Source organism: Hevea brasiliensis, chromosome 1, assembly GCF_030052815.1.
Source record: "Hevea brasiliensis isolate MT/VB/25A 57/8 chromosome 1, ASM3005281v1, whole genome shotgun sequence".
In the NCBI taxonomy this organism is placed as follows: Eukaryota; Viridiplantae; Streptophyta; class Magnoliopsida; order Malpighiales; family Euphorbiaceae; genus Hevea; species Hevea brasiliensis.
The window spans coordinates 126,748,558-126,819,436 of record NC_079493.1 but is presented as its reverse complement, the minus strand read 5'-3'; the positions used below and the strand labels follow the sequence as shown (position 1 = coordinate 126,819,436).

At 35.9% G+C, this 70,879-nt stretch overlaps 7 protein-coding genes across 10 annotated transcripts in view; 5 read left to right on the top strand and 2 right to left on the bottom strand.

Moving 5' to 3' along the window:
- Positions 1-8,262: 8,262 nt before the first annotated feature.
- Positions 8,263-9,934, top strand: LOC110661369 (uncharacterized). Its single transcript, XM_021819983.2, has one exon. The coding sequence runs from the start codon at positions 8,434-8,436 to the stop codon at positions 9,703-9,705; it is 1,272 nt and encodes a 423-aa protein (XP_021675675.2). The 5' UTR covers positions 8,263-8,433; the 3' UTR covers positions 9,706-9,934.
- A 3,027-nt stretch (positions 9,935-12,961) lies between these two features.
- Positions 12,962-15,411, top strand: LOC110661346 (probable leucine-rich repeat receptor-like protein kinase At1g35710). The gene has a single exon (XM_021819961.2). The coding sequence runs from the start codon at positions 13,438-13,440 to the stop codon at positions 15,214-15,216; it is 1,779 nt and encodes a 592-aa protein (XP_021675653.2). The 5' UTR covers positions 12,962-13,437; the 3' UTR covers positions 15,217-15,411.
- A 2,769-nt stretch (positions 15,412-18,180) lies between these two features.
- LOC110661363 (uncharacterized mitochondrial protein AtMg00810-like) lies at positions 18,181-19,069 on the bottom strand. The gene is made up of 3 exons (XM_058128633.1): positions 18,979-19,069; positions 18,663-18,791; positions 18,181-18,533 (listed from the first exon to the last, which is right to left on the bottom strand). Exons 1-3 carry the CDS (start codon positions 19,067-19,069, stop codon positions 18,181-18,183), a joined length of 573 nt encoding a protein of 190 aa, XP_057984616.1.
- Positions 19,070-24,522: 5,453 nt separating this feature from the next.
- LOC110661354 (high mobility group B protein 7) lies at positions 24,523-26,696 on the bottom strand. The gene is made up of 8 exons (XM_021819971.2): positions 26,441-26,696; positions 25,812-25,894; positions 25,663-25,711; positions 25,453-25,560; positions 25,300-25,357; positions 25,126-25,170; positions 24,943-25,029; positions 24,523-24,826 (listed from the first exon to the last, which is right to left on the bottom strand). The coding sequence occupies exons 1-8, from the start codon at positions 26,539-26,541 to the stop codon at positions 24,755-24,757; spliced, it is 603 nt and encodes a 200-aa protein (XP_021675663.1). The 5' UTR covers positions 26,542-26,696; the 3' UTR covers positions 24,523-24,754.
- A 17,438-nt stretch (positions 26,697-44,134) lies between these two features.
- Positions 44,135-52,285, top strand: LOC110662360 (SART-1 family protein DOT2). Its single transcript, XM_058128624.1, has 5 exons — positions 44,135-44,158; positions 45,908-46,078; positions 48,724-48,858; positions 50,583-50,753; positions 51,998-52,285. The coding sequence occupies exons 1-5, from the start codon at positions 44,135-44,137 to the stop codon at positions 52,082-52,084; spliced, it is 588 nt and encodes a 195-aa protein (XP_057984607.1). The 3' UTR covers positions 52,085-52,285.
- Positions 52,286-52,995: 710 nt separating this feature from the next.
- Positions 52,996-57,360, top strand: LOC110661321 (uncharacterized). 3 transcript variants are annotated; one of them, XR_009151086.1, is made up of 6 exons: positions 52,996-53,219; positions 54,276-54,395; positions 54,489-54,726; positions 54,913-55,386; positions 55,452-56,196; positions 56,832-57,360. XR_009151086.1 is itself a non-coding variant. In XM_021819911.2 (5 exons), exons 3-5 carry the CDS (start codon positions 54,582-54,584, stop codon positions 55,703-55,705), a joined length of 873 nt encoding a protein of 290 aa, XP_021675603.1. In that variant the 5' UTR covers positions 52,996-53,219; positions 54,276-54,395; positions 54,489-54,581; the 3' UTR covers positions 55,706-56,236. The 3 variants fall into 3 exon arrangements, 2 of the variants coding, with proteins under 2 accessions (XP_021675603.1, XP_021675612.1); XM_021819911.2 differs by lacking the exon at positions 56,832-57,360 and having other exon boundaries at positions 55,452-56,236; XM_021819920.2 differs by lacking the exon at positions 56,832-57,360 and having other exon boundaries at positions 54,271-54,395; positions 55,452-56,236.
- Positions 57,361-66,156: 8,796 nt separating this feature from the next.
- Positions 66,157-70,879, top strand: part of LOC110661308 (helicase-like transcription factor CHR28) — a 9,670-nt gene continuing 4,947 nt past the window's right edge. The window contains exons 1-7 of one of the 2 annotated variants that reach the window (XM_021819900.2): positions 66,157-66,335; positions 67,334-67,456; positions 67,542-67,781; positions 67,859-68,442; positions 69,608-69,679; positions 69,760-69,837; positions 69,934-70,840. In XM_021819900.2, the coding sequence (XP_021675592.1) occupies positions 67,637-67,781; positions 67,859-68,442; positions 69,608-69,679; positions 69,760-69,837; positions 69,934-70,840 (1,786 nt within the window). In that variant the 5' untranslated portion in view covers positions 66,157-66,335; positions 67,334-67,456; positions 67,542-67,636. Of the gene's footprint in view, positions 66,570-67,333; positions 67,457-67,541; positions 67,782-67,858; positions 68,443-69,607; positions 69,680-69,759; positions 69,838-69,933; positions 70,841-70,879 lie in introns of both variants that reach the window. The other variant, XM_021819902.2, reaches the window with a different exon arrangement.

Genomic DNA, 70,879 nt, shown 5'->3' with positions numbered 1-70,879 from the left:
TTCTCCCGAACAGTCCGGTTATTCTTCAGGGACTCGATCAACGTTTGAGCGCCACGAGAAGAGGCTCTCACAGAAGATTGAGAAGGACCCCTTTCTGTGCTTGGAGCAACTGGAGGGGGTGGAGCCGGCTCTTCCTGTTGAGGAGAGATCGGACAGCTTCAGTGATCGGCGGCCCCGAAGGTCGTGACGGGGCTCCTTGCGTCTCCCCTGGTTCATGGCCGGGAGTTCGAAGCATTTCCGAACGCTTCATCTCTTTTACTTTCCGGGAGATCTCTCTTTCTTTCTTCCGCTTCCTAGAACCCTCATCACCCGCCATACCTGCACAAAGAAGAGGTCAGTGAGATCGCTAAGGTCCTGAGATCTGAGATGTAGAAAATACCAGTGCCGAGGTCAGGGAGCGAAAGTTCGCGATCTTGGCCGGTGAGCAGCTGTATGGTCCAATGGCGTAGCTCGGCGGTCACCGCATCTAAACAGGAATACTTTTGAGTGGCAGCCTGATTCTTCAGATCCATCACTATTAAGCTTTCCTCCTGGTTCAGGTTAATGCGCTTCGGAAGCAAGGGCCCCTGGTGCCACCAGCTGCGGGGGAAGTCCTCAAAGCAGGTCGAATTTTTGCTCCTCAGAATGAAGAAGCGGTTCTTCCAATTTTTAAGGGAGGAGGGCAGATCGGTGAAGAGCCCGCAATGAGGCTTCGCCTAAAAGAACTAGTGCTCGTCGTCCTTTCGGCAAGTTAGCCTGTGCAGTTCGGCGAACACCTTAGCCGTAGGTCTGATTCCCTTAGCTCGGCATAGACCTCGGAAGGCTACTAAGATCCACCACGAGTTAGGGTGAACTTGAGCAATGCACACCCGGTGAAGTTTTAGGACCTCCTTGAAGAAGTCATCCAGAGAGAACCGAAGACCGGCCTTTAACTGTTCCTCGTATACCATAACCAGGTCATTCTCTTCAAAGAAGTGATCGGCTCGGTGATCGCCGTGACACTGGATAAGTTCGCATTTAATCGGACGAATATTGTACTCCTGGCTGAACGATTGCAGATCGGACTCTTGCAAGATCGATGGCAGCTCGTCCATAGGGAGATTCTCCCTCCCTGAAGAAGGTACGTGCCTTGATGGTCCGATCCGCCCCCGAGCTGGAACGGAGACCCTAGGAGGTTCTGTTTGCGCGCTTGGCCCGACCACCTCTTCTTCGTCAGACGACCACGAGAACTGAATGGAAGGAGGACTCGCCGCTCTTTGACCCTCGGCACCACTCATTTTCAAAGGAAATAAAGAACTTAAGCTAAAAAGAAGATCAAAGCCCTTACCGGAGTCTGATCGGCGTCGGAAGAACTTGAGCAAACGAGAGAACTTTGAGGTTGTGAGCGAGAGATTGAAAATGACATACAGGAGCAAATGGCTAACCCCCCACCCCTATTTATACTCGTCCGAGCATTTAATGCTCACGAGGTTCCAGGCAGCGCATCGGTTAGCGGGACTCGCCAGCTGTTCTGACACGTCTCACGAATATTCCCAAGATTCCATAAAGAGATCGGTTAATTATAGAGCGGTAGATCCAGGTGTTCCAAATTACAGATCGGATAATCATATTAGAGCTCGGAAAATAATTAATAAGATAATAATTGACAAAATAAAATCTTTATTTCCAAAAGATCGGATTACATCATTTGGGCGATCTCAAGAGATCGGAGTACATTTCCAAAAATCAGATTACATCATTTGGGCGATCTCAAGATCGGATTACATCTGATTACATTAAAAGGCCGACCTCTAAAGATCAGCGGAACATCATATCTAAAGATGCCTATGTCAATAGCCAACATTGTGACTGATCCACAGGGTGTCGCCGATCGGAGCTTTACCTGCTGTCGGAACACCCAATGTGGAGGGAAACCGCTGTCGGAACACCCATTGTGATGAGAAGCCGAATAAACTCAGTTGAGCGACTCGAGATCGGCAGAGTCGAGGTCCGCAATCCAGATCGGTCAATTGATCCAGTTCCCTCACCATCATCAGACAAGGTTATGCGATCACCAAGGTCGTAAATTTTCAGTCGAGGAGTAAGGAAGTCCATCGGAAAAGGATCAAAGCCACAGTTGTAGCCGGAACTTCCGCCGGAGCAGCTAGAACTGGGAAGTAAGAAGGAAGAGAGGAAATAGGATGAAGGGAAGTCTCTTTCGTCTGGGGTATATATAGGGGAAAACGGGCATTTATTATCGAAGGTAAAACGGCGACGCTTCGAATCGAGGAAATTAATGCTTCACTGCATCGAGGCTGATTAAGGGATCGGAATAATAGAGATCGGAGGATGGGAGATCAGCATGAGAGATCGGAATAGGAGCGTTTCAAGAAGATCGAGAAGGGGGAGGGATCGGAAGACAAAGAGAATAAGACAAATCCCAAATAACCGTCGTCAGAATCAGAGCCGAGGTAGTTAAAGCGTTGAGCAAGATCTCCACCGCACGCCTAAGAATCGCTTTGCAATGCCGACAGTGCTGTGGTATGTCATGACACCTGACATCCCAATCCCCACCGTTGATCTCACTGGTAAGGACAAACCCGGAACCCTTGGATCAAGAGAGAAGACGACAATACCAGCGTCCTTCGCTCTTAGCCCTCAGATCGTTCCGGACAAGAAGATTTGCGACCGTCAGATTGAAAGAAGAAAAGGACAAATATTCTGAAGAGTGATCTCAGCCATTCATTTTGATTCTCTTTAATTCCTGAACATCCGATCATGTCCTTCGAAATCTTGACCCTCCATCTCCCTCAAAATAAATCCTGACCCTTCATGGGGAGCACCCGATTCCTATAAATACCTGCATGAAATACTGTTCAAAGGACGGGCAAAAAAGAGAGGTAGTTATTATAGCGGAAGAACTCTGAAACTCGATTCAGTTTGTTATTCTGCTACTTTGAAGTTTTGATTAGAAAGACTTTTGAAACTAGTTTTCTGAAGTGTTTTCTTGAAAAGGATTCTGAATACTGAAACTCTACATTTTCAGTTTGGTCATTATCTGGTCACACTCTCACTTTCAGCCTTTTATTATCTCTGTCTTCATTCCCATTATCCAAGCTCAATTTCATTTCACTCGGTTTTTATCTTAATCTGATTGCATTTTAGCTAAGCACCCTTGATTCTAACATCAGCCCTCAAGCTAATCAGTCTGCTATCTTATTACTATTTGTCATCCCGTAGTCATTTCAATAGATTTGGCTCCTTACAGGTAAGAGCTCATATTGCCGTTTTGTTAAGTGTTTACGTTTACTTTTCGCATTTTCTTTGCTTTTTTTTTTATGCATGTGATTTTCTCCGAGTTCATTTAGTGCCAAAGAACCTTAAAGAATGTTACTCTCGAGTTTATTTCTTTAGTGATCAGTCTATCATTTTATTAACCTTCGTCGTTTCTGAATGCAAATTTTCTAGTTCCTAGTAGCGTGTAAGTGGTTGGGTAAAACGTAGGTAACTGCAACTTAAGGGTCTCTTTTAAGAGAGAGAGCCTGAATAACACGTCAGGAAAATAGCCAAACTATTAGGCTGACGTAAACGGCAATTCGGCAAGATGCCATAAAGTGGAATAAAATCAAAGTAAACGAAACAGAATAGATCGGACATTAATAGGTACTGGTAAAGTGACCTTAAGGCCTCAAAGGCCCACTGCTTTTGATCTCTGAAACTTTCTGGCACAAACCTGTTGATAAAAAGTTCCACAAACTAGGTCCGTGACAAACCTTCCATTCGAGGCAATATATAGTCATTCATCTATTGTCCAGGCATAGGCCCCATGACATGCTACACACACTCTATAAGTCTCCTATCAGTCAACTGCAACTCCATCCCTGCCTGTTTGCAGGAATCTAAAAATCGATAAGCATCATTTGACACATCATAAGTATCAGGCACCAACTTCTTGAAATTTATTATTTGTTTGTAAGGTTCCCCTCTTGGTGCGGTGGACTGCTGCTGTTGGGGAGGGTGGACCATATACTGTGCCATCATATCAATGGTTCTCTACAAGCCAGCTAGAGTAGCTGCCATTGGGTCCATGGGACCCTAAGCCATAAAAGACTGATCCTGAATTGGTGACAGCTACTCTTCTACTTGAGCAGGTCTAGGCCTCCTACCCCACCTCCTTGGGGCAGGCGCCTCATCCTGTGCCGACACCTCGTCAGGCACATTTGGTTCTGGTGTAGTGGTAGCTCTCCTACTTCTACGCATTTTCCTGAAATTCAGCAACATTAGCCCACAAAATTTCAAAACGGCATGTTACACAACTCTATAGACTCATACTTACACACAATTATACAAAGTAGAAACTAGAAACGAAGATAACAATGCAAGACGATTGTGGACCCTATATTCCGCATGTGACTCCTATTAGACTCTTTCCAACACTTTAGACAATTTTTCCCTATGAATCTGGAGCTTAAGCTCTGATACCACATTTGTCATGATCCAACCTATAGGCCGGACCGGCACTAGGAACTGGGCTAGCCTAAAGCCCCTGAGGGCCGTAGTAAACCTAACTATTCCTCAACCCAACTCTAAGGCCCATTTGGGCCTAATTTCAAGAATTCAACCGGATAAAGTTCGGCTACAACATGGACCATTTAACGGGAAGTTTTTGACTCGCTCGACCTGTAAACACAATATATAATCACCTGAGGAGCTCAGCTCACCCTCCACATAATCAAATGTCATGGAAATAAATGGGAGCTCGGCTCCCTCATCCAATCCAACATACATGCTTTTAATAAGTTTACAGGTTCAACATGGCAAATATGTTACAGACCCAAATCAAATAATATTTCTAACACATACGAAATTCTAGGAGTTAACAGAATTATACAAACATTACAGACATTAATAGACGACCTACAAGGGAGAGAGGCAGGTTAGAACTCAACAAGAAATCTCCTGTATCCTGAAAAAATAAGGTGAACAGGAGTGAGCATTTGACTCAGAGAGTAAAATATCAATTTTAACCATAATCTCTATAGCTATCTAAAGCTAATGTACCCTGTGAAGTAAAATGCAACATCGTCATGATTTTCATACAAATCACATCAAAAAGGCAATTTGGAATACTCACACACTCGATAATGTCAAATAATACATATATGGGAGCTGATCCCCTATACAGCCCTCTTAATCTAACATCTGCCAGCGAAGATCTCAAGCCGGACTTTCGCTTAATAAATCAAACATGGGGTCCCAGCAAAGATCTCAAGCCGTGTCTATCCAGAAGGACCGGGTCCGAGCGAAGATCTCAAGCCATGTCTATCCGTCCTGTCCATATCCAGTACCATATCACACGCACGCTAACGCACGCATACTGCTCCAAATTACCACAAATAACACACATGGCAATTCATCAATTAAGAATGCAATATAAAACATGCCTAGTGTTTAACTACATAAATATATACATATAAGTGATGCATGAGCATGCTTGAACATATAGTAATATCGAAATTACAATTAAAATTAATATTTTACTTACAGACTTAACCGCAATCACTGTGGTGGCTGGGCGGAGGAATAAAGCTATCCCGGCTCACCTGACAATTTTATTACAATTATTTAATATATTTTACTCAATACAAACTGAGAAAAGACCAAAGATGTCCTAAGCCGTGCCGAAAATCTGGCAGAGTCTCCCCTATACCTAAAACCTACCCAACCTGCAAATGGCTTAAAATTCACTTTTATATCCACAAACCATACACTCACAACTCAGTCACATCACACAGCCCCTCCTGGGCCCATCGAAACAGTTATCAATCACAATATGTAAAATTACAGTTTAGTTTTTATAATTAACCCTTTTGCAAAAACTACCCAAATAAGCTCTAAAAATTCTAAAACTTTGCCCCGCGGTCCTTAGAAATATTACTAAACTAATGCAAAAGGAATTATAATTTTCTAAGCTACTACGAATATTTTATGGATTTTTAATTCCATTCAAGCACTAGATAATTAAGAAAAAGTAAGGTTCGGGTTTAACTATATCGATTCTAACCCAGGGGACGTGCTCGAAACGTCTGACAACAGTGGGGTAGCTAAAATCTCGACCTAATTCCAAGGCTTTTCGGTAGCCTGTCTGTCTGGCTCGATATTTACAAACCTGGGCAACCGTTGAATTTCCACTAATTGAAGGTACCTACATGAAGTCTACAATACGGGGGTTAGTACATAATTTTTATAGAATTTTTTAAACTCATTTAGTGCTCGGAAAAATACTACGAAATTTCAGGGGACTCACCGAAAAACGGTGTCAGAAAATTTTGAAATTTATATTGTCGCGAAGCTCTTGACAAGTGGAGGGCTCTGGTACTCTCGGTTTTTTCGTGGGGTTTACGGTTTGTGAGAATCTAGCCCAAAAGTATAAATGGACTAAAACTTCCGGGATAAAAATTGGGCAAACCGCTCGATGAATTTTGGTGTTCTTGGTGGTATAAATAAGTTTCGACACAAGATCCAGCCCAAACGGTGGCCGGATCGGTCGAATTTTAGCCGGGAAGCTGAAATGATGCGTGAGCACAGGTGGGTCTTCACGTGACATTTTCGGCCGTCTGGAGCGTCGGCCGGCAGTGGGGAAGAGGCCTGAAGGTGCGCTAACGAGCTGGGGAGGGTTGGGTGGCGGCTAGCCGGCGAGGGGAGGTGAGAGGAGAGAGAAAATGGGAGAGAGAGAAAGAGCAACGGGGGTGCACGAAAGAGAAAAGAAAAAGAAAATGGGTCGGTCTAATTTGATCAGTTCGATCCGATCTAGTTTGATTCGGCCGGTTCGATTCTAGGTATCCGAAATTGAATTTTTACTCTGCCTTGGGACAAAAAACGAGGCTCAAAAATTTTGAAAAAGTTTTAGAAAACTCAGAAAAATTCGTAGAGTCCAAATATATTTTTAATTTTACCACGTGGTCTTTAAATTAATTTTTAAAAATCATCAAAGTTTTATATTTTTGAAAAATCGAACCCGATTTCTAAAATCCGAAAAATTTCAAATAATTTCTTAAAATTTAAATAAAATAAAATATTAATATTTACTCACAAAATAATAAATTTAAAATTAGGGGTGTTACATTAAAAAGATGAATCCGTTAATTTGGTGGTTAAATAATAATAATAAAAAATTTTGCTTTAAAAAAATTATGAATTCTCGCAAACACAAATACATAATTCTAAAACATTACAAAACCTTTCATTACTCTATAAAATATCCTTTAGTGTTAAACAATCATGTACTCTTTAACACTCAATTATAAAAACATGTACTTAATGAAAAATAAAAAATAATTTAATTAATTTTCATTTGTTTATAAAGTAAATTTGTAGAGAGATCTCTATTTCATGTGACATGGCTCGACGGCAATTCAGTGCACGTCTCGATTGGTAATTGATGACTTTGATCTTCATGTTGATGGTTGAGTACTGGTATAAAAGCCCCCAATCAACTGCAACCCATGGACCTATGATATAGGAAGGACCACGCAGCATTTATAGTGGTACCTGCCATGCACATGTATATACATTTAATCTACTAAATAATTCCCAATCATATATCGCTACATTTTTAGTGTTTTTTTATTAAATTTCTCCATTGTCGCTTTGGCCATAAAGAAATTGCTTTTATTTGTAGATGCCTTCCAACCACCCCACCACTTTTGCAAAGGTTGAGACAAGAAAAGAAAATTTTTCTTTTAACCTTTGTTTAATTAGGTTTTTTAGTTGTCCAATAAAAATAAAAATAAATTAAATAATAAAAGAGAAAACAAAATAAAAATAAATTATTTTTCATTTTTAGTGTTTGATCACTTTAATTAACAAAAAGTCTATTTTTATTATTATAATCTCATTATGTAGCTTTGGTTTATATTTGTAACTTCAGCTTTCATAATTTTCTTTACTCATTTATTTTCCTTTTTTTTTCCTTTCTTTTCTACTCTAAATTATATAAAAATTTCTTAATTTTAAGAGAATTGAAGGAAAATGAAAATCTAATTTCTAGTATTTTCTTATCTTTTTCTTTCTTTAATTACTGTCTAAATCGAGACCATGAGATAGAACTAATATGATTATTAAAAAAATTGATTTTATATAAAAATAAATTGAATAAACATTAAATTCATATTTAAATATATATTTATTATATACTTCCTCATCGATTTTATATAAATTTCAATTCAAAAAAATATTAAACTAAAAAAATCGAGTTTATTTAAGAAAATTGTTAATATATATATTTATATATGATGATAAAGTAATTTTGATTTTATGGTTATCGCGAATCGGGATGTCGATGCGTTTTGTTTTCCCAATAAATAGAAACAAACAGAAAACGATCACTCTCTCTACCACAGCAAAAGAATTAAAATCCGTCACGTATCTTTACGTGCTGCTCTTTCTCCTTGTTTCCTCTTCCTCATCCTAGCCATGCCTTCTCAACATTCTCATCAACAATCCAATTACCTTCAGACCCTTTTAGCCTCTGCTCGCCCCTTCCTTCGTGGTGAGCTCGAATCCATCGACGTCAATTTGCCTTCTTTAGTTGCAGTCTTGCGTTCTGTCGGTGCTGGAGAGTGTTGGCACAAGCATGGCAGCTTTCTCGATCACCTGCTCGACATCTACCGCATCCTCAAGATCTGGAATGCTCCTGACTCTGTTTGTCTTTGTGGCCTCTTCCACTCTGCTTATTCCAATTCTTATGTCAATCTTGCTATCTTTGATCCCAACACCGGACGCGATGTCGTTCGCAGCCACGTTGGTGAAGCCGCTGAGAGATTGATTCACTTATTTTGTATCGTTCCACGCCAACCCTTGATCCATGATGATCTCTTGTTCAAGTATTCTGATAATGAACTCGTCCAACACCTCAAACTCTCTGAGATATCGCTGAAAAATGCCAAGGACAAAGGTATTTTCAACGATGAATCCTGGAGGAAGAAACTCAATTCTCTTTTGCCTGCTGGAGGCATCACCGTCAAGCATATAAAGACAGGAGAGGACGTTCTGGTGACAAGAAGAGTAGTGGCTGTTTTTCTCCTGATGACCATGGCTGATTTCAGTGATCAACTGTTTGGCTTTCAAGATGAGTTATTTAACAACTTGGATGGTCTGCTCGAGTTCTTGGGGAATAACTTTGCTACTTTGTGGCCTGGAGATGGCAAGCCAGGGCTATGGATCAATTCAATATCTCGAATGGGTGCTCTTTATACTTTGATACGGAGAGAGGAAGAGATTTTTATACATGAAAGGAAAAGGGCTGGTGGAGTTGGGGTTGATCAAGTCAGAGATGAGGATATAGAGCTTGTGGTGCCACCAGTTTTTGATGAGTGCACTAAGATTTTAGACGCGAGAGAGCAGATAATGGCAAGGGACTTGTATTGGGAAGCTGTTTGTGATATGCCTAAGATAGGGATAGACAGAGCCGAGGAGTTGTTGTTGAGGTGTGTTGAGAAGAACCCTTTTGTTGGGGAGCCAAGAGTGGCGTTGGGTCAGGTTTATTTGACAAAGGGGAGATTTGAGGAGGCTGAGAAGGAGGCAGAGAGAGGGCTGACACTGATGTTGGAGTGGGGAAGTCCTTGGGACAAGAGGATGTCTTGGGAAGGATGGATTGCTTGGGCTAGAGTTTTGTTGATGAAAGCAAAAGAAAAATCATGGCCACAGACATCGTGGGGTATCCTTAATCTAGGGCTTGTGAGATAAATGAATTGGGCCCGTGAGACAAATGAGTTGGGCTTGATACAAAAATTATTGCTTTGGATGTAATAAAATGCACCTTATCATATGCTGCAGTTGATGGGTGCAACGCTAGTGAAGTTTATCCATATATGCTATCTTGTTATGAAGGTTCCTATAAGTTGTAATTATTGTTTCTTGTTTTACTGAACTCTATTCTAATTTCTGCTTAAGAGGAAGAAGTTGGTTTATTTTATTTGTGATTGGGATTTTATGATTGTAACTTTGTTTCCTTTTATTATAAAGAAACAAAGATAAAAGAGTGTTAGTTAAAAAAAATAATAATAAAAAGAGTCATAAATTGAATCTTAATCTCTTGTATAGCAAAACATTCACTCAAACATTACTCTTTTAATCAAAATTATATTAAAAAGTAATGGTATTTCTTCCCCTCAAACTTATAGGAAATATTCAATTCAAAATTTTAAAAGGAAAAAAAAAAAAGTCCAATTGCATTCTCAAATTGCTTCATTTATTTTAAAGAATTCCAACTAGGGCTAAAAGGCACACAAAGTGGAAATGGAGAAGGGGCCAGAACTCCCATGCTATATATATATTACTCTTGAGTCTTGAAGTTTTAGACCCAGATCCCCTTCATTAGTTACCCTTAACTCTTAAAGTTGTAGACCCAGATCCACTTCATTAGGATTTTTTTTCCTCTAGCTCTAACTTAGCCCATATAGATCCAAACCAACTTCGGCCATATACATCAGACTATCCATTCCAATTTCCAACCATTGTCTTGTCTTATATCCCATAACATATGGTATGAATTTTTTTGTAAATGCTCCAATGGGCTCTGCCATACAAGGGGATTTCACCTCATATAAATAAATGGTGATAACCCATCAAAACTGAAATTCTACTAGCCAACCAATTAATAGAACCAGCTTTCTGGTTTCTGGTTGGGAGCATACAAAGAGGGCAGGGAGGGACGCCCCAAGAGGTGCTAGTAAGTGCTTTAGCCTTAGTAGGTCTCATGAAAAGTTTTTTTGTGAGCTTGTGTAACATCTTGTAAACAGGAACAAGGACCTACTTTCTCTAAATAACATGTGAAACAGCAGTAGCTTGCAGTTGCATTTCTCTTTGCTAATTAATTAAAAGAAACGATTAGTGACAACATATATAATTTCTTTTATATGCTATGGTTGGATGTAAGAGTCAATGCATTAGGTAAGACAACAAGGTTGGATGTGTCAACCTCTTCTTCGTTTATTTTTTCTAAATACAACATTAGAAGATCCTGTCAAGTTTTTCAAGATTTAGTAAAAGCAAAGTCCACAAGTTTAGTATCTTTTTTTTATCCATTTGGTTTCAATTACGATTTAAGTTCAAAATTTTAAAATATTTTAGCCGATTCTATTTAAAATGAAATATAAATTTTATTAATCATGAAAGTACATATGCCTCTAAATAAAAAATAACACAAATTTTACAATAAGAGAGGCTAATATAAAATGTGAGTGCAGTCTATAATCCTTTTCATAAATGTAGACTGTTTACAGAATTTATGATATATGGTGGCAGCCAGCATCTAACAAGTAGCAGAATGCAGAAAAATGCTAAGGCATGTTGTTTAATTTAAAAAAATTAAGCAAATTCATAGCAAGTTGAAGTGTAGGGGACCCAAAAGGATATGTTATACAATATTTTTCAACAGAGTCAAATTATGAACTCAAAAATAATAATAATAATAATAATAATAATAATAATAATAAGAGAGTGGAGATTTGCACCAATAAAAAAGAGTGAAGATTGTGGACGGCAATCAATCTAGCGCAATCATCGCAGCCGAATTCACCAATCTTCTCTTACCTTGCCCACTATCTGCAAGTGCAAAGTAAGAGACAGTCAACACTTGGATCATTCCTCCATCCAGCTCATCAATCAATTACAACCGTTGATTTCTTTCTCAGGAAATGGTCCCACTCACACTGAATGCTTTTGTTTTCTCTATGTCCTCTCTGGAGCCTTAAACTCCTCATTCATCATGCTCTTGGAATACATTTCTCACCCTTTTAAATTTAATCACAAAGATTGTTTCTGTGTTTTATAACTTGTAAGATTATGCAGAGACTTTTCCATTGGTAACCTAACTTTTCCTTCAGCTTTTCTTGAAATTATGCTCTTCTTTAGAGTGCCACATATTTTGGCTTTTGCAACCTAAAATGGTACCTCACATATTAAAATCCATTGTTGCATTAACATTTTATACAATAAAGAGAATATGTTTTTGCATGTGATTTTGGCTTTTCAAAAGCTACAATGCTCATCATTTTCTCAACATAATTATTTTTCACATATATAAATTTTACTGAGTGAACATCAGAAAAAAAGTTTTGAAAAAGTTTCAATTTTAGATGTTTTAATAAAAGATTAATGTTTAATTTAACTTTTAAATCGATTTTTAATAATCTCAAACTAAAATATTTAAAAAAAGTAACAATGCCAGAAATAGAGGAATAATGCAACATAACATAGAGGAAGAAAACTTGTGGACAGAATAAGGAAAAGTAATATGAGAATGGATAAGTTTGATGTGGAAGCAAGTAAAAGACAAGAATGACAGTTTGACAAATTCCTTCCAAAAATTCAACAATTCTGACTTACATAAACGTGGTTCAGAAAAAAAAAAAAAAAAAAAAAAAAAAAAAAAAAAAAAAAGTAGTTAATTATGCATTTAGCATTTCCTCTGCAACCATTGCTTACTCCTAGAAGTTACAGAAGCATAGAAACAACACACAAGGAAGGCTTGGAAGCAGCAAAAACAATTAAACAAGAGATGGCCCACATAGTACTCTCCCAATTAACATAAACTTAAAACCACTTTGATTCATGAAAAGCAAGCAAGCTTCCAGATTAGGAAAAGCTAATAATCATTTGTATGCTCTATCCCCTTGAAGGAAATTATATGGTGGTGGTTGAAGCCTGAAATCACAAGTATCTCAATTTAATCTGAACCATTCCTTATGTTGTGATTTGTACTTACCACAGTCATCATAATTACTTTTTGTCTTGGATCAAAAGAGAATAATTACTTTTGTCAATATTTCAAACTTCAAACGGTCAGAATATGCTAAAGAAAGTTCAATTGTAGATTTGATGAGTTGGCTTAGAGGAGGTGTAAAAGATGAAGCAAGTTTGATTCTAATCTTTCTGGAAGTTAAAAAAAAAATAACAGCAAGAAAGAGGAGGTTATGGTCCTGAAATAGTACAAGCAGATCAAAACAAGAAACGATTAGATAGAGCAAAAAATGTGCAGTGATTTGATTTCGAAAAGGTTGCTGGGTCTATTTTGAATCAAAGTGCGCTCCAACATTCAAGTAACGATTGGTATCCTCGTGATTCATCCAACGGCTATGTGAATCTCTTCAAACTGTTACTGTTTTGGGCATACCCATCAAAAGTTCTTGCGTTTCATGCTAGTATAAAACCACATTATAATTGACATTCACACTTGAAATCTTTTATCTCCTCTTTCTCTTTATCATCATTATACCTTCCTGTCTACGTGAAGGAACTAGAGTAGAATAGAATAAACCACCATGACTGCTTTGCACCTTTTTATACTTTATCCATGTTAGAATACTGATCTTTTTCCCATTCAAAGTTCTTCTTGTCAGATCCCAACTTCTTAGGAAAAATTCCTATTTATTCTAACACCTATCTCTGCGATCTGATCAAGACCCATATCCTAAAATGCAGATTCTTAAGTGGGTTTTCAAGCTTTTTTTCCTATATTCCGTTTTTGATGTATTTTCAGTGTCGCTTGCTCAGACAAGCCCACTACAGACACCAGTTTGCTCAGAGACGGATAGGGCAGCTCTTCTTGGGTTCAAAGCTAGAATCCTCCAGGACACTACAGGGATTCTCTCTTCATGGACTGGGAGAGATTGCTGTGGAGGAGATTGGGAGGGTGTTCAGTGCAATCCTGCTACAGGGAGGGTAACTGGGTTGGTGTTGCAGGGGCCTGAGAGGGATAGCGACCATTACATGAGTGGCACTTTGTCACCTTCTCTGGGTAGTTTGTCTTTCTTAGAGGTAATGGTCATAAGTGGTATGAAGCATATTGCAGGTTCTATTCCTGAAAGCTTCTCGGGTTTGGTTCATCTCGCACAAATGATCCTCGAAGACAACTCTCTTCAAGGGAACATTCCTCCTGGCTTGGGCCATTTGTTCAACCTCAACACTCTGTCACTAAACGGGAACCATCTGACAGGGCAGATTCCTCCTAACCTGGGGAATCTGAGAAAGCTTCAATTATTAGGTCTGGCAAGAAATTCCTTAACAGGTTCTATCCCAACTAATTTCCAAAATCTCCATAGTTTGCAAACTCTTGAGCTTAGTTTCAATTTGTTGTCTGGGTCAATTCCAGATATTCTTGGCCAGTTTCAAAACCTTACCCTCTTTGATCTTTCCAACAACCAATTGTCAGGACAACTGCCTACTTCCATATTCAATTTAGAGAAACTTCAGGACTTGTCGTTGGACCATAACCAACTGATAGGAAAAATCCCAAACCAGATTGGCAGCTTGAAATCCCTTACCCATCTTTCTTTGAGTTCTAACAGGCTTACAGGTCAAATTCCAGAATCCATTTCAAGATTACAGAACCTGTGGTACCTTAACTTATCTAGAAATGCATTCTCAGACCCTTTACCCATTACTCAAGGCAGGGGTCTTCCTTCTCTATTGTCAATAGACCTGTCTTACAACAATCTCAGTTTAGGGACAGTTCCAAATTGGATCTTAGACAAGGAACTTTCAGATGTGCATTTAGCGGGCAGCAAACTTAGAGGGAGCCTTCCAAAATTTACAAAACCAGGCTCTTTGAACTCCATAGACCTGTCAGATAACTTTTTCACAGGTGGCATTTCTGGTTTCTTCACCAATATGTCTAATTTGCAAAGACTCAAACTCTCAAATAACCAATTGAAGTTTGATCTTTTAGAGATCAAACTGCCAGATGGGATTTCCTCTGTTCAGCTCCAGAAAAATCAGCTTTCTGGGTCTCTCTCGAGAATCTTAAACAACAGGACAAGCAGCTTTTTGGAGATTTTAGATGTATCAGGTAATCAAATTTCTGGCACGATTCCAGAAGTCACTGAAGGATTAAGCTTGAAGGTCCTCAACATAGGAAGCAACAAGATTGCAGGCCGCATCCCCAGTTCAATTTCAAACTTGGTTGAACTAGAAAGGTTAGATATTTCCCGGAACAAAATAATGGGCATCATTCCAACAAGCCTGGGACTCGTATCAAAACTTCAATGGCTTGACATGTCTATCAATGAGCTCACAGGGTCAATTCCAAGGAGCTTTTTGGGAATTAAAAATTTGAGACATGCAAATTTCAGAGCCAACAGACTTTGTGGAGAGATCCCACAAGGAAGGCCATATAATATCTTCCCTGCAAGTGCCTATGCTCATAATCAATGCCTATGTGGCAAACCTCTTCCACCATGTAGAGGAAAGAACTAAGGAAAAATGGGCCAGTGAGTCGCTGACCAAAGGAGGGAAGCTCGTGTCAAATGAGCATTGCCACATGGAAGGGAAGTAACATTTAATGTTTTCTGCAACAGTTAAAGATTCAAATTTTTTTTCCCTAATGCTTACAATTTCTGTAGCCAATTTCAATAATACATGATTATTGAAGAGACACATATTTCAATTCAAGAGCCCATCTTACTCTAATTTTTTCCACTGCATTACAGCAGAGTGATGCAGCAAAAGTAAGAAGAAATTTACCATCAGTAAGCACTAAGCATACACAAGGACAAAAAATCATCTCTAAAGAGATGTCCTGTGAAATGGAGACAGGAAACAGAACTAGTTCATTACCAATGATCATTTTGCATATAATTGTCACCGGCACAAATCATGACAATCTAAAGAAACAGATTTAACATTCAAATCTTAAAATAATATGATTGCAATCCCATGAAATCAACCATGCCTATATCATTGATTGTCTAGCTCAATAATAATTTGTACCCTAGATCAACAATTACCACTTCAGAAAGAAATTGAAGATCAGGCCGAAATGATTGCTAACAAGCTGTGATCCAAGCAAGTCTGCCGCGCCAAATGATACTGAAAAATTTAGTTATTATATTGCTCTTAACAGTATTAAAACATCTAATCTTACCCAATGATTAAAGGAGATCCTAAAATTTAAAATATAAAATTCTTCCAACTATGCTACCCTTCATCCAACACTTCTTGTACTTCCTGCTCTGCACCTTCCTTCCCTGAACCCCCTTCATCCTGATCCTGAACAAGCATAAAAAAGAAAAGAAAAAGAAAAACAAGCAACTCCTTTAAACTAAAATCCTAGAACAACAAATTCAATAAATCAAATAAACAAAATGCAATATAACTTCCAATAGAAATCTTTAAGAGAATCTCACATCCTAACCCTACACAATATTATTTTTTAATACAACATAACTTCCAATAGAAATCTTTAAGAGAATCTCACATCTAAACCCTTCACAATCTTAGTCCTTTTTTTTTTTAAATCTTAGCAATTTTTTTAAGAAAATGTTTAAAATGAGATAAATCCCATATTCTTTGGAACAATTTAACTCTCTCAATTTTGACTTGAAAATAATATTACAGCAATCCTAAACTGAATATCTAGACATGCTAAGTGAAATTATTCTTTACCTCTAAACATAAAATTTAATAACTGCATGCTTGTTTCATAAGTGAAAACAAAAACCACCATCAAAATCAATAGTCACAGCATTTGTGCTGCAACTCTCAGAAGAGGATGACAAGGACAGTCTAAACCCACAATCGGAACTCTTGGCCAGCCACCTCACTAATTTGGAACTCTAATAAGACAACAAGTAAAATTTAGCTCCATAGTCAGTACTCTTCGTCAGCTCCACTGATTCCAGTGGCAATTTATCCTTTTGCTTAACAAGATTTGGAGATGGAATGTTGTACGTTTGATCAACGGACGCTTGATGTGAGGTAAATTGATAATGTTACTGTTCACCAGAAACCCTTGAATTATTGGAACTGAGGATTTTTGAAGCCTTGTGAACATACCTTGGGTACTTAACTTTCAGTTTCAACTTTTGCCCGTACTTTTCCCTTGCATGACCATCATGTTTAGCTGCAGAAGCAGCCTTGTTCCATGACAAGATATTCCTTTTGCTCCTAGTTTCATAAGAATCTTGATGCCTAAAGTACTCATGACCATCCCTGTGCACACGTGAACTTGCCAAATTTTGAGTTTGAGGAGACTTGACAGATCCCCAAGAACTACATAGAGGAGATATGACCAAAAATCAATTGATAGAGGAATATGTATGATCTGCATTCAACGAGCTCTTTTAATGCCTTCGCCTTCACTTGCAAATTCTTTGGCTCCGCTTGCAAATTGTTTGATCTAAATGCATTGTACTGTTGGCCTTTGTGTAGAGTCCTTGGGGGAGACATATCTGGAGACTGTTGATAACCAGTTAAAAATGAACTATAACCACCAAACTTGGCCTCCAAATTAAACACCACCTTCAAAATCGTTCCAAAAGCACCCCAAGACATACTGAAGTTTCGTATCTATATCAGACATAGCTGTTAGAGGGTCCATGCTTGCATCATAATCACCATTATTATAGTTATGGTCAGAGCAAGCCTCCCTCTCTTCTAGTTTAGTGTCTAGCTCCATTCGCAAATTGTTTGACCTAAATGCATTTCACTGTTGGTCTTTCCGTGGAGTCCTTTGGGGGAGACAAATCTGGGGACTCTTGATAACTAGTAAAAAAATGAACCATAACCACCAAACTTGGCCCCCAAATTATCTGCTGAAACACCACCTAAGATCTTTCCGAAAGCACCCCAAGAAATCCTGAAGTTTCTTATCTATATTAGACATTGAAAGTAGAAGAGCTTTAAGAAATTCTGTTTTTTTATTCTCTCTCGCTATCTCAAAATGTTTACAATGCATTTACAATATATAGGAATAAAACTACTAAAAATATACAACGTGATTCTAGGAGTTTGATTCGTACAGATTTGATTTTAGGGCAGATTCTGAACATAATCAATCAAAATTTGACTCTAAAAAATCTGGGATTTTTCTTTCCTTTCCAACACTCCCCCTCAAACTTGTGAATAGATATCAATCATTCCCAGTTTGCCTATATTAGACTTGAAACTTGATTTCAGCAATGCCTTTGTTAGTACATTTGCTTCTTGTAGTTTCGTGGCAATATATTGTAAGCTAATTGAACCTTTCTCAATTTCTAATTTAATGAAATTCCTATCAATCCTCACATGTTTCATTCTATCATGTTGAATAGGATTTTTAACAATGCCTATAGCAGATTTACTATCACTGTATAACTTTATTAGACCTTCTATAGGAATCCCCAATTCTGTTAGCAATCTTTCTATCCAAATTAATTCACAAATCCCTTGAGCAATTGCTCTCTATTCTGCTTCTGCACTGCTTCTTGCCACCACAGTTTGCTTTTTGCTCCTCCATGTCACTACATTTCCCCATATTTTAGTACAATACCCAGTAGTAGACTTTGTGTCAGTTGAACCTGCCCAATCTGAATCTGCAAATCCTTCAACATCTCTTCGTTCATTCTTCTTAAAAAACAGACCTTTTCCTGTTGTTCCTTTTAGATACATCAGAATTTGATTTAGTGCTTCAAGGTGTCTCTTTGTAGGAGAGTGCATAAATTGACTCACAACACTTACACTATAAGCTATATCCAGTCTTGTAAGTGACAAATATATTAGCTTCCCTACCAATTGTTGATACATCTTCATGTCCACTGGAGGATCATTATCAGTTAGCTTGTGTCTCCAATTTCGCGCAAGAGGAGTTCAGGCAGGTTTGCACCCAAGTTTTCCAATTTCCTTTAGGAGATCAAGAATATATTTCCTTTGACAAATAAAAATACCATGTTTACTCCTCGCAATTTCCATTCCAAGGAAGTATTGTAGCTTCCCAAGATCTTTAACCTGAAATTCAGCTTGTAGGCATCTCTTGAGCTTTTTATTAATCTCTTGAGTATCATCTCCAGTTATTACTATATCATTAACATAAACTATTAGAATTGATTTTCTGCCATCATCTGCTTGCTTTACAAACAAGGTGTGTTCAACTTGCCCTTGCTTGTAGCCAAACCTGATCATAGCACTGCTAAACCGAGTGAACCAGACTCAAGGGGATTGTTTCAACCCATAGATTGATTTTTTTTAACTTGCAAACGATACCTGGTTCTTCATCTCTTTCAAATCCAGGAGGTAATTTCATGAAAACTTCTTTCTCCAGATCACCATTAAGAAAGGCATTCTTGACGTCCATCTGGTACAACTCCCAATCAAGATTGGCTGCAAGAGATAACAAAACTCAAATAGAATCCAATTTTGCTACAGGTGCAAATGTTTCTTCATAGTCAATGCCATAAGTTTGAGTGTACCCTCGGGCAACCAACCTTGCCTTATATCTTTCAATCTGTCCATTTGACTTCTGTTTAACAGAAAAAATCCATTTGCATCCGATTAGCTTCTTTTCTTTAGGAAGATTGACTAATTCCCATGTTTTATTATCTTCCATTGCTTTCATTTCTTCCATTACAGCAGCTTTCCATTTCGGATCACTAAGAGCATCTTGGATGTTTGTGGGAACATTTTTACCATCAATTTTTGAAATACATGCTTTATAACTCTGTGACAGCTTGCAAAAAGAGAGATAATCTTCTATTGGGTACTTAGTACTAGGTTTTACAGATCTTACTCCTTTTCTAATAGTAATAGGAACATTAAAATCATCAATTGAAACATTACCTTCTTGTGGTGGAACTTTAGTTGAAGGATTTGCCTCCGGTTCCAAAGCTTGGTTTTGAAGAGAAACTTGTGGTCTACTAGTTTCATCCAGATCTGGTTCTCCCCCTTGATCTATTTCCTGAGTTGACTCAAACTGATTTGAAGATGTTTGAGTTTGAGAAGGTACCAGTGGAGGAGCTGCTGGGAGAGAAATAGGAAGAGAAATAGATGGATCCCAATGATTTTCTTCACTTAATTTCTCCCCTTGAAGAGAAGCATTAGGATAGAAACTTTGATGCTCAAGAAAGGTTTCATCATATGAGACTATAAATCTTTTAAAAGAGGGACAATAACACTTGTAACCTTTTTGTGTAGATGAATAACCCAAAAAAATACATTTGATGGCTTTTGGGTCTAGTTTCCCATAGTTTGGATTTGTGTTATGAACATAAACCGTACAACCAAAAACTCAAGGGGACAATGAATTTAAGATACGGACATGAGGGAAATATTTTTGTAAACAATGTAAAGGAGTGAGAAAGTGAAGAGTTTTTGAAGGAAGCTGATTAATGAGGTATGCAGAAGTTAATAGAGCCTCTCCCCAAAAACAATGTGGGACATTAGAGGTAAACATAAGGGAACGTGCAACTTCTAAAAGATGACTATTTTTTCTTTCGGCTACTCATTTTGCTGAGGAGTATAAGCACATGAGGTTTGATGAAAAATACCATACTCAACAAAATAATCCTTAAGATCATGTGTAAAATATTCTTTCCCATTATCTGTTCTAAGAATTTGAATAAATGATTGGAACAGATTTTTGACCATTTTGTGAAATTGTTTGAAAATGGACTCTGCTTCAGATTTGTCTTTTAAAAGATACACCCAACATACACGAGTGTGGTCATCAATGAAAGTAATGAACCATCTTGATCCTGTGATATTAGAGGATCTTGCTGGCCCCCAAATATCACTGTGGATAAGATGAAAAGTTTTTGAAGATTGGTAGGAATGACCAGGATAATTATTCCTTGGTTGTTTTGCATAGATACAAGACTCACACTAGAACAAAGAGGGATCTTTATTGACCAACAACTTTGGATATAAGTTTTTTAGATAATGAAAACTAGGATGCCATAGCACATCAGAGTTGGAAATAGTGGACAAGGAAAATATTTCGCGAATACTAGACTTCAAAGGAGAACCGGTGAAGTAATAAAGACCATTTCGTTCCTCAGCATTGCCAATCATCTTCCCCAAGACAGATCCTGAAATTCACAATGGGCAGGAAAGAAGGTTACTGAACAATTTAGATCTTTAGTGATCCTACTAACAGATATGAGATTATATTGTAAACCAGGTTCATAAAGGATTGAATGTAACTTTAAGTCACTATATGATACCCTTCCCATACCAGCAACGGGAGATGTTTTTCCATCAGCCACTATAACGTTAATGTTACCATTACATTTTTTATATTCCATCAAAATTTTTGAAGAACCGGTCATATGGTCTGAGGCACCAGTGTCAATAATCCATTCCTTACAATTATCATTTTTAGAAATAAGAAATGCTTGGATGTTACCTCGTTGAGCGATAGTTGCCATAGAAGTGGATTGACCAACTTCAGAGTCTTTGGATGGTTGAGATGGCCGCAATAGGTTCCTCAATACTTCTTATTGTTCAGCTGAGAATTGCATGGAAGAGTTGGTTCTTTGGATTTCTGTGGAAGACTGTGCTGCATATGCTGACGTTCGCTGACTTCGTGGTTTCCAGTTTGCTGGCTTTCCATGGATCTCCCAGCACGTCTCTTTTGTATGATATGGCTTATTGCAATGATCACACCACAATTTATTGTCTTTGGATTTTTTATTGTTGTTGTTGGTTGAGGTGACTCGATTTGTTAGGAAAGCAGAACTATCTTGACTGTTGGAATTAGGGGAACTGTGAAGCATAACTCTCTTCTGACTTTCTTCACGTCTAACTTCAGCAAATACTTCTCGAATAGATGGAAGAGGTTTGGTGCCAAGTATTCTTCCCCTAACTTCATCCAAATCTTGGTTCAGTCCTTGAAGAAAATCAAACACTCGATCCTTTTCAAGAATCTTGTTGTAGAGCACTCCATCATCAGGGCAGTTCCAAGTAGTTTCATAAAAAAGATCCATTTCCTGCCATAACTCAATGAGAATATTGTAATACTCGGTTACTGACCTTGTCCCTTGTCGAGTATTGCAAATAGTGGATCGTATCTCAAAGCATTGAGATGTGTTTTCAAAATCAAAGTACATCTCCCGAATTGCCTTCCAGATTTCATGAGCAGTTTTGTAGAACAAATAAGTTCTTCCAATTTTTGGTTCCATAGAATTAATCAACCATGCCATTACAATAGAATTTTCTGCCTCCCACTTCTTGTAATGAGCATCAGTGCTTGCTGGTTGCGCAATCTCGCCATTGAGATATCCAGTCATCCCTTTCCCTTTAATCACAAGTAAGACTGATTGGAACAATTCATGAAAAATTTGATCCATTCAATTTATGTTAGGTGATTTGTAGAGGAGTGATTTCTGAAGTTTGATGGGTTCGTGGAAGAGTGGTGGTCTGTATTGTGGTAGATTCTGCAGAGTTTTCAAACTCAGGGGTAAGCTCAGCCATCTCCTTGGGAGAAGCAGAAAAATAATGAAAAATGATGAATAATGCTAGCCAGATAGCCTAGCTTTTATACCATGAAAGTAGAAGAGCTTTAAGAAATTCTATTTTTTATTCTCTCTGGCTATCTCGAAATGTTTACAATGCATTTACAATATACAGGAATAAAACTACTAAAAATATACAACGTGATTCTTGAAGTTTGATTTGTACATACTTGATTTTAGGAGCAGATTCTGAACATAATCAATGAAAATTTGACTCCAAAAAATCTGGAATTGTTCTTTGCTTTCCAACAGACATAGCTGTTAAAGGGTCCATGCTCGCATCATAATCACCATTATTATAGTTATGGTCAGAGCAAGCCTCCCTTTCTTCAAGTTTAGTGTCTAGCTCCGCTCTCAAATTGTTTGACCTAAATGCATTGCACTGTTGGTCTTTTCGTGAAGTCCATGGGGGAGACAAATCTGGAGACTCTTGATAACCCGTACAAAATGAACCATAACCGCCAAACTTGGCCCCCAAATTATCTGCTGAAACATCACCTTCAAAATATTTCCAAAAGCACCCAAGACCCTGAAGTTTCTTATCTATATCAGACATAGCTGTTATAGGGTACATGTTCGCATCATAATCACCATTATTGTAGTTATGGTTAGAACAAGAATCCCTTCCTTCAAGTACGCTGTCTAACTCCTCTTGCAAATTGCTTGATCTAAATGCATTAAACTGTTGGCCTTTTTGTGGAGTCCTTGGGGAAGACAAATCTGGAGATTCATGATAACCAGTCAACAATGAACAATAACCACCAAACTTGGCCTCAAATTCTCAGCTGAAACACCACCTTCAAAATCTTTCTGAAAGCACCCCAAGACATCCTGAAGTTTCTTATCTTATGTAATGGAGAGCAGTATCAATGTTCATGCTCGAATCGTAATCATCTCTGATATTATAATCAGAGGATGCCTTCCTTTTCTCTAGCCCAGCGTCCTCCACATCTCTCCCCACCGCCAAACCCTAAACCTACCTTCTATCTGGAACGACAAAATCGCCTTTTCACCACGTCAAAATCTGAGTTTATCATCACCAAAAAAAGAACAGTTCGTTGGGATATACTATATCATGGCATCCACAACAAAAGACCAACAGGACTGCAAACTGTAAAGCCAAATCACCAAGACTACCTTGGGGAAGCTATGAAGAGATTCGAGAGAAACCATGAGAGTTGGTGAGAGATGAGGCTCGTGACATCAAAGCAGCGCCGAGTGAGTGGAGCGATGTGTGACGGTGAGGGTTAGGAGAGAGATCGCGGCGGGTGGTGAAGTACCTGGATTGCAGCAGGTCAAGAGACCAAGACCAACTAAAAGCGTCGGTGAGAGATGGGACTGTGATAGGACGATAGCGGGTCAACAGTCAACTTAGCACTTTAGGGCCAAGTTGGTATTTTGAATGTCAGTGAACCTGAGTTCTGGAGTAAACTGATGGAGAACATGCTGGATTAGAGAAATTCAAGATATCCAACTGCCTTAAAGAAAATCAACACAAGCTCGTCTCTTTTCTGTTATGGAAAACAGAAACTGCCTCTCTTAGCAGGATCCTAAAGAATTATTCAGTTACTGCAAGGAAATATTGAGAAAACTCGCACAAATAGCAGCTTAAAGTTACATATCTGACAACATTAGACAGAAACAACTCCAGGGCTTCTCCACGAATACATCAGCAAGTGAAAAAAAGGCAGGGACATCAAGCATGCAAAACTTGAGAAAATTTATGAACCATTGAGTGGAAGACAATTTATGGGAACAAAATATAGTTGTCAGCAAAGATGAAGTGACATTGCACTGAAGTTTCTTGAGCCTAGCCGCCGCCCCCCAAACAAAGATTCCTACCCAATAATACGACCAGAGTAGTTCATCAGTATCCTCAGCTAGAGATGCAAATATGTCAGCATGCGCTCGCACAAAGTTTCATTAGCATCATGAATTTGCTGGTTCCTGTCCTGGGGGTGTTTCATTTATGGAAGATGCATGGCTTTTGTGACAAGAGTAAAGCTGGGAAGGCATCTCTGCATGCCTCGGCATCAATCAAGGATCAATTCCATACTACACATCAAAAACTAATTCATCGCCAATAATGTTTCCACTTGCTTCAGATATTTATTGTTAGTATGTCCAGTTTATGACATAAATTCGCGTATGGTAAGTATAATATAAATATTGCCAGGCACAATTCATGACAGACAATATTTAACATTCAAATCTTAAAATGAAATTATTGCAATCCCACGAAAACAGCCACGCCTGCCTATGTCATTGATTGAGTGGCTCAATGACTGATAGTCAAATGGAACACGTAATCACCAACTCAGAATGAAATTGAGAATCAGTCAAAACAAGATAGCAAGGTATGATCCAAGCAAGTCTACAATGCCAAAGAGTACAGAAATTTAGAGACCATATTGCTCTTGACAATATTGAAACATCTAATGTTACTCGTTCACCAAAGCAGATCCTAAAATTTACAATCATCTAGGGGGTCATTCCCACAAAATAAAACATTTAAAAGTCTTCAAACTATGTCACTCCTCATCCAATATGTCTTGTACTTCCTGCTTAGCATCTTCCTTCTCTGAGCCCCCTTCATCCTGATCCTGGACAAACATAAAGAAACATGCAACTTCTTAAACTGCAGTCCCAGAATAACAAATTCAAGAAATCAAATAAACAAAACTTAAACTTCCAATAGTAATTTTTAAGAGAATCTCACATCTTCATTTTCAGCATTGTTAGCTTCCATGGCTTTGTCATACTCAGCCTTACGCTCAGCAGCCTTATCCACATATGGCTTCTTCTCCTGAAATAGATCAAAACAAAAGGATTAAAAACAATTGATTTTATTGAAAAACTTCCAAATGAACAAATTGTAGTAATAAGAATAAACTGAACTCACTTCATCAGTCATAGACTTCCATTTTTCACCCGCTTCCTTTGAAACCTATATCCAATTAAAAGCATTATGAACACAGCAACCCAAATGCAAACAGAATGAAATAGGCACACTAAAATACAACCACTAAAAACCCCATACAACAGTTAAATGCATATAAAACTCTATATCATCTACCTTTTTAACATCCTTATTGTCTGGATTTGCTTCCTTGAAGGCTTTTCTAAATTCATCCCTGATAAATATCAGTAACGTGTTAATCTTAATGTCTCATATCAAGTGCATCCATTATATTGTGAAACATGCTCGCATAAAGAGTTAGGCACATACATAAATATAAAGAAGGCAGTGGGAGGGCGTTTAGGCTTGTTTGGATTGTTGCTTTTCTTCTCTTTCTTAGCTTTCTTTGCCTTCGGTTCTGTTGATGTTGCTTTCTTCCTTTAGCAAGCACAAAACCAAATAATAATTCAGAATATTAAAACTATAATCTCTTTTGTTATATAACTGAAATTTGAAAGAAAGAAAACAAATAGAAATCACCTTTCAGAAGGCTTCTTAACTTCAGCAGGCTTTTCCACGATTTGAGCCTCTAAAACAAGACAAACGATACCAAATGGTAGTTAATTAGACGGTCCTAATAGAAAGAAACGGGTGCTTTAATGCTTAGAGGCGAACGTGATGAAACTCACCCAAATTCATCTTGATTCTAGCTTCAAGGCTACAGCTGTGCATGCTGATAAGAGCCACCGGAACATCCTTCTTGCACTCTTCACTGCATTTCCATATTTAAATATCTACCATTAGATCAATTCGAGAAAATTCCATCACCCACGAAAGCAAATATAGAGCCAATGCATCCCCAACAAACAGCAATTGCAAAACCATAGCGTATGCCCCTACAGAACCCAGGCAAGCTAGATAGTTTCATCAGTTCCAAAGAAAAGCTGTATCAATAAACCATCTGCAGAAACCTTCGAAAAATACTTACTACGCAGGGATCAAAAAAGAAACATCCCCACGAAACACCCAGAATCCAGACAGTTTCTCACTAATTACAAGATATCTTCAATGAAATACCAGAAAGAATTATCAACTAAAGACTCGGCTGTAAACAAGAGCCACAATCAGAATTATTTCCTAAAGAAACAGAGTTGTGCAATTAAAAGAAATTATAAACTACAATACACAGATGTTAAAAATAAGAGAACACATAATGCCCAAAATTGTTAATCAAAGCACAAATCCATCCTTACAGTACCCAGAAATAGAATTTGCAAAAGCATTTAAGAAAATATCACATAGGAAGAAATAAAAATACCATCGAGCAAAAGCACTGCCATCCTTGCCACGAACCATGGAAGGGGTAGTACCAGTAGCAGTAGCGGTAGTAGGTTCAGCCTCCACTCTTTTCCTTGCCATTTGTGCCTTCGACTTGTTGCAAATGCTGAGACGACAGAGAGAATTGGGTAGAGATAGAGAGGATGGGAATGGAGTTGAGGGAAGTGGAAGACGAATAATATGAAGGAGCAAAGGGGAAGGGAGGGAAAATGGGACATGGAATTTTGCCTTTGGCGCCCTGGAAACCGCGCCTCTGGTTTCTTTTGGAGGATTCCCAAAACTTTCAAACCTAGGCGGGCTTTAGATTCTGGACCTAGCCTCCATAGCAAAGTTGGGCCTTAGCCTTCTTTGTTATTCTGCAAGGCCAGAATGTCTTGTTCATTGAAAAGTCAAAATTTTAATTATGAAAATTAAATCACATCATAATATGAGATTAATTAGGTTAACAAGTTCGTGGAGCATTGCTCTCCCTTATGTATTGTCCCTTTGCATCTTACATGATTTTATTCAATTACTCCTTACATTTTTTTTTAATATATTATTATTATTATTATTATTATTATTATTATTATTATTATTATTATTATTATTATTAACAGAAAATCGTGTTAATTTGACAAATTTTGAGTGGTAAGCCTTAATTGGACATTGGCCAACAATAATAAGCCATTTTAGCCTTTATTCCTAAATGACGATATATAATTACTTGTTCATCTATCATGAATGGGCTTGGCTTCGTGCTCCATTTATCTCCTCTTGATTTCAATACTTCAAGTGGTTTATTAAGCAAGCCCTTTTTCTTAAATAGGATTGACGCAACAAAATTAAAATTTAGAATAAATAATATAACTTTAATCATTATATTAAGCGAAGTTAGGTGAAATAATGCCTAATTTATCCCTAATGAACAAATAATTACCCTTTATGCGCTTGAAGAATATCAAGAAAATGGCAACAATATTTGGGCCCAATCCTTTAAGTAAAGAGGGGGAAAATATCCTTCAATTCTTGCTTTACATTTTACATAAATGTAAAATCAAGTACATAAATGTCAGAGGCTTTAACAAAGATGGTCAATATTTGCTGGAAATCAAAATCAAGTTATTTCAAATTAATTAAATCGAGATTGATTAAAATTATAATTGAATTATATAAAAATTAATTAATCCAATTTAATTTTGAATTTGCATCAAAATTTTTTAATTAAAAAATTAATCATTACGTTTAATTAAATCGGAATTAAAACTATGACTAATACCTCTGTAGTTTGATTTCAATGTCATTAGCTCCGCAATAATATTCATCGATTCAATTTCAATTTGAATCGTACCAAATTGCCTTACCGTTAACTCATACAAAATGGAATAAGCTATCAAGATACACAAGATATAAGATATGTAAAAGAAAATCCAAGCAAGATACAAGGTATACAATGATTAAAAGATAATCAAATAAGGCATTGGGAAATTAACAACTGAAAAAAAAAAAGGTACATATATTCAAAATGATCTCTCTCAGCTCAAATCCGGGAAAAAAAAAAAGTGCAGCGTTTATAGACTGGAATTAAATCATTAATTATACTCCTTGCTTAGATGAAATGAGTTAAGGATAGGGTAAAACCGGAAGAAAGTCGTAAAAATTGACAAAATTCTGTTCTGCTGCAGCGACCTTGCAGAGATATAGGTTAGTTGGGGCATATGGGTACACCACCAAATTAATGGCGAGTACAAGGACAGTGACAATAAACACAAAAGGGTACTGGTAGCTAGGGAAGAGGAAGATGTTGACAAATGATCCACGGTTTGCTATCTACTGAGAAAATATTGGAAAACTATTCAACAAAAAATGGATCGTATTGGTCATGTGTATGTGGAAAAGGGTGCCCTACTCCCCCATTCTCCAGTTTGGATGCATACGCTGCAGCCTTCCTAGAAGAGAATGATAAATCAGACAGCGCTTCCACAAATTCCAAACACAAGACGGCACAAGAATGAAAGTTTAAAACCCAGTGAAAGCAACAGCTGATGAATCAATTTAGCTCATGCATTCACAGGATCTTTAAGCTGGTTATGAAGCTAAGATGAAATACCAGAACACCCTACCCATTAATTGATTACATGTTGCACTACTCTACTTCTCTTTCATGAATCTTTTTGATACTGTTAATTAGCAGCTATTGTGTTAAAAGAATAGTTTTCGTGAAAAATAAAAGCAATTAGAGGGAAAGAATATAGATAGAGCTAGGGAGTCTGAAATTAGGTTATCATTAGCCACATAATTAGTATCTGCTCCCTTCTAACATCAAGTAGCTAATTAGGAAAAACAATTAAAAAAAAAAAAAGCAGCAAACAAAAAGCCATCCTTCCACGTGTTCCGGTTCATCATCAACTTCTCCACTAGTTACGTTAGATACTGCTCCTACCTATCTTTAACTGTTCTTCTACAAGAGGACTTTAGATTCGTAGTTGAAGCCAATGTAGATCAGCACAAGAAGCCAAAGTTGCCATTATCGAAGTTGAGAGCATAACTGAAGGGATCATAGTGGAAGCTGAACCTTTGCTTGGACCGATTCTTCACTTGTCTCCTTATCTCTGCCCTAACCCTCCAAAACAAGCTTCTAAACTTCCTCTTTCCGCACAGGAGCACCGCATTTGGATCAAAGCAAAACCTCGTGAAACCCATATTCTTGAATCCTCTGAAACCCCAGAAAAGAAAGCTAAGTAACAAGAGTTATGGGTGATGGGAGTTAATATAGAATGAAAGTGGGGGTAGGGTTTGGGGTGGACAGATATAGAGAGGCCAACCACGGCCAGCTTTAACGCTGGAGAAAGCTGAAATGGCAGTGAGGTGATGAGAAGGGACTTTGTGCTGTCCCTGCAGCGTAAGGGAAGGGCATATATAGGAGGAAGGGATTATGGGATATGTACATGTGTCTGATTGCTATTGCTGTTTGATTTGTTATTAAAAAAATATTATTTTAAAAATTGACCATAATTAATTTTTAGAAACATACTCTCATGGGTACAGAGACTATGCAGCACGTTCACATGACAAAAGTTGAGCTGCCTTACATACAAACCTTGCTTTTGAAAGCTGATGATGAAATTACCTTACCCTTTTTTTTTTTTTTTTACATTTCATCATTTACCCAACAGGTATTTATTTGATGGGATGTGTGGATTCTGCTTTATTGGCCTCTTTTTTCCTTTGATAGACGGATGATTAGATATGTTTCTGTAGTCTGTACCTCTCTTCTTTTTTCTTTTAACCAAAAAAATAATCTATTAATTCCTTCTTTTTTTTAAATAATAATAAAAAGCGACGAGCTTCTAAATTTAGTGAAGCCTATATGCGAGCATTCGGGTCATCCATGATTCCATCCGAGGGGAAGGGGGCAATCAAAGTTAGGCCCGTGATTCCTTATAAGGGACGTCTCCTCAAGCAAGATCAGCACTTGCAGCAATGCTAGCTTATGAAAGTATTACAGAGTAGATAGTTGAGAGAAATGTGAATCTCATAGCTGAGTTGGCAAAACTAAAAGAATAAAATAAATACCAAACTAAATTACTTTTTCCTGATCAACTTCTGCTGCAACTCTTTTTAAGCTCTTCTTGATGCTTTGATTGATATTCCCCCTCAAGTTGAATATATATGTAGCTTATGTTCAACTTGCTTAAAAGAAACCTAAATTGAGCAGGATGTAATGCTTTAGTGAATAGGATTGTTATTTGCTCTTTAGTATTCAAATACTGTGGTTGTATTATATTAAGCATAATTTTTTCCCTGATAAAATGACAATTTATTTCAATGTATTTAGTCCTCTCATGAAAGACAAGGTTTTTTAAAATATGAATGGCTGACATGCTATGGCAAAATAATTACACAAGTTGAGAAATCTTTAATTGAAATCTGCCAATAGGGAGATCAACCAAAGAACTTATGCAGTGGTTGCAACCATAGAAATATATTCTGCTTCAGCAAAACTTCTAGACAATGTAGTATGTTTCTTAGACTTCAAGCTAATCAAGGATTGGCCCAAAAATATGCAGAAACTTGTTAGAGATTTCCTTATTTCACAACAACCAACCTAATCACTATCAAAATAAGCTGTAAGTTTGAGTTCAAATCTAGAAGATAAAAACAAGCGTTGATCTGGTGCAGCTTTCAAATATTTGAGAACTTTAAAAGCTGCCTGTGGATGTGATTTAGAAGACTTGTCCATGAATTGAGACCAAAAAAAAAAAAAAGAACACCATGGCTATGTCTGGCTTCTTAAAGCAACATACATTAATTTGCCTACCAATTGTCTATAGTTACTAAGATCTGCAAGCAATCTATCTTTTGAACAAACTAATTTCATATTAACGTCCATAGGAATAGAACTTGGATTGTATCCAAGAATACTATACTCTTCTAGCATCTCCAAAACAAATTTTCTTTGAGATACCACAATCCCCTTACTAGATCTTGCAATTTCCAAACTTAGAAAATACTGTAAATTTTCCAAATCCTTCAGTTTAAAATATGAAAATTGGTCAAACAAATCTTTATTACTACTTCCAATTATGATGTCATCCACATACTTAATTAAAGCGATAAATCCTTCATTTGATTGTTTAGTAAACAAAGAATAATCCAACTTTGACTTGTGAAACCCTTCCTTTAACAAGCTTTCAGTAAACTTTATACTCCATTGTCCGAAAGCTTGTTTCAATCCGTATAAGGACTTTTGAAGTTTGCAAACTAAATTAGATGTATCCCAAATTCAGTTATATTATTTATCTGATTTATTTGATTGGACATTGAAATTGAGTTTGGACAAACTGATAAAATTAGGGAACAATAAATGAAACTTCAGCCTTGGATTCCATAAGAAAGGTCCAAATACACTCTATAAAATCATTAACAATGATAAGAAAATAATGGTTTCCATTAATATCTTTTTGTGAATAAGGGCTCCATACATCCATAAGCACAAGCTCAAATGGAAAAATGATAATAGAAAGGTGTTTTGGAAAAGGAAGCATCTTTTGTTTTGCTCGAGGACAAGTATAGCAAGGATGATGTGACTTATCTATGGCAAAAGAAAGCAAAGATTATTAAATAGCTAATCTATCATAGCAAGATGACCTAATCTATGATGCCAAGTATCAAAAGAAACATTGGGAGACAGCACACAGGAACAATTACTGGGAGAGATAGTATATTGTTGCAACAAGTAGAATAATCCACCCCTTTCGCTTAGCTAGTCCAATCGTCGTCCATGATGAAAGGACCTGGATAAACCAATAATTGGAAAGAATTATACAACATATCTAATTAGAATGAATGAGTCAACTTATGGACAACAAATTGAAATTAAAAGAAGGAACCAAAAGAACATTAACAATAAGATAAGTGTTGAGCTTAATGGTACCAATAGCTATGACTTGGATTTTAACTCCATTAGGTAAAGAAACTAATGAATCACTGACTAAAACAAAAAGTGTGAAAAAGAGAACTATTGCATATTATATGATTGTGGTGCCACTATCCACAATCCATGGTGGTTGAATAAACTCAGTGAGGAGAATTTTATGAAAAATTAAATGTGATGCAGCAGAAAGAATAGAATAATGTATACTTGCAATAGTCACTTGTGAGACATTATGATTGGGAGATGAAAATGAAATAGGGTTAGGAATAGTGATATTAGTTTGATCATTGAGAAGTGACATTATCTTGTTCACTTATTCCTTAGACAGATTCAGCTGAGGAATATCATCAACTACAACATTAGTAGAAGATTTGCCTGTGACTTGCTATGCAGATGCTTACTTATAATTTGCAAAAAAACTACTAGATCCTGCTTTGGTTTTGAGAATATGGAATCATGAGGAATCGCTTGGCCTTAACATGTCCAAGCTTGCTACAGTGAAAGAAAGTTACATCAGTTTTGGACCTTTTGATAGCCATAACATAAGCTTCTGAATAACTCTTTGTGTCTGCATCACGAGAGATCTTTGTGTTTCCTCACGCAAAAGCATATTCTAGACTTGATTCAAGGTAGGAAATGGCTTCATCAATATGATCTGTGACCTTAAACCTTGATAAGTCTCATTTAACCCATTAAGAAACTTAAACACATAATCTTTTTACTGAACCTCCACAAATCTTTGAAAGCATTCTTGATTGCATTTTACCACAAGAACAATGTGGAAAAGGCCTAAAATTCCTTAATTCTTCCTAAACCCCATTCAATTTAGTAAAATATGCATATACAGATTTCATATCTTGGGTAATGGTACACAACAAATGTTGAAGGTGACAAATTCTATAATTATAAGGTTGTGAAAACCTTTGGTGCAATTTCTCCCAGATGTGTTATGCATCTTCCATATTAAACACTGTTAACGCAATTGGAGGTGAGAGTGATTACAAGAGTCATGCCACAATGAGATTGTTGCAACTTATCCATGGTAGATTCGTTGGGTCTTTTGGTGAGGGTTTAACAATGGACCCATAAAGAAACCCTTGTTTATTACGTATAGAAACTGCCAAGAGAAAGGATCTTTTTCAGGATGGAAATTTTATTAAAGTGAGTTTTGGAGTAACAATTACTGAACTATGACTCTCACAATGATGAAGATATAATGGAGAAAAAGTGTTTTCCATAGGATTGACATTACACCCAAAAGTAACATCTTGTTGAGATGAGCTTGAATCTGCCATTGATGAACCAGAAAACTTAAAAAAGTGACAAGAAGAAAGGAGCAGAATCGTAAAAGACAAGCCAAAGAGAAAATAACTGCCTTAATTCTAGCTTAGCTCTAATGCCATATTTATATAGTAAACAGTTGAGAGAAATGTGAATATCATATATTATAATTAATGAGTACAATATTTATGTACACTCAGAGAAGATGTAACACCCTAGGCAAATCCCACATCGACAAAACATGGGAGAGATGCTAGGTTTATAAGTTGGTGGTTCGTAACCCCCAGTAACGCATTTTAAAATCGTGAGGGCTTCTGCCCAGAGCGGATAATATCACTAATGGGTCGGGCCATTACATTCGTGGTATTAGAGCCGCTCCGCGTGCAATCTTGAGCGATGGTGGGGCAAATGTTAAGGTCCCGGCTAACGGATCTAGTTATGGGTCGATGGATAGTAGGAGGGGTTGGTGTTTGGGTGTTTGGGTGTTTGGGTTAGGGTGTTTCCTTGAGCGACCTATGGTGGAAGATAAGAAAAAAATCAGACTCATTAAAGGGAGCCTGAAACCTCAGTCAAGAAGACTTAAATTGGGTTTTAACCGTCCCTTTATTCCATCAGATTTGCTGAATATATACAAGTGCAGAAATAACTACTCCCTACATACAAGGAGCACTACTTCTATATGGAGGAATAACCTCCCACTAACAAAAAGAAAATAGGAAAATGGAGGAATACCCTCCTACAATGCAGGAACGTTGAAACAGAATCAAAACAGAAAGAGAACAACTACTGCTGACTAATTCAGCCACTAAATTACTGGTGACTTGGATTTAGGACCATGGGTATAACGGGAATATACTTGCAGGGGTTTGGTAACATTACTTCCCGCCCCGAATGGAAGCTTGTCCGCAAGCTTGAAGTCCGAAACTTGTGCATTATATCTGGACCCTTTCCCACGAAGCATCTGGTGAAGAATGACTCAATGAATTAAAACCTCTGGAATTCCTCCTTTAATGCGATGATCGAGCGGCTAAAGGATGGACAGGATCCTCCAAAAGAATGGTAGGTGGTAATGTTGGAGTGACAGTGGCCGGCATGATAGGGCTTGAGATAGGAAACATGGAAAGCAGGTGGATCTTGGACTCTGTGGAAGGTCTAGTTTATAGGTCATGGTGCCAATGCATTCCAGAACCCGAAAGGGTCCGTAAAACTCGGCAGACTTGTGATTAGTTCTTTTGCAATCGATCGTTGTCTATACGCCTTTAAACGCAGCAGACCATGTCACCAACTTTAAATTCCAGCGGTGGGGTGATCATAAGTGGCTTTCATCTTATTTTGGGCTTGTAATGATTTTGGCAAAGTAGGTGCGACATGTCATCCGTTGGCGCGAGCAGTATCAACCGCTTCAATTGAAGAAGCGCCATGCAAGTAAGATAATAGTCGAGGAGGTGGTCGACCATAAGCGATCTCAAAGGTGTGGATTTAAGTGAGGTATGGTAGCTGGTGTTGTAGCGATGATTCAGCCCAAGACAACCAATCAATCCACTTTGATGGCGATGAACTAGTGAAACAATGGAGATACATTTCAACGATGCGGTTCACAACCTCTGCTCGTCAGTCGATTGTGGATGGTAAGAGGAACTGAAACACAGCTTGGTCCCACATAAACGGAATAGTTCTTTCCAAAAAGAACTTGTGAAAGTCACATCCCTATCACTGACCATAGTTTCTGGCAACCCATGTAATTTAAAAATGTTGTCAAAGAAGGTGCGAGCAACACTTACAGCGGTGTACGGGTGAGTGAGAGCCAAAAAATGTCCGTACTTTGAGAACCGATCAACGACAACCATTAAAACATTCTTTCCACGTGAAGTGGGAATGCCTTCTATGAAGTCAATGGAGATATCAGCCCAAATTTGAGTGGGAACGGGCAAAGGTTGAAGGAGTCCAGCCGGTTGTAGTGTGTCAGTTTTATGCCGTTGACATACATCACAAGAACGCACAAAATCCCTTACGAAATTTTTCATCCCCTGCCAATAGAAATCTCTAGTGATTCTGTATAATGTCTTCTGGTAACCTTCATGACTTTGGTTGTGAAGAGCACTAACAACCAGCTGAATTGATGGGGAATTGGGAGGCAGGTAAACTCTGTTATTGTAGAAGAGTAACCCATCCCGAAAAACCCATTTTAAAGCGACTGTTCCATTGGTAATTGCAGAGATTTGTTGCTGAATTGCTGATAAATCACTATATTCCTTCCGAATTTCATCAAACAAACTGAGTTGAGGCCTGGAAACAGCCATAAGGATTGAATCATCGGCATTCCGTCGAGAAAGAGTCCGCCACCACATTAGATTTGCCAGCCCTATATTCAACAGTAAAAGAAAAACCCAGGAGCTTGCTAATCCAATGTTGTTGAGTTGCTGAGAGATGGCGCTGCTCAAGCAGATATTTCAATGTATAATGATCTGTCCGAACAATAAATTCACGTCCCCACAGATAGGAATGCCAATACTTTAGTGCCTTCACTAAGCCAATCAATTCTCGCTCGTAAGCTGGAAGATTTTGATGACGAGCTGCCAAGGAACGGCTGAAATATGCGACTGGCCGGTTGTGTTGTAACAAGACTGCTCCAATCCCTGTACCAGAAGTGTCACATTCTATAATAAAAGTTAGATCAAAATTCGGTAGAAGCAGGATTGGAGTAGATGTCAAGGCTGCCTTTAACTTCTGGAATGCATCGATAGCGTGATTAGTCCAGTGGAAGTTGTTTTTACGCAGCATAGCAGTGAGGGGGGCGACAATGATGCCGTAATTCTGCACAAACTTGCGATAATAACCTGTGAGCCCTAGGAATCCACGTAACCCACGAATGGTGTTGGGCTTTGGCCATTCTAATACAGTAGCAACTTTGGACTGATCCACTTGCACTCCTTGGGAAGAAATAATATGACCCAAATAGGAAATCTGAGATTGACCGAAGACACACTTCGACCGTTTGAGGACCAACTGGTTCTGTAACAGCAATTGGAAAACTAGCCGCAAATGGTGGATGTGTTCTGCCCAGGATTGACTGAAAACCAAAATATCGTCAAAAAAGACGAGTACAAATTTTCGTAAGTAAAGTTGGAATACCTCATTCATTAGGGCCTGAAAAGTTGAGGGAGCGTTGGATAATCCAAACGGCATCACCAGGAATTCAAAGTGTCCGTGGTGAGTGCAGAAGGCAGTTTTCTCTATATCAGCAGGATGCATCCCCACCTGAAAGTAACCCGAAAGCAGATCTAACTTTGAGAAGAACTTAGCTCCACCCAATTCCTCCAATAATTCGTCAATAACCAGAATAGGGAATTTGTCTTTGATGGTTTTGGCGTTTAATTCTCTGTAATCAACACAAAGGCACCAGGAACCATCAGCTTTGGGAACCAGAATCACCGGCGACGAGAATGGGGAACGGCTGGGACGGATTATACCCTGCTGTAACATTGCAGCACATTACTTTTCAATTTCATCCTTCTGACCATGAGGGTAACGGTATGGTCGAACTACCACAGGACCAGCTCCGGGGATTAGGGGAATACGATGATCACAAGATCTGCTAGGGGGCAGCCCAGTAGGAGTATTGAATAAAGAAGAAAATTCTGCCAATAATTTCTGGAGTTGGATGTCTGGGTCAGATGAAATCTGCATGTTGTTCAGATCTGAACCGTGGGAAGACCTTGAAGAAGTAATACCCTGCAATGTCACTAAGTGGCCCAGTTGATAAAAGCTCATGCTCATAACGGTGAAATCCCACAGAATGGGTCCTAAGGTTCGAAGCCAATTAACCCCCAAAACCATATCGAAATTGGTTAAGGGTAAAACAAACAAATCAACCATGAAAGAATTATACTTCAGAAGGACCGGAATTCCCTTACAAATACCTGGGCTAGTAAGTTGCTCGCCATTGGCAACGTGTACCTTTAAACCATTCTGTTTGTTTACCACAGCATTCAGTTCCTCAACTTTTGCGGCAGAAACAAAACTGTGAGTGTTGCCGGAGTCGATGAGGATCAAGACTTGCCCAAGCATCCAACTGCCTATCAACCTCATGGACTGGGGATTTCGAATCCCAGTAATGGCATTCAAAGAAATTTCTGGATCAGCTATGAAATCCTCAACATCTTCCGTCTCTTCCAAATCAATCCAGAATAATTTCTTACATTGATGGCCTCGAACAAACAGCTCATCACAATTAAAACAGAGTCCTTTCTTCCGCCTCTCCTCCATTTCATCAGGGGACAGCCGCCTCACTATCCGATTGGTGCGGTTGTCAGGTGGAATTGCAGCGCGACGAGTATCCCTCGCAGCTGAAGAACATGGAAACAGTTTGCGTTCATACAGCCGAGAAATGCTCATAGCATTAACCAAGTCGGTGGGATGGTGAAGCTCCACTTCAACCGCAATGGAGTCTTGTAAACCACTGAGGTATAATTGGACCTTCTGGTGTTGAGTGAGAGTTCCAGCCCGAGACACAAGAGCCTCAAGCGATTACGATAATCCGCGACAGACCCCATTTGCTTCAGTTTAGCTAATTCACCAAGTTTGTTGCTGCGGATTGGAGGCCCAAAATGGAGGTTACATTGGTGAGAAAACTCAGCCCAAGAGGGATTCGGAATGTCATCCAGCAACTGCATGTACCAAAGTTGGGCAATTCCTTCGAGATGGTATGAAGCTAAACTGACCATCTCTTCTTCCGGAGTTTGTTGGTGCTGAAAGAAGTGTTTGCAACGGTTTAGCCATCCCAAAGGGTCATCTTTCCCATCATAGGAGGAAAATCCAGTTTTGTGAATTTTGGTACAGACGAGCTTCCTCCAGATTTTGAGTCGCGATGCAGAAATTCCCTTATCTCTCCGTAAGCTTGCTAGACTTCCAGTGCTGCTGGTTTGGAAATCCTTTTTAGTGGATTCCCATTCCTGAGTTAGAGCATTGAATTTGGCGTGCAGTTCCTTGTTGGATTGTTGCTCGGCTAATAACAAGTTAAAGAGCTTAGCCAGCTGGTCTTGAACAGAATCTCCCATAACTGCAGGCTCTGATACCAAACTGTTAAGGTCCCGGCTAACGGATCTAGTTATGGGTCGATGGGTAGTAGGAGGGGTTAGTGTTTGGGTGTTTGGGTTAGGGTGTTTCCTTGAGCGACCTATGGTGGAAGACAAGAAAAAAATCAGACTCGTTAAAGGGAGCCTGAAACCTCAGTCAAGAAGACTTAAATTGGGTTTTAACCGTCCCTTTATTCCATCAGATTTGTTGAATATATACAAGTGTAGAAATAACTACTCCCTACATACAAGGAGCACTACTTCTATATGGAGGAATAACCTCCCACTAACAACAAGAAAATAGGAAAATGGAGGAATACCCTCCTACAATGCAGGAATGTTGAAACAGAATCAAAACAGAAAGAAAACAACTACTGCTGACTAATTCAGCCACTCAATTACTGGTGACTTGGATTTAGGACCATGGGTATAACGGGAATATACTTGCAGGGGTTTGGTAACAGCAAACCTCAGCGAGGACGCTGAGTCCCATAAGGGGGGTGGATTGTAACACCCTAGGCAAATCCCACATCGACAAAACACGGGAGAGATGCTGAGTTTATAAGTTGGTGGTTCGTAATTCCCAATGAGACGTTTTAAAACTGTGAGGGCTTCGGCCCAGAGCGGATAATATCACTAGTGGGCTGGGCCATTACAAAAGAGTGTCTAGTTGTACGATAACTAAGCTAGCAAAACTAAAAGAATAAAATGAATACCATACCAAACTAATTTTTTCTAATCAACTTATTTGCTGCAACTCTTTGTAAGCTCTTTTTATTGCTTTGATTGATAGAAAGCATAGATAAAGACAACTTTATTATTCTTTTTCTATCTGAAAGTGGAAAATTTTCTCTCTTTTTCATTCTTAGTTTCTGAGGCTATCGATCTCTGTTTTCATCATTTAGCAATTTTCTTTGCCTAAATTAGATAGGAGAGACTCTCCCCCCCTCCTCTGAAAGTGGGTTTGCTTTCTCTTCTTTCTTAGTGGGGTTGTGCGCATAAATAAAAATTCAGTATTTTGGTGGTGGAGTTGGTGCCAATTGTAGAGAGTCTCTTTCGATCCACTTATAGAGTTTGCCTTACTTTGTTTTGAGGTGTTGTATGCATGCAAGGAGCTTTAAAAGAGGTGAAAGATTTTAATGATTCGGTGTTTTCTGCAACTATCCCTTTCTTTGAAATATAATTCCTTGCGTTGAGTTTGGGAGGATTCTCAATTTCTATGGTTGATGAAATCTCTGAAGTCTATGCCGACTAAATAGTGACCAACTCAAGGTTAGAAAAACCTAAGAACTTTACATCGCCCCCTCTAGGTTTGGCCTTCTTTGTACCTCCATGACTTTGAGCTATTTTTGGTATGGAAGGAGTTCTTAATTTGGCTCATTAGTTAATTGGGGGTTGTTTGCTTTGAGGTTCTAATGCCTTGCATATGCCTTTGCTCTTCTCGACATCTATAGAATCCTAATGATTTACCTACGATAATGATGGCGGTAGTAGGTCAACAGCTGCTCCTCCTCTGTGTCTCCTGCCCTTGCTTTGACTTGGGTATGAGTTTGTGCTTCTCGTGTTCTAGGTTGTGGGTTTCTCTTATTGTCATGTATAGAGAACTATATATCAACTTGGACTTGTTTAGTTACATTTGATATATAAACAAAATTGTTTTACCTATTATATTTGGACTTCAGTCCATGTTTTGCTTAATGAACATTCATCTTTTGAAAGAGGAAAAAAAAAAGCATAGACAAATATTTTATTGATTTTAAAGCATGCATCAATTATTTTTTAAATATTCTATCACAATTATTCTAAAATTCTAGTAGTAGGTGGATAATAGCACATGATTAGCTTTAGCTAATCCAAAGCTTTTGTATAAAAAAAAAAATGGAGTGGTTCAAATTTTTAGAATTATTAGAAATTTTACTAGGTATGCTTGGCCAAGGAGAGGCTGGTCATATTTATTTCTTATTTAAGATATATAGCCTCAGGGCTAAAGTTATAAAGAATTTATGATTCTACCTTTCTTTTCTTTTGGAATGGTTATGATTTATGCTTTCCAGGTATAGCATGCAAATGCATGGTATTCTTGATTAAAAACCTACAAGATTATGGTTGAAGGGATGAAGGAAAAATACAAGAAATGGGATCAAGAGGCTCCATGATTTTAAAATTCAAATCTCCTCCAATATGTGAAATTATAAAATATAATTATAGTATTTATAATGGTTTTATTATAACAATCGAATATGATAGGTCTCATAGAATAATATACTCCCTCACATTCAGGCATAAATATTTAGTGTATAAAATTTATAGGCAAATACATATGTGAGTGGCTCAATTTTGAAGTAGGGGTAGATTCTGATACAACTCAACTCAACTCAATTAAACCTTTATCCCAACAAATTTGGGGTCGGCTATATGGATTCGCTTTCTCCACTCTAAACGATTTTGGGTTAAATCCTCAGAAATGTGTAATGCTTCTAGGTCATGTTGTACTACTCTCCTCCAAGTCAATTTAGGTCTATCCCTTTTTTTCTTTCTATCTTCTAACCTAATGTGCTCTACTTATCTAACTGGAGCCTCCGTATGTCTATGCTTCACATGACCAAACCATCTCAATCTCCCTTCTCTCAACTTCTCTTCAATTGGTACCACTCCTACCTTTTCTCTAATACTCTCATTACGGACTTTATCTAGTCTAGTATGGCCACTCATCCACCTTAACATTCTCATCTCTGCAACTCTTCTATTAGACGCATACGACTCTTTCAGTGCCCAACACTCACTACCATATAACATAGCCGGTGGTATGGCTGTACGGTAAAATTTTCCTTTCAACTTATTGGGAATCTTATGATCATATAAAACTCCCGTTGCACGTCTCCACTTCAACCATCCGGCTTTAATCCTATGACTAACATCCTCCTCACATCCCCCATCTACTTGAAGGACTGAGTCTAGATATTTAAAGTGATTACTTTGGGACAGTACCACTCCATTCAAACTAACTCCTTCCCTATCATCAGTTTGGCCTTCACTGAACTTGCAATGCATGTATTATGTATTCGTTATACTTAACTTAAAACCCTTTGACTCTAGAGTACTTCTCCAAAGCTCTAGCTTTCTATTGAATCCTTCTCGTGTCTCATCTATCAGAACAATATCACCCGCAAACATCATGCACAAAGAAATACTCTCTTGTATATGTTTTGTCAATTCATCTAAAACTAATGTAACAAGGTAAGGGCTTATGGCTGATCCTTGGTGTAATCCAATTGAGATCGGAAAATCTCTTATGTCCCCTCCCACTATGCGCACAATAGTAATTGCTCCTTCATACAAATCTTTCAACACTTGTATGTACCTAATAGATATCCTCTTTTGTTCTAACACATTCCATAAGACATCTCTTGGAATACTGTCATAAGCCTTCTCCAAATTAATAAAAACTATGTGTAGATCTTTTTTTCCATCTCTATATTTCTTTATCAAGCTTATAATGAGAAAGATCGCTTCCATAGTTGAACGACCGGGCATGAAACCAAATTGATTGAGAGAGATAGAAGTATCATGACGTAATCGATGCTCCACAACTCTCTCCCACAACTTCATAGTATGGCTCATGAGTTTAATTCTCTTATAGTTTGAGCAACTCTGTATGTCTCTCTTATTTTTAAAAATATGTACTAAAATACTCCTCTCCATTCATCAGACATTTTCTTTGAGTTTAGAATCTTATTAAATAATTTAGTTAACCATGCCACTCTCATATCTCCCAAACACTTCCATACTTCAATTGGTATTTCATCGAGTCTACAGGCTTTACCCACTTTCATTCTCTTAAGTGCTTCATTTACTTCTAAAGATCTAATCCTTCTAGTATAATTCACATTCTTTTCTATTGTTCTATAATCTATATTCACACTATTATCATTTTGACTATTATTAAAGAGATCATTAAAATAATTTCTCCATCTTTCTTTAATGTTCTCATCTTTCACCAACACTTTTCCTTCTTTATCCTTAATGCACCTAACTTGATTGAGATCTTGACATTTCCTTTCTCTCCTCCTTGCTAATCTATAAATATCTTTCACTCCTTCTTTAGTTTCAAGTTTCTCATATAACTTTTCAAAGGCTTGTGCTCTTGCTTGACTAACTGCCTTTTTTGCCTCTTTCTTTGCTATCTTGTACTGTTCATATGCCTCATTATTATTACATTTAGGTAATTTCTTATACCATTCCCTTTTTCTCTTCACTGCCTTTTGTACTTCCTCGTTTCACCATCATCTCTCTTTTGAGGGTGGTCCATGTCCTTTAGACTCTCCAAGTACTTTTCTAGCTACTTCTCTAATCTTTGATGCTATCTGTATCCACATATCATTGGCCTCCATATCCAGCTTCCATACTTCGAACTTGAGAAGCTCATTTTTGAACTTCACTTGCTTTACTCCTTTGAACTCTCACCACTTTGTTCGAGCTACACTATTTCTTCTGACCTTACTTGAATTGTTTCTAAATTTGACATCCAAGACCACCAACCGATGTTGACTTATTAAAACCTCTCCTGGAATGAACTTGCAATCCTTGCATAGAGATCTATTTGTCTTCCTGATTAAGAGGAAGTCGATTTGGCTTATATGTTGCTCACTTTTAAAAGTCACTAAATGTTACTCTCTTTTTATAAAGTAGGTATTTGCTAGTATTAGGTCGTATGCCATAGCAAAATCCAAGATGTTTTTTCCCTCCTCATTTCGACTGTCAAAACTAAAACCTCCATGAACATTCTCATAACTTTGTCTATCACTTTCAACATGTCCATTTAAATCTCTACCAATGAAAACATTCTCTTTATTCGGCATGCTTTGCATTAAATCACCCATATATTCCCAAAACCTTTATTTACTCTCATTGTCTAGTTCTATTTGTGAGGCATAAGCACTAACTATATTTATTGTTTCTCCTTTTAGTACTAGCTTTACTAGCATAATTCTGTCTCCTACTCTTTTCACAGTTATTACTGCGTCTTTCAATGTCCTGCCTATGATTACTGCATCTTTCAATGTCCTACTGATATAGTATAAAGAAAATGAATTAGGTTTAATTCTACCTCTAAAAACTAGCTTAAGAAAAGAAAATTTGTCAAAATCTTATTTATATATAAAATTCAAATATCTCATTTCAAATCAATCGTGAGATAACAAATTTCAAAATAAAAACTATATAACATTTTCATAACAAAAGAACATTTAGAAATGAAAATAGACTTTTCTAATATAGAAATGAAAAATATAAAGGTACTGCAGAACCTAACTATTACCTGTAGATTAAAACAAAAATGATGGTGATGGCGATAGTAGGTCAACAGCTGCTCCTCCTTTGTGTCTCCTGCCCTAGCTTTGACTTGGGTATGAGTTTGTTTTCTCGTGTTCTAAATTGTGGGTTTCTCTTATTGTCATGTAGAGAGAACTATATATCAGTTTGGACTTGTTTAGTTACATTTGATATATAAACAAAATTGTATTACCTATTATATTTGGACTTCAGTCAATGTTCTGCTTAATGAACATTCATCTTTTGAAAGAGGAAAAAAAAAAGCATAGACAAATATTTTATTGATTTTAAAGCATGCATCAATTATTTTTTAAATATTCTATCACAACTATTCTAAAATTCGAAAAGCTTTTCTAGTAGGTGGATAATAGCACATGATTAGCTTTAGCTAATCCAAAGCTTTTGTATAAAAAAAAAAAATGGAGTGGTTCAAATTTTTAGAATTATTAGAAATTTAACTAGGTATGCTTGGCCAAAGAGAGGCTGGTCATCTTTATTTCTTATTCAAGATATATAGCCTTTGGGCTAGAGTTATAAAGAATTTATGATTCTACCTTTCTTTTCTTTTGGAATGGTTATGATTGCTGCTTTCCAGGTATAGCATGCAAATGCATGGTATTCTTGATTAAAAACCTGCAAGATTATGGTTGAAGGGATGAAGGAAAAATACAAGAAATGGGATTAAGAAACTCAATGATTTTAAAATTCAAATCTCCTCCAATATGTGAAATTATAAAATATAATTATAGTATTTATAATGGTTTTATTATAACAATCGAATATGATAGGTCTCATGGAATAATATACTCCTTCACATTCAAGCATAAATATTTAGAGTATAAAATTTATAGACAAATACATATGTAAGTGGCTCAATTTTAAAGTAAGGATAGATTCTGATATTGTATAGAGAAAATAAATCGAGTTTAACTCTATATTTAAAAACTAGCTCAAGAAAAGAAAATTTATTTAAATTTTATATTATATATATAATTCAAATATCTTATTTTAAATCAATCGTGATGTAATAAATTTTATATCATATATATAATTCAAATATCTTATTTCAAATCAATCGTGAGGTAACAAATTTCAAAATAAAAACTATATAACATTTTCGTAACAAAATAATATTTAAAAATGAAAATAGACTTTTCTAATATAGAAACGAAAAATATAAAGGTACTGCAGTACCTAACTATTACCTGTAGATTAAAACAAAAAGGATGGTCTAGATTTCTCCTAGTGTTGGATGTGTTCGTTAATAGGGTTAAAGAAGCATTAAATGTGAGTGTTGGAATGAGCAATAATAATTCAGAAATAATGACAAAGCAAACATTCAACGATGCATTAAATCAAGTACAATGAAAGAGTAGTAGCTATCGGTGCAGTCGAATCTTAAAAATTAAAAAAATCGAGTAAAATAAAACATATAACAGATTAAATTGAACTGAAGAAAAAAAATTATAAATCAAACTTATTTAATTTAATTTAGTCTATTGATTTAGACTTTATCTTAAATTTATGTTGGGCTCATTTCAAATATAATTTTAATTATTTTTTACTATAATTTAAGTTGATCAAGAGATACTATTAACCATAAAGTATACAAATGTATTAAAATAGTTGAGCTGGAGGTATCCGTAATGATTTATGGAAAAAAAGAAATTCCGTTTAACTTTTTCTTGTTGGCATATTGAAACACAAAGTGATTTCAACTCCCAACACACAGAGTCAAGTAATTTTCCAGGAATTAAATGCAGCTTTATCCTTTTCCCCCAGTTTCAACTTCTTTAACCCTTTATACGATAATGGGCTAAAAGCAACTTGCATTTTCACTTGTTTGGCTTTTACCTGTCAGGACTCGAGTATCTCCCCATTTTCGTTATTCATACAGTTATTTATTTATTTAAAAGTTGTCTCTTTCCACCCAAATTTTACCATTGCCTGGTAGTAATTCACTAGTCTAGCATGTTTCAAAAACTGTCAAAACTTCCGCATTAAAACATTACAAGAAATTCAAAGATTTATAAGAACGGAGGATTGGCCATTTGACTAGTTAGTTTTAGCTTTTTTTAACAATAATTCGTTCAAGCTTAATAATTCTATCTCACACTTTATGGACGGATGCCTTTTTTAAATCTATAAAATTCGTGGATTGAAAAGTTTCTTCAAATTTTTTAAAAATCTTTAACCCTTTTTCATTCATTTCATAAAGAAAAAAAAAACTTATAAATTTTTTAAGAACTTGAAAAATCTTGAGTTGTTTATTGTAAGTTTTTGAGTGATTTGGGCTTACTATTTCATAAGTATTCTCAAGGTTTGGGCTTACTTTTCATTGTAGCCACTACGAATCAGCTCATTGGAAGGAATTTACAGCCCCAGCCCAAAATTAATTAACTTTGCCTTACATTTCACGCTCTCCTTCCCATCTTCTTCCTTCATTCCCCGTCAGAGGCTTGCCATCGAAACAAGCCCTATTTGCTCGCCTCTACGAGCTTCTGCAACACTAGAGGTTCCTTCTACAGCTTTTTGTGTTTCTATTGTTGTTAGATTATGTCAGACTGAAGCGTTTTCCTTTGCTCTTTTTTTCGTTTGATTTTCCACAGAATTGGTGTGGGAGATCAAGATAGCTGTTAAAATGATAATAGGTTTTTTAAATAATAAAAATGTTAAATATTTCAAAAATTAATCAGAAAAATTAGAAAAAGAGTCCCTAAATTTGGTTTGTAAAACCCTAAAATCTACTTCAGCAACTACATCGTTTATGTTTGCCTCAAATTCAATTCACCAACTCAATAAACTAAATCCTCAAATATGGCCAAAGATAACAATGTAATGAAGTGGATGAGGCCCTTCCCGATGCAATCGACACTCTTTATCGCCATCTTCTTGAGCTTTCTCCATTCAATTGTTTCATTTATTTCTCTACATTTATGTGTTTAATTGTGTTTGAGTTAGGGATTTTGACTTGAGCTTTTGACCAAGTTTAGTTATTTTGATTGCTATATTTTTTTATTGTGCTAAATTTTCTAATTAAATGAATTAAAAAAAAATGAAATGTTTAAATTTTTTATTAGTTAAAAATACTAAGAAAATATTATCTTTTATTATTATTTTCAGACAATTGGATTAAATTGACCCCAAAATAATAGTTGCATTATAATTAGATCAAAAGTTAATTTTGGGCCTATTAAACATTGATTAAAAGTTCAACGGCCAAATTGACCTCTATTCATAGTATATTAGACTATTGCAATTGCCATAGTTCTTGGAATCACATGGATGCATTTCTTTTGCTTCTTTTTTTAGCCATCATTTTTGCAGTTATGGTTTCTGCTTGTTTGTGGAATTTATCTGTTGTATTTCTGTCTCTAATGTGAATTAATTGTTGTGCACCAGGAAAAAAAAAGAAAAAGAAAGGAATATAAAAACTTCAGTTGATCATTCAATTAACTTCCTGTAACTTTATTTTTCTCCTCTTTAGGTGACTATACAAATCCTCATAGAAGTAGTGGAAAGATTTGGACCTTACTCCACTAGTTCTAATGGACATGGATCAGTCTGAACCCAAGTACGAGCATCGTAAAGAGAGGGATGTTTTAGATGACTCTTCTAGAAGACAACATTGGGATGGAGGGGCATATGATGAAAATGGCACTGAAAAATCGAGCAATTCCAGAGGAGATAAGGAATAAGGATAGGAAGAAAAGCAGCCATGGATAAGACAGGGACAGGCATCATAGAAACAAGGACAGAGAAGCCTCTAAGAAAACTAGTGGAGATATTGCCAAAGATTTGGATAACGAGCAAGATGACTATGTGGATAAGGAGGGTGGCGAGGATAGGAGTAGGGATAACAGGGCAAAGGATAAAGACCATGATCAGGGAAAATCTAGAGATAAGGAGCGTGAGCATGACAAAGATAGGAAAAATCGAGGGAAGGAAACGGAAAGTGAGAGGGAGAGAGATATTGATAAGGAAAGGGGAAGGGAGACGACTAGGGATAGGGAGAGAGGGAGAGAGAGAAAGAAAAGGAAAGAGTGAAGGAGAGGGAGAGAGAGAAATATAAGGATAGGGAGAAGGAGAGAGAAATCGATAAAGGTAGAGAGAGGAAAAAAGGGAGAGAGAAGACGAAGACTAAGGAGAGGGAGAGAGAGAGAGAGAGAGAGAGATCATGATTAAGAAAGATTAGAGAGAGATAAGATGAGCAAAAGAAGCCATGAAGAAGACTATGATAGAAGCAAAGATGATATGGTTGAAATGGGCATTGGGAATGGCAAATATATTGATGGTTTAAAGCAATCAAAGGTTTCTTTTGATGATGATGATGATAAAAATTTTGAAGGCACATCTATTGAAGGATACTCATCTACATTAGAATTGGAAGAGCGCATTGTGAATAAGTATAAATGTCCATTGATCTTCTATTCTTTTTTCCCCATACCTTTTCAATATAAAAATTTTACTGTTAGTTTTTTTTTCTTCTCATAATAAATTGATGATGGATATGTCTTCCTTGCTTGGATACTAATATTACAAGTAGTGGCTATCTAGTTACTAGTTGCAACCTTTTCATAGGAAAAAAGAAAGTGCTTGTTGCATTTGATGGTTGTCCATGCTTCATATAAAAAGCTTGTTATCAATTGCTTATAATAATAACCATATAATTTGCATGAGATGACTAAGCATTTCTAGTGTATGTGTTTTTTTTTTTCTTTTTTTTCTCCATTTCTCTATTTCTCATTGTTTAATTTTGTTAAAATTTTTAAGTTCATATAAGATTTTGAAAGTTAATGCAAAAGAGTGTATGTGTACATTTGTAATTGGTATTAGAAAGAAAGTTTAAAACCATATACAATTATTTTAGTCTTGTTGATATTGAAACAAGTATCAAATATTTATAATCTATATAAATACAGAAGTGGATTTTGAGAGAACTTTTAAAAAGACATGGGTGACAAAAAATTTTGATGTAGACAAAGGACTTCTAAGCATTATTATATTACAAAAATTCCCTAAATAGGCTACAAGTTTTCCTAATTCTAATGGTATTACTGTAATTGATTACAGTTTCTTTCACAAAGGAATAGGAAACTTGCTTTCATGATTTGGTTTAAGTAATGTGATATTGATCTCTGCGCCTTTTTATTTGTCCAGGATGAAAGGATAAAGAAAAATTCAGAAGTTGGTTTGGAGGTTTTAGGATGGGCTAATAGAAGTCATAAACTTGAGGAGAAAAAGAATGCTGAAAAGGAGAAAGCTAAGCACCTCTCACAAATTTTTGATGAGCAGGTTATTTATTCTTAGAAGTGTTTCCTTGTAATATGTGTTACCAGCCATAACTTATTTTAATGTGATTTTAATTGTTGATATTTTGGGACAATATTGTTCAAGGAGAGAGTGAAGAGGAGGAGGCAGGTGAGCATGCTGCTCGTATGATTTCTTCTCAATAATAGCTAGTATATAAGAAGTTGATTTGAAAGCCACATAGACTTAGAACCACTCATTTTCATATTTTATTAGATTATCCATGTAGAGCACAATGCACAAATGCAAGTGTAGGTGCAAAAGCATAGTGAGATATGGGTCCAGTGCTTTAGGAACCTTCAAGCATGGCACCTTTAATAATACATTTGCTTTCCACACTTAAGTGTGAGCCTCTTTTGAAGTGCCAGGTGCAAGAGTTATGTGTTATTAAAATTAATTTATTTTATCCTTAAAGATACTGACTACTGAGGTTCTACTTTGAAAGGGCTATAATATTTAACATGCACAAAAATGATCAAAATACTATCCATAAGACTGCTGGAGCTTGCTTTCTCTTTTCTTTGGCTTTGCAGCTGGTAGGATTTCCAGCTTTTCTCAAAGCCAAAGCAACTGGTATTGGAGATAAGGACACAAGAAAACAAGCCCACTCAATCCAGATAGTTAAGCAAGTTTCAAATTGAAAGCATCAACTTTACAACCGTAATTCAAAGATATTGACATTGATTTAGATGAAATAGATTTAGAAGACATTGAAGGATATCAGACTATTAGTGATGATGAAAATGTTTTGAGGACTTGGGAGTGAGAAATATGATGATGACTGGTAGTATATTCTAGAATATTCAGCTTTATTCATGGCATAAGTAGTTCCTTATATTATTACTGTATACAGTTTTCATTTAATGTGTATTTGTTAATACCTTTGAATTTTTAATGGTTTCATGGTTATAATTGGTTAGGATTTGAAAGTAGGATGTTAGGGATTATAATTTTTCATACAATGTTTTATGGATGATTGCATTATCTATGTTCTAATTATTGCACTAATTTTCAACATATTATTTTATTAACTACTTTTTAGAAATTCTGCTCCTTGCTTTAATCATGTCATTTCTTTTTTTAGCTCTTTAGTCAATGGAGAGACGTGTTGCCTTGAATGCATGTTTCACTTTTGATTAACTTCTTGTAGTTGTGTCTGCTTTACTTGTTAAAGAGTCGTTATGATAAATCAAATGAGCAAACATAAATTTTGGGATGTGTTTATTGTTGTTAATGAATTCAGATACCTTGTCATAGCTAATTTTGGGACTTAGAGTTCAATATGGTGGTGCTAAATTTGGAGTTTGGACTCTAATTTGAGGTGTGGTTCTTCAGAACTGTCGCTGGGCAGCTCCACAACTGCAAGTGATTGCATTAGAGATTGTAGCAGTCACAAGGATTTGTTCCTTAAACTTGGGGTCTGACTTGCTGTCACATACTGAAAACAAGCTTTTCTGTTTCTCCTTTGTTTAGATGCCCAAGAAACAGAAAGAGTGAAAGACCAACCTATGGCAGTAATTAATGTGTTAAATTGGTTATTTGGTTAGGTAGTTCATCTTAGGCTGTGTTTCTTTGTTCCATTATGACCTATTTTTTAAGTGTAAAAATTAATTTGTCACTGCTGATGTGGTGGATGTTGAAAATTTTCGGCTCTGTAATAATATTAAGCCTTATTTTTATGATTTTGGATTATTTCCTTGTTTTAACAGATGACTCCCAGGGAAGCCTTTAGGATGATTTCTCATAAATTCCATGGAAAGGGGCCTGGCAAAATGAAACAAGAAAAGCGCATGAAGCAATACCAAGAAGAATTGAAGTTGAAGCAAATGAAAAATTCAGATACACCATCACTGTCTGTGGATCAGATGAGGGAAGCCCAGGTTCAGTTAAAGACACCCTACCTTGTCTTTAGTGGTCATGTTAAGCCAGGGTATGAGTTGTCTTTCCAAACATTTCAAATATTGTGTGTGACTACTGCAGAGGTTTTCTTGAGGAAAATGGGAAAGTAGTTTAAAAAGAAGTAAATCACTTTTGATAAATTAAGAATTTCTTGAGGAATATCATTTGACAGCTATTAAACCCTCTGCAACAGAATATGAAAGATCCTTGTCTAGCAAATTGTTGATATTCTATTTTAGAGATTTTGTCTGGAAGCTTGAGGAATAGTGGGTTGTGTAGGGTTGCAACAGGAAAAGAAACAAGTTCTTTCTGAGGTTATCACGACTGGAAGTAGGGGGATGGAATATTGCTTTGCACAGCGACATGAATAATAAATTTAGGAGTATTTGTGGTTCTATCAATGCTATTTGATAGAAAAATTAAGAGTTACATAGAATAAACTTGGTGTCTAATTGGATTGAAATTGCTGTTGACATTGAAGAAAAATAACAAAAAAGTAGGATTCATACCTGGAACTTCTTAGGTATCACCAAGAAGGTCCAATAGGCATCACATCTAGGGTTAGAGTTGCCTTAGGGTTTGTTTAGATAAGTGTGTTTAAAATTCTCTAGGATATGAATTTATGTGGCTAGTAGTCCATGTAGCTTGGATTGTGACAATTTCATATTCAAATGCCCCGTAATTTTGAATTCTCATCACATCCATTATTCCAATGAAAATGAAGTATTACTAATTGCTTAATCTGAAACATTGCTGCCCAGAGAGTTCCAGCGAGGCCTCTAACTCCTAAAATGAAGGATAAACATCTAAATAATTACCCTCAAGCTAATTCACTTCATTTATATTAATAAGAAAACTTGAGTAAAAAAAACACTACCAAACTGAATCTAGACCACAAGTAGGGATTATTTGATCTTTCATCTTGCTATTTGTAGAACTTGTTGGCTGCATCATGGTTTCATGTTGTTGTCTTCTGTCATTTTGTTGATGTCTATCCAACCTCCAGTGTTGTTGGTGGTTTGCTTGCCATTCTCGGTTGTCCATAGCTGCATTTTAACATAGGCTAAGAAATATTTGAATTGCAACCTTCTATAGAAGATAATATATAGTATTGTGATTCTTCTTTTGGACGTCATATTTTTCTATCAGAAGAGATTTTTAGTCTTAAAATTGAATATGAGTTCCACACGTCATATGCGGATAATCTATCTTTTTTTTTTTTCAGGTTGAGCACTTCTTGGGAATAAAACGCACGGTGGAGCATGGGAAATATAACACACAAAAGAAGCCTAAAACAGTTTATGGAACTTAGAACAGTTACAAGGAGCTGCTTGGAAGTTGTTGCTACTGATACTTATTCAATACCCTTGACCCTGAAAAGTGTGGCATCCATTTGTTTGTTCTATTGGCTGTAAATAAAAGTTTCATATGTCATAGAAGAGAACCTTCAAATTTTGTAAGATGGATTTGTAGGGTTTTTGATGGAGAGTGTGAATGAGAAATTATTTGATAATTTTGATGATTCTTTCGGCTTAGGTAGAGTTTGGTGGCGTGGCCAATGGATCGATCTTGACTGATTTTGGTGTCGGTCACCTTGGTCATTAATTTAAATTTCATTTTCTGTAATTTAAAAAATATAATTATTTCATTCACTATAATTTTTTTTTTAAATATGTTACCTAACACTTTATTTGGATTGAGAAGAAAAGAAGAGAAGAAAAAAAGAAAAGAAATTTAATTTTTTAAAATTTTTTTATTTGGACGGAGAATTGAAGAGAAAGGAAGGAAAAGGAGGAGAAATGAAAAAAAAATTTAATCTAAAATATTTTTCTTTAAATTGATAAAAAATAAAAAAAAATGATGATTAAAATATTGAAATATGTTTTTACAATATAAACATAAGAAATTAAATAGAGATATAATAATATTTATCTTATAAGAAAAAATATATTTTCTTTTTATTTTAATAATTTATCCAAATGATATAGAATAAATTAATTTTTTTTTTCTCTTTAATTTTATTTTATTTTCCTTGCCAAGTTAGTGATACAAATAAAGGGTAAAAAAAATTTGATTAGACCGAAGAATAGAGAAAAATAAAAATTAATTCATTAATTTTTATAAAAAATTGTAATTTTTCTAACCTTCAAGCGGATGGATCAGGCCGATTCGAGGTAAATTTTACCCATAAAGTCATCCGCGTTCTTAAAATCGAAAAAAAAAATAGTAATTTTTCCAAATTTGCAGTAATTTGTAACCGCAATAGAACATCTCCTTCCTTGAGCGAAACGCTACTGTCTGTCCTTACCCTACTCTTTCTGCTGTACTCCTTTAACTCGCCAGTCAATTTCGTTCGATTCTCTCTCCCCGCGAGCTCACTGTTGCTTTGGTCAATGCGAACCCTAATACTCTTCCGCCGAACGACAATGGCGATCGACCCTTTGCTGGTAGGGTTTTATCCTCTCTCTCTCTCTCTCTCTCTCTCTCTCAATTTCAGCATTTTTTCCCCCATTTTCTTCTTTCTCCACTTTTGTCTTATTTTGTCTCTGCATTTGCTTTACTCGGTTTCTCTCTTATTACATGTTAATGCCTCTTCCCTATCACTCTGCAATTTTTATTTTATTTTATTTAATAAAGTTGTTCCGTTGTTTTGCGCCCTTGCATGCATTATTATTGTTATTATTATTTTTTTTTATCTTTTTTGTTTATTTGGTGGGGCTTTGGTTTAGGGCGCAATTTTGCATAAAGCTTGAATTTTTATTCTACCTACTTTGGATATTATTGCAGTTTGCGTTATGGAGTTTAAACTGGTTATTCTTTTTTCCTCATCAAGAAACACATTGAAAAAGAACCCATTTCAATGCCAGTGACACCGAATCGTTGCTGGTTAGATTTTGTTACTTGAGGAGATGTCGAACTTCAATAATTGTTAGGAATATTAGTTGTTGTTTCGCCACTTTCTTTCGTAATATCACTGATGCCTAAGTTGATTTGGGATTGATGTTGATTTATGACTGAAGCAAGTTTTGGCAAATTTTCACTTTCGAAATTGTCTGCTTTGCGTCTCTTCGCGCTTGTGTTGGAATAAGAAGCATTAATGGCGATTTTTCCCCTCCTTGGAACTTGCTACCCTGGATTAGGAGTAGAGTGATGGGTTTGTTTGGTTGCCATTTTTGCTTCAATTAAAAGAATAGTGCACCATGGCATATTTATGGTTCTCCAGAATTAAAATAGTAATGTTAGGATTTTGGTTCAATTTGAGATCTCTAAAAACATTCTTCACTAGGAATCCAGATAAAAAAACCTTATCCATAATGTCACTAGAATTTGTTGAAATTGAAATGGTTTTCAAATGAAATTCTGAACCATGCTGAAAAATACTTAAAGTTAGGCTTTCTTTCCTTAAATTGTTTGGTTTCTTTTATTTTTCTAAACTAGATACTGTTAGATAGAAACCAATGTCTTGATTTTAACTGATGATCTGTCTGCTTGTTGAAGGAAAGTCGGAATGCACTTCGACTAAATCCCAGACCATGTGGATTATCTTTGTTATTTTATTAGTGCAACTTGGAGATGCTGCTTCTTTTTAAGCAATTGGATTTGTGGCTTAATTTCAAGTCCTGGTAAGTTAAGATATTTTCATATTTTGTGTCTGATGGCTTAGTTTTCTTGTTTCTTTTGCTTGTTCATGAGATATGGATGTTTTGTAAGTGCAGGATGGCTTCCTTTTGAAGAATTTTTTTACCAAGTCTGCTGGAAGAGGGGAAATTAGTTTGTTTTAAACAGGGGAGACTTATTATTCAACTCTGATGGCTGCATTTGTTCCTATAGATTTAAGTTCTGATAGTGATGAGTTGATAGAAGATGATGACTTTGATGCGTCACCTATAAGGAGATCTACTGAGTTTAGGCTTCTTCCATCTTGGGCTACTACAGCAGGCAAAAACTCTTGGTGTATGTATCAGACTTCCCTTTATTTTTCTTTTGATTAGTTATCCAATATCTAACTCCAAACCTCCTGATGCCATTTTATTCTTGGTAGGTCATGTTGTTGGTAGAACCTTCTACCTTACGTTATTGAGAATTGAAAGTTGAATGTATTGTTCTTTCCTAATCGTGGGGCACTAATTAAATTTGCAGGCTATGGCTGGCATACTGAACATATATCTCCCAGAATAGCATATGGTTCTAATGGGTTCTCATCAAGTGTAAATGATCATTCATTGCTAAATTCTTCACGTTGGCTAACTACAAAAGCTGATCATTCTCTATATTTTATGGGGAATGGGAATATGGGTCAGAATCTTGATATCTATGGAAGCACGTACCATTTGGCAAGGCCAAGTTTAACCAATAGTAAGGGCTATATGAGGGACCATTATGGAAGGCACATTTATGAGGATTTTTTGATGTATGAAAACAACGGAAGAAGGAAACTACCCCCAAAGCAGAAGGCCATGGTCGAACTAACTGAGAAAGAAGAGGTTGCCGTGGCGATGCTGAAAAGTATGGTCCAAAAAGATACATACGGGGTTGCTCGATTGGTGGAGGATGAAGTGTCGCACTGGTTCAAGACAGTGGTGTCAGGAGCTGAGTCTGAGTTAGAGGAAGAGGGTAATTTTCTTAATTTAATCTCTTAGTGTCAAATTATTTGCTTACTGAATCTTTTTTTAGTGCAGTAATGGCTAAGGACGTAGAGAAAGCTACCTTTGCTGAGAAGGTGAAGGCCCGAAAGAGGGTGAGGTCTGCAGCCGCTGCTGCTGGGACGTCTGGCAAGAAGGCGAAGACACAAGCAACGGTGGTCATTCTAAGAGACCGAGCTGACTCCCAACTACGCCCAGTTGGCACGGCAGGGCTCAAACCAAGCACTTCCCGACCTGAGATTGGTCCTATTGATCCGCTACCTTCCCAAAAAGGGAGTGATGTCAATTGATCCGCTACCTGGGGCGCAATGTTCTTCTTCCGGGTGATAGGGCTCAGTGCAACGTTGAGGAAGACAAGGACCTAATGATCCAAACCATGAACCTCTGCTTTGAGGTGGCGGCAGTGAATAGTCTTTTCCAAGAAAAGTACCAAGCTTACCGCTCTAGTTACAGGGATATAGAGGTGGAGAACACCCTCCTAAAACAAACCATTGGAGACGTCACTTCCAAGAACAAAGGGCTTGAATTGGAGCTGAAGACTTCAGAGGGAGTAATAGTCAAACTCCAAGAAGAATTAATGGCTGCCAAAGCCAGGCATGCCGCCGAAGTGGATGGTTATAAACAGAAGATTGCTTCTTTGGGGGACCGTCTAGAGCAATCGCCAAACAATTGAAGCTGAGGCATCCAAACATGGACTTTAGCTGGGTGAATGACATCCTGCCAGGGGATGGGGACAATGGTGGGGATGGCAAGGGTGAAAATGCGCTTGAGTTTTAGACTTGTAATTTTTTACTTTTATTAATGAAAGAATCCTTTCTTCATGTTTGACTCTCCCTTTTTTTTTTTTTTTTTAAATATATTATGATGGTCGAGCTATCATCATTATGTTCTTCTTTTATATGTCTAGGTGTATTTGTAATGTGCTAAATAGTGAATATCCAAGGTATGATAGTATTCTTAAGTGATAATAGTTTACTTTGTTAACTTCATTAAGAACTGTGATAATAGATTATGGATTTAAGCATGTGGTTAATAGATGGAAGGGTTGTGTAAAATGAATTGAATGATAAGAGTAAGGGTGTTAATGAAATAATGAAAAGAAGGAATGATTTATGGGGGGGTAATTATTACCCTTGTAATTTTTAACCTTTCATTAATATTATTTGGACATTTAAAGAGATTATGTTAACTATTAACCTCATTAATTTTTATATCTTCTTGAAGACTTAAATGTTAACCTTGAGAGGTTAGGTAATACGAGATATTGATAAGTGTATAATGTATTTTTATGCCTAATTCAGTTGATTAAAGTATAATTATCTATTAGGCATATGCTTAGAGAGTTGTTGAAATAATTGTGTTAAATGGAGAAATTGTTAGCATTTGTATTAATTTGACTATTGCTGTATTTTTCAGGGTTTTTGTGAAGTCCCAGAGCATAGAAGTGTGGAAGGAAGCTTTGTTGATACAAAGTACACGGGTCGTGTAAGCACAACCATGGACCGGTGTAACATTCTGCCAGAAGAAATCCAGAGAACCGAGGAAGAAACAAAGTACACGGGCCGTGTAACTTGACCCGTGTAAATCCTGGAAACCCGTGTAACTTTCTGTGTCAATGCAAAACATACCCACTCAGCTCCAGTAGTTTACATGGCCTTGGGCTATGTAGTGATACACGGGCCATGTATCCGTTGACAATCAGTTTCCTGATTTTGTTTCAGTTGTAGTTTTTGACAAAGACTCTAAAAACCTAACCCTAGACCATTTATTGTAAATAAAAGAGGCAGCAGCCGACTCAAAGGAGACCATCCAAAAATTCAGTAGTCTCTCCATTCGTCTTTTAGAATTCTTCTTTTTCTTCTTTAATTTTCTATAAGTCATGAACATGAGTGGCTAAGTTTTTAATTCAGTTCAAGGGATTCAAGTTCTTTTGCTTGATTTGTGAGACCAGGTTCTTAATTTAATTTATGTCTTTTTGAATATCTATTATTTTTTGATTTCATTGTCTTTGATCTATTGAATGATCTACTAAAAAGGCCTATTAGTTAATTATTTGATGTGGTCAATTGCTAGTTCATCTTCATAATCCGTAATTGTTGTGTAAGATTGAACATGAGTAACAATTAAGTTTTATTGATTATGATCTCAGTTTTCAATAATAACCTAAGGAAACAATAGGGTGGATTAAATGATTTATGCTTCATAAATTGTTGTTCAGCTTAACTACTTCCTTTTCTTAAAGCAGTTATTAATTTGATGAGGATTGCTTAATACCAACTCAGTTAATAATTAGAGTCAGTAAGAGTGCTGAGCTCGAGCTGATGAGCATAGGGAAGTCAGGGGTTTACCTCGCTGTTTGGTAAATCTATGTTACGTATTCAATAAGATATAATTGTATTTCTTTTTGTCTATGATTGAATCAATGCATTGGAATGAGAATTACCTTGGACTGAAATTTGTTTAATTCGAGAGTTTCTTATTTAATTTTAGATCTTAAATTTGGATTTGTGATTTCTTCTTTGGATTTGCGAATTAACCCCCCTCAACCTTTGTTTCTTTTTCCAGTACACAAGTGCATGAAATTTAATAATTCAGTTTCTAGGGTTTGACCTGGACTTATCACTTATTGCAGAAAATATTTTCACAATTGGTGATTTCAGTTAATTTGATTTCTGGTGGATTCAACACCTATCAGATATCCTTGGTAAAGAAGTAAGTCAAGGAATAACGAAAGCATGCTGGTGTAAAAAGGAGGAAAATATAGCAATTTCTAGCAAATTTGGGCAAAGGTGATTTTTAGGGAAGCAAATCCTATGCCTAGATGTGGGATTCTTTAAACAACAAGGCAACAATGCTATTTTTTTTAATTAATTTTCATTTCCAGCTGTCACCTAGGACATCTTGTGAATACTTCTGACAGCTGTAAAAATTAGATTATAACTAATTATAATTTTTCCTATTCTATTTAGGGCTTATTAATGTTTTCCTATTTTATCTAAGATTTATATTTCTTCCTATTTTATTTAGAATTTCCTATAGTATTTTAGTTTATTTAAAGTTTCTATTTAGTATTTCATATTCCTATTAGGTTAAGAGTCTAAAAAACACTATAAATACTCTTATATATATGTAATTTAAGAAAAGTTTTTTCAATTAATAAAAATCTAGTAGGGGTTTTTCTCCTTATTTTCACTCTATGTATGGAGTGTGTTTTTATTTAAGTTTCACACTGTGTCGCTAGGTTAATATTAATAGTTACTCTCTTTAAGAGATTAAAACTTATAAGAATAATATTTAAACCTTGATTTTTTAACATTTTACCAAATACACCCTAAGTTGTAAAATCTTCATAAGTCATATTGAAGTGAAACTTGGCATTGTCAATGGAGGTGTACAAGCACCTTTCATTTGCACCTCTTCATTTTTGTTTTATGGTTATGAGACTTTACTAATCTCTCTCAATCTCACAAATTCATCTTCTCTTCTCGAAACCGAGAAGGACCAAGTGTAAAGTGAAGTGTTGGAAATAGAGAGGTATGCTTCCTTGTGTTAAATGAATTCTAAATCTTCTTCTTAAATTGATGAGAAATGAATGTGTTTATAGATGGCTGATTGTGTCAATGAAATGGCATGGACATATTGGTACAGGAAAAGTGATTGATACAAAATGAAGAAAATTATCCAGAAAGTACACGCTTACTTGTGTGCAAGGTAGGATTTCACTTCATTGTCGTGTGTGTTAAATGAAAGGAAAGACAGAAACTTACACAATGTATGCCGTGTTAGTGGCCTTAAAGTTGTGAAAACTTGAAAAAGAGCAGAGCCTTACATGGCCTTGCCTTGCGAGGGTCATTATCTACACGGACTTGCCGTGTGGTAAACTGCCCTATAGTAAAAAGAACAAATGTTATTGTTGGGAAAACTTGCCTCTGTTTATGGTAGTGAATGCTACCTCAACATTCAATAAAGGCCATGTGAAATATTCTGTTCTTTGACTTACGGAGATGAAAGACTGTTTGGTTGTTAAAGAATTATTTGTTTTGTGGGTTTACCGCATCTGACATCTGCTGTATTGTTCTGTGACTTTGAATCACTGATTATTGATCTTGTGGTTTCAACCCATTTGTGATGCGTACTACACCTCAAATGTAAATTTGTGGTTCCACTACACCTGTTTCTATAATGGTGTGACATCGTTATATCTATAGATTTTGTAATGCGGCTTGCCACATCTGCATCGGTGAACTAACTATATTTGTTAACAGTCCGAATAACTTTCTGAGAGGTATTATAAAGAACTAGCAATTGATTTGGCAAGAGAGGTGATGGTAAATCTGAAATTGATGTTTCTATAACTTCTTAAACAAGAACCGAAGTTTGTAAGAACTTGAGTAAATGTGATGGTATAAATTTGTCTTTTGCATACTCGGCAACACAAACATCTGTTAAAGGCATTGATTACATGCATAGTATATTTTGGTTTATAATTATATTTATTTGTAGGTACTCCAGGATCCAAGGATTGAGAGAAGACAAATTCTTTTTGTTAGCCATTTTGAATGTTTAAATAGGAAGAAAGGCTAGTAACTAAGACTAATGGTGCTGTATTAGACTTAGGGGACTTGGATATTTTGTTTTGTGTTGTAAAATATCATTGTAGTTATGCTCTACACTATGCATATGTCCCAAGTCTATGCAAACATTTTGGTTGTAGATGTACTGAAGTCGATAGTTGTATAATGTTAAAACTCTTAATCCTGATGACATGAATACAAGTATTTGGTACTGTGAGAGTGTGGTCATTCATCATGTGGAATTTGTAACCAATACAGCTGATAACTATTAACTGATTGTTGTTAATGTAAGCTGATAGCTGATAGCTGGTAGCTGATGATAGTAAGTGTTTGGTAAAACTATATTTAGCTGTTGCTGTTGATGTGTAAAATGACTAATAAGGGTATATATTAGATAATTTATTTTATTATTGAAATAAATATAAAATTATAAATTTATTATATTATATTATTTATTTTATTATTAAATTAATATATTATATCATTATTATATTATTAAAATAAATATATAATTATTAATCTATTATATTATATCATTTATTTTATTATTGAAATAAGAAAATAATTAATTTTTTTTAAATAATTAAATAACATTAAAAAATAGATAAAATAATAAAGTAAATATTATTATTGATAAAGAAAAAACTTATAATTAATTTTAAGTTTTTAGATATAAATAAATATTTTATATTTTATGTTATTAATAAAAAATATTTTAACAAAGTTGAAATGCTAAAATTATAAATGAAAAATATAAAAGTATTAATAATATTAATCTTTGGGTTAAATAAAAAAGGATAATATGGTCAAAATAAAAAATAAAATTAAATAAGCTATAGGCTGATGAGAAACAGCTCTAAAAATATAACTGATACAAACTGCAGTTGATGTGGGTACTATATCAGCTACCTGTTAGTTATCGACTTTATTTTTTTAAACTTATCAAATACTCTAATTCACCTATTTTGGTGTCTATTAGCTATCAGCTGTACCCAACATGTGAACCAAACACCCCCCTTAAGTGTTGATTAAAACAAACTAGTTATCTGAATTAATATTATATATAGGAGAGACCTTGGATATCAACATTCAAGTCCAAAATTCAATTGAATGGTTTAATGCATAATTATATAATTGACTAATGCATTGCCATAACGAATTATGTTATGATAGACATTGTTACATGTTTTGGTCCTAGAGTAGGATATGGTTTCTAAGCAGTCTAAAATTCTGATCTGAAATTGTAAAAAATAAATTCAAAGATGCATCTATGGATTTTCTTAATGTGTGTATATCTTGATATATGATGTACACGTCCAGTGTTGATGTTTTATTATAGTTAATGGCTTCTGAATCCAGATAGACATTAGAGCTTGAGAATGGAAGCATAAATACTAAGCCAGATCTTTGTGGAGGAAACTCTCGTGCTAGTCCAGAAGTGACATACCTTTCTAGTGAACCAGAAGCACAAGTGGATTCAAATTCAGTACAAGAAGTTATTTCAAATGCACCAGGAAAGGGAAGTATTACCAATGTTGATCCAATCTTACCAGAATAACTTCTCCTCGTCTATTAAACCGCTAGTTCAGTCGGGTGGTACGAGTTGGGCATTATTTCCACCATGTTCTACATTTGGGTGTTAAGGGCACTGGTTATTTGATTGTGCATGGAATAATTTATTTAATATAATGTATCCTAAAAGAAATATTTTTATAATTTTTTTTTTCATATAATTGGTTGTATTTAAGATTCAAACTCAAGATCTTATAAATAATTGGCTCTAATTCAAATTAAGACCTTATAACTGGAGATGAATTAGTACTTTATAAATTTTTAATAATGGTAAATAAAATATATTTACTATATTTAAAAAGTAATTTTTATTATATTATAAACAAAGAATAAATAACTTATAGCCATTAAAATAAAAAATAAAAAACTTATGGCCATTAAGGCCACTAATTCTAAAATTTATAGCTAAAGTATTAGAGTTTTAATATTTTAAATAGCAATGTTAAATTTTTTTCAATTAAAGGATAATGTTTTTTTTTTTAATTATCAATGAATTAATGACCTAATTAAATTTGATCTGAATTTTCTCAATTTCTTTATCTATAAATAATTGACACTTTTTGTTATTTGATACACATCAAATCTTTTTTTTTGCCCTCACAAAACATTCTCTCTTCATCTAATTGCTTTTAATTTTTTTTTTAATTTGCTCTATTATTTATATTACTTCTTTTGAAGAGTTATTGTTTCGATTCACAAATCTTATTATTTTTGTCATGACCTAACCTATGGACCGGACCGGCACTAGGACCTGGGCCTGCCTAAAGCCTCAGAGGCCCGTAGTAAGCCTAACTATTCCTCAACTAAACTCTAAGGCCCATTTGAGCCCAATTTCAAGAATTCAACTGGACAAAGTCCGGCCATAAATTAGACCATTTAATCATCTAGGGAGCTCGGTTCACCTTCCACGTAATCATGATGCCATAAACATAAATGGGAGCTTGGCTCCCTCATCCAGTCCAACATACATGCATTTAATAAGTTTACAGGTCCAACATGGCAAATATATTATAGACCCAAATAAAATAAATAATTCTAATACATGCAGAATTCTAGGAGTTAACAGAATTATACAAACAGTACAGACATTAATAGACGACCTGCGAGGGAGAGAGGCAGGTTAGAACTCAACTAGAAATCTCTCGTATCCTGAAAAAATAGGTGAACAGGAGTGAGCGTTCGACTCAGAAAGTAAAATATCAATTTTAACCATAATCTCTATAGCTATCTACAACTAATGCACCATGTGAGGTGAAATGCAATATCGTCATAAATTTTATACAAATCACATCAAAAAGGTAATTTAGAGCACTCACACACCCGATAATGTCAAATAATACATATATGGAAGCTGATCTCCTATACAGCCCTCTTAATCCAACCTCTGCTAGCGAAGATCTCAAGCCGGACTTTCGCTTAATAAATCAAATACAGGGTTCCAGCGAAGATCTTAAGCCGTATCTACCCCGAAGGACCGGGTCCCAGCGAAGAACTCAAGCTGTGTCTACCCGTCCTGTCCATATCCAACACCATACCACACGCATGCCAACGCACGCACGCACACTGTTTCAAATTACCACAAACGATACCCATGGCAATCCATCAATTAAGAATGCAATATAAATGTGCCTAGTGTTTAACTACATAGATATATACATATAAGTGATGCATGGGCATGCTTGAACATATAATAATATCGAAATTACAATTAAAATTAATATTTTACTCATAGACTTAACCGAAGTTACTGTGGTAGTTGGGTAGAGGAGGAAGGTTGTCTCGGCTTACCTGATAATTTTATTATAATTATTTAATAAATTTGACTTAATACAAACTAAGAAAAGACCAAAGATGTCCGAAGTCGTGTTGAAAATCCGGTAGAATCTCCCCTATACCTAGGACCTACCCAACCTGCAAAAGGGCTTAAAACGTACTTCTATATCCACAAATCATACACCCAAAACTCAATCACATCACACAGCCCCTCCTGGGCCCATCCAAACAGTCATCAATCACAATATGTAAAATTATAATTTAGCCCTTATAATTAACTCTTTTGCAAAAACTACCCAAATGAGCTCTAAAAATTCTAAAACTTTGTCCCGCGGTCCTTAGCAACATTACCAAGCTAATGCAAAAGGAATCATAATTTTTTGAGCTACCATGAATATTTTATGGATTTCTAATCTAATTCAAGCACTAGACAATTAAGAAAAAGTAAGGTTCGGGTTTATCTATGCCAATTCTGACTTAGGGAACGCGCTCGGGACATCTGACAATGGTGGGGTAGCCAAAATCTTGACTCAATTTCGAGACTTTTTCGGTAGCCTGTCTGTCTGGCCGAAAATTTATAAATTTGGGCAACTATCGAATTTCCACGAATTGAAGGTACCTACACGAAGCCCACAATACGGAGGTTAGTATATAATTTTTACGAAATTTTCTAAACTCATTTAGTGCTCGGAAAAACACTACGAAGTTTCGTGGGATCCACCGAAAAACGGTATCGGAAAATTTTGAAATTTATATTGCCGCGAAGCTCTCGACGAATGGAGCACTCCGGTACTCTCGGTTTTCTCGTGGGGTTCACGGTTTGCGAGAAATCTAGCCCAAAAATTGAAATGGGCTAAAACTTTCAGGACAAAAATTGGGCAAACCGCTCAATGGATTTTGGTGTTCTTGGTGTCTATGGAAAGTTTTCGAGGTTTAGATGAGTTTAGACACAAGACCTGGCCCAAACGGTAGCTGGATTGGCCGAATTTTGGCTGGGAAGCTAAAACAGCGCGCGCGCACAGAGGGAGCTTCGCGTGTTGTTTCCGGCCTCCTGGAGCGTCAGCCGGCGACGGGAAAGAGCTGGGGCGGCTCGTCGGTCCGGCGAGGTGGGGAGGCTGGGGTGGCGACGGTGCAACGTGGGGAGGAGGGAGGAGAGAGAAAATGGGAGAGAGAGGAAGAGGGACAGGAATGCGCAGGGGAGAAGAAAAAAGACGAAGAAGACCGGTCCGATCCGGTCCGGTTCGATTCGGTCGGTCCGATTCATGATATAAAATTTTAAATTTTTACTCTGCCTTTGGATAGAAAACGAGGCCCAAAAATTTCGAAAAAATTCTAGAAAACTAAAAAAAATTTGTAGAGTCTAAATATATTTTTAGTTTTACCACGTGGTCTTTAAATTAATTTTTAAAAATTATCAAAATTTTATATTTTCAGAAAATCGAACCTGATTTCTAAAATCCGAAAAATTTTAAATAATTTCCTTAAATTTAAATAAAATAAAATATTAATATTTACCCACAAAATAATAAATTTAAAAATTAGGAGTGGTACAATTTTTAATATTTCTTTTATTTTTCTCACTTTATTAAGTACAACAAAATTAAAATAATTATTTTTTTTAAGTTGAACTAACACAAATTATGAATTAAATTAAAATAATCAAATAAAATTTAATATTATATTATAGTCAATTAATATAAAGTCAACCTACATGCTCTTTATAAAAGTCACCCAAATATATAATTTACACTATTTTATATTATTAATGCAATTTTTTCATAAAAAGTTGAGAGTTGCTTTTCAAGAGTTATTGATCTCGATTCATAAATCTTATTATTTTTAATATTTCTTTTATTTTTCTCACTTTATTGAGTACAATAAAATTAAAATAATTATTTAAAAAAAAGTTAAACTAACACAAAGTATGAATTAAATTAAAATAATCAAATAAAAATTAATATTATATTATAGTCAATTAATGTAAAGTCAACCTACATACTTTTTATAAAAGCCACCCAAATATATAATTTACAGTTTTTTATATTGTTGATGTAATTTTTTCATGAAAAGTTAGAGAGCTTTTCAAGTATTTACTGTAAGGGTTATCACTTATTTTTTTTCATTTCTTTTTTATATTGGACTATTTTCATATTTTAGTTAAATAACCATATATTTTTTTACAGTAAAAAAAAAATTAAAGATACATAAAAATAGAATTATATCAGAAATTCGACTACAAATAAGAATAATTGAAAATATTTTAAATAAAAAAATAAAAAATATATAATAATTTGACCAATAAATTAAATATTAAAATAGTTTAAAATTATAATCTTATCAGATTATATGATTATATTGTATTTTAGTATCACCTAATTTATTTGACCAATAACATAAGTAAATTTTAAATTATTTTTTTAAATAAAATAATTTTATTATATTTTAAATAAAATAATTATATAAATTAATGTATAAAAATAATTAAAAATATATTTTTCAAAATAATTTTACTATAAATTAATTTAAAAAGTTATTATTAAAATAAAAGAAATTTTATTTAAATTAAATTAAATTAATTAAAAAAAATTTTAAAAAATTGATTTAATAATAAAAATTTATTTTATATATATATATATATATATATATATATATATATATATATATACACACACACACTATCATGTATGATACGGGTATTTAGCTAGTTTTTTATATAGTAAGGTATAAACGTACGAGCAAGAAATAAATTAAATGATATGAGCTTAAATATAAATATCAAAGTTTAAATTTGCACTTATTCATAACGGCAAGAGAACATCTCTTTCCTTACGCGAAACGCTACCGTCTATCCCTACCCCACTCTCCCTTCTGTCGTCCGTTAACTCGCCAGTCAATTTCTTTCGATTCTCTCTCCCCTCGCGAGCACACTGTTTCTTAGGTCAATGCGAACCCTAAGACTCTTCCACTGAACTACAATGGCGATCGACGCTTTGCTGCTAGGGTTTTTTCCTCTCTCTCTCAATTTTAGCCTTTTTTCCTTTTCTTCTTTCTGCATTTTTGTCTTATTTTGTTTCTGTATTTGCTTTACTCGGTTGCTCTCTTATTAACTGTTAATACCTCTCCCCTTTAACTCTGCAATTTTGATTTGTTTAGGTTTTTTTTTTCTTCTTTTGAATCAAGGTGTTTCCGTTGTTCTGCACCCTTGCATGCTTTTCCCACGCTTTTTGTTTATCTGGTGGGTTTTTAGTTTAAGGTGCAATTTTGCATAAAGTTTGAATTTTTCTTTCTCCCTACTGTTGATATTACTGCAGTTTGAGTGATGTAGTTTAAATTGGTTATTCGTTTTTCCTAATCGAGATACATATTGAAAGATAACCCATTTCAATGCCAGTGGCACAGAAACGTTGCTGGTAAGATTTATTCGATCGAGGAGATATCGAACTTCAAAAATTGTCAGGAATATTAGTTATTGTTCACTGCTTTCTATCGTAATAGCTCTGATGATTTATGGCCGACGTAAATTTAGCAAATTTTCATTTTCGAAATTGTCTGCTTTGCATCTCTTCGCGCATGTGTTGGAATAAGAAGCATTAATGCTGATTTTTCCCCTTCTTGGAACTTGCTACCCTGGATTAGGAGTAGAGTGATGGGTTTGTTTGGTTGCCATTTTTGCTTCAATTAAAAGAAATAGTGCACCATGACATAAGACATGTGTATGGATGGGATCTCCAGAATTAAAATAGTAATGGTAAGATTTTGGTTCAATTTGAGAACTCTAAACACATTCATCACTAGGAATCCAGATTAAAAACCTTGTCCATAATGTCATTAGTATTTGTTGAAATTGAAATGGTTTTCAAATTCAAATCTGAACTATGCTGTAAAAAAGTTCAGTTTTCTTTCCTTAAATTGTTTGGTTTCTTCTATTTATTAAACTAGATAATGTCAGGTAGAAACCAATGACTTAATTTTAACTACTGATCTGTCTGCTTTTTGTAGGAAGTGGGAATGCAATTCAATTAGATGCCAGACAATGTGGATTCTCTTCATTATTTTATTGGTGCAATCGGAGATGTTGCTCTTTTGTACGTAATTAGATTTGTGGCTTAATTTCAAGTCCTGGTAAGTTAAGATATTTTTTGTCTGATGGCTCTATCTTTTTGTTTCTTTTGCTTGTTCATGAGATATGGGTGTTTTGTAATTGCAGGGTGGTTTGCTTTTGGAGAGTCCTTTTATTAAGTTTGCTGGAAGACAGGAAATTAGTTTGTTTGAAGCAGGGGAGACTTACTATTATCAACTTTGATGGCTGCAATGGATCCTATAGATATCAGTTCTGATAGTGATGATTGGTTTGAAGATGATGACTTTGATACATCACCTATAAGGAGATCTACTGAGTCTAGGGTTCTTCCATCTTGGGCTACTACGGCAGGCACAGACTCTAGGAGTATGTGTCAGACTTTTTTCTTTTGGTTATTTATCCAATATCTAACTCTAAACCTACTGATGCCATTTTATTCTTAGGGCAAACTCCACATACTTCTCCCAGAAGAGAACATGGTTCTAATGGGAGCTCATCAAGTGTAAATGATCATTCATTTCTAAAATCTTCACATCGGTTAACTACACAAGCAGATGATTCTTTGTATTTTGCTGGAAATGGGAATATGGGTCAACCTCGGACCGTTAATTCTCGAATTGCTAATGTTTCTGGTACAGATTATGAGAAACTTTCTTCTCAACAAGCTCTGAAGAGGACCCTTCCTGCTTCTTTTCATCGATCTCCAACCAATAGTAAACCAACCAACTTGGTGGAGAGTGGTAGTAGCAGTCAGACTCGTGATATTTATGGAAGCATGTACCATTTGGCAGGGCCAAGTTTAACCAATTGTAAGGGCTATATGAGGGACCATTATGGAAGGGGCAATTATGAGGATGTTGTGATGTATGAAAACAATGGAAGTAGGACACTGCCTCCATCCTTGATGCATGGAAAGTCCATTTCCTCGGGTCAGTTTGGTTCAAGTGACCCTGCTTATCGTCCCATGGTTGGCGAAGAAAGTGTTACAGGGAATGATGAGAGACTGATTTATCAAGCTGCACTGGAGGTATTTCTTGGAATTAACCGTTTCTATGCTGTTTTGATCGTTTAAATAGTCTGAATAGTTACTGTCCTGGGTTTGAATTAAAAATTCAAATTTTCACAATAGTTCTATTTGGCAATAATTTCTTTGATGTGTTGGTGCAGTTGTAATAATGTGAAACCAAATTAATTGAGAACCATGGTGTTCAAGATTGGTTTGTATAGATTTGAATTTAGCTTAAGTGAAAAGACATAGTGTGGTAATGAGTTGTTTGATAAATCCTCAATTTGATGAAATCATGCCTTTGGAAATCCAATTCCCTTTCCATTTTCTTAAAAGAAAAGCTATTAATTTGGTAAGCTCTCTCTTTTTTGTTACAATTGAACATTTTTTCTTCAATACTCCTGTATGTTGCTTTTATTTTATTCTCAAACTTTCATGTGAGCTCGAGGCTTGTTTATGAGTTTAAGGATTAAGTAAACATAAAAATGTTTGCGTAAGCTAATAACAATAAATCTTTCTCTCAATATATGTATTCAACTAATAATCCGTATGATTATTTTATGCATATTTATGTGTTTTCTCGAATAAGTGTTTGTTTCATAATGCTTCAGTGAAGCCAACCTATACAAAATGATGTATTTCAGTTTGCAATTTTTTTGAGTTGAGCATAAGAGTATATGGAAATGGCGGTTCTGGTGATTGAACTTAAATTTGTTTTCAAAGTTGTTTGATGAATGAACTTGAATAAGCATTTGGACAAAGCCAAATTTGATGTTTCAATAAGCCTTTTTTTTTGGTTGGGGGGGGGGGGGGGGGGGGTTTGGGGGGGTCCATTTTGATTTCTAATCTCATCTTTGTTAAAGATAACTCTTTGAAAAGTTGCTAAGATAGACTTGGTTCTTTTTGTTTCATATTTGCTAAAAGAGAAAGAGAAAAAGGACAAGTTTCCTTGAGTCACTCTTATCACACATTTGAGTCCATTTATAAAGTTATGGGGAAACATGATTAACCATGATTTCTGAACTTGCTGCTGCTGTTGTACTTTGTTGTTCTAATTTTATTGCATTGTGATGTATGAGATTCCAATCTGAACAACTGAATTACGTTGGTTCTTCACTTTACATGTTAATTTGCCTGTGGAGTTAATATTTGAAGAGCTTAAATTTGTTGGATCTTCATTTTGCAGGATCTCAATCAGCCAAAAACTGAAGCTACTCCACCTGATGGTCTGTTGTCTGTGCCTCTTCTAAGACATCAGGTCTATTCATTTATCTACTATAAGATGTTCGTTCATTTTTTTGAGTACAATGTTTTGTTAAAACCAATTTTATTTTACAGAAAATTGCATTGGCTTGGATGCTTCAGAAGGAAACAAGAAGCTTGCATTGTCTAGGTGGAATTCTAGCTGATGATCAGGTTATTGACATAGACATCTAGTTGATGCACCATTGCCTTTGTTTGCCTTTTGATTTTATGTTTTCTGTCTATGCTCATTATGCTTTCATATTCCAGGGTCTTGGTAAAACTGTCTCAATGATTGCCCTCATACAAATGCAAAAGTCTTTGGAGTCAAAATCAAAATCAGAAGATCAATCTAATCACAAACCTGAAGCATTGAATTTAGATGACGATGATGAGAATAGCCGTCCTGGTTTGGTTGAAGTCAAGCAGACTGGGGAATCTGATGATATCAAATCAATTCCAGAAGTAAGTACTTCTACCCGGCCATTTAAGAGAAAGAGACCAGCTGCTGGTACTCTGGTTGTGTGTCCAGCGAGTATTCTTCGGCAATGGGCAAGGGAATTGGATGATAAAGTTGCAGATGAAGCTAAGCTTACTTTTCTTGTTTACCATGGAGGTAGTCGGACAAAGGATCCTGTTGAATTGGCTAAGTATGATGTCATTCTGACAACATATTCTATTGTGACTAACGAAGTTCCAAAGCAACCTCTAGTTGATGAGGATGAGGTTGATGAAAAGGATGGGGAGAAGTATGGATTATCTTCTGAATTTTCAATTAATAAGAAGAAGAAGAAGACGACTAATGTTAGTAAGAAAAGAAAGAAGGGTAGGAAGGGAATAGATAATTCCTCTATTGATTATGATTGTGGTCCACTTGCTAGGGTTACTTGGTCTAGGGTGATACTAGATGAAGCCCAATCGATTAAAAATCATCGAACTCAAGTTGCTAGAGCCTGCTGCAGCCTTCGTGCCAAAAGAAGGTGGTGCTTATCCGGAACACCTATTCAAAATGCAATTGATGATTTGTATAGCTATTTCAGGTTTCTCAGATACGATCCTTATGCTGTCTACAAATCTTTTTACTCCACAATAAAGGTTCCAATATCTAGAAATTCACTCCATGGTTACAAGAAACTACAAGCAGTTCTTAGGGCAATAATGCTGCGTCGTACAAAAGGTGATGGCTGCCTATCCCATTGTTTCTGTGGTTTGTTGG

Coding starts and splice junctions, on each gene's coding strand:
- LOC110661354 (XM_021819971.2), bottom strand. CDS start 26,541: ATGGCAAGGAAAAGAGTGGAGGCTGAACCTACTACCGCTACTGCTACT. Junction 25,358..25,452: donor ACTGCCTTCTTTATATTTAT/GTATGTGCCTAA, acceptor GATATTTATCAG/GGATGAATTTAGAAAAGCCT. Junction 24,827..24,942: donor ACAATGCTGAAAATGAAGAT/GTGAGATTCTCT, acceptor ATGTTTGTCCAG/GATCAGGATGAAGGGGGCTC.
- LOC110662360 (XM_058128624.1), top strand. CDS start 44,135: ATGGTTATGATTGCTGCTTTCCAG. Junction 44,159..45,907: donor TTATGATTGCTGCTTTCCAG/GTATAGCATGCA, acceptor TTTTCATTGTAG/CCACTACGAATCAGCTCATT. Junction 48,859..50,582: donor CACAAATTTTTGATGAGCAG/GTTATTTATTCT, acceptor TTGTTTTAACAG/ATGACTCCCAGGGAAGCCTT.
- LOC110661321 (XM_021819911.2), top strand. CDS start 54,582: ATGGCTGCATTTGTTCCTATAGATTTAAGTTCTGATAGTGATGAGTTG. Junction 54,727..54,912: donor AGCAGGCAAAAACTCTTGGT/GTATGTATCAGA, acceptor TTAAATTTGCAG/GCTATGGCTGGCATACTGAA. Junction 55,387..55,451: donor GTCTGAGTTAGAGGAAGAGG/GTAATTTTCTTA, acceptor TTTTTAGTGCAG/TAATGGCTAAGGACGTAGAG.
- LOC110661363 (XM_058128633.1), bottom strand. CDS start 19,069: ATGGACGTCAAGAATGCCTTTCTTAATGGTGATCTGGAGAAAGAAGTT. Junction 18,792..18,978: donor TGAAAGAGATGAAGAACCAG/GTATCGTTTGCA, acceptor TTAATGATATAG/TAATAACTGGAGATGATACT. Junction 18,534..18,662: donor AATTGCGAGGAGTAAACATG/GTATTTTTATTT, acceptor ATGATCCTCCAG/TGGACATGAAGATGTATCAA.
- LOC110661369 (XM_021819983.2), top strand. CDS start 8,434: ATGCCTTCTCAACATTCTCATCAACAATCCAATTACCTTCAGACCCTT.
- LOC110661346 (XM_021819961.2), top strand. CDS start 13,438: ATGCAGATTCTTAAGTGGGTTTTCAAGCTTTTTTTCCTATATTCCGTT.